A 71,104-nucleotide genomic window follows, 5' to 3' on the forward strand; every position below is an offset into this window, starting at 1 on the left:
AAATTTAAATTCTTATTGCTGCAATTTCAGCCCAGCCTAGTAGTTGTCGTAATGACCATAATAGCTCCCAGGCATGAGCAATGGAGTCAGACTGTCTGGGTTTGAATCTCAGCCACACGGCTCCAGGCTCAAGCAAGTTACTTAAAACTCTGTGAACTGGTTTCTTTACCCATAAACTGAGATTGAGATGACTGAAAGTTGTTGTGAGCATCCGACAAATTGATACATAAAACAATTAAAGAGTACCTAGCATATAGTAGGTGCTCAATGCATTTGCCCTAAGGATCCTGACTTTGTGCTAAGCACTATGCTGCTTCATGGGATCATTACCCAATATGCACCTTTGGAATTAACTGCATTTATCTACATTTTAAGGATGAGGAAGTTTAAAAGCAAGCTTAATAATAGAGAGTTGCTGTTTTCCATATCTTCCTGTTGTGTTTATTATGGGATCGATATGATTATGGAGAGATAAATGTTTGCCTGAATAAATGAATTATCTCCTTCTGGCTTCTCATAGAATCCAGTGAAAGATGAGAAATAACCTCATCTCTTAATACTGCCATCTTCTAGTATTCACTCACGTTCCCAAACTAAGTATTTAAATGCCAACTTCATTAGTGTTCCATTTTATTTTTCTGTCAGAAAGCAATAAAAATATTTATAAGAAAGAGAGAGAAACAGTCCTGCCTCCCGGCCTGCAGCCTTGAACTTGTCTCTCCCCTGGTTGTCTCACAAGCAGCCTCTGCAACATATTATAATTTATGCCAATTGAAACAAACTCTCAAAATAACTTAAAAAACACAATTTTGCAATTTCTGAACCAAATAGTCTGTAAAACTCTAACAAATAACATCGATTCTACTTTATTTTCTCCTAAATATTATGAAGTTTTTCTCTAAAATGAGGAGTATAATTTTCCTGGCACAATTTTTCCTACAGTAACGCATACTTCCAGCTCATGATTTCCTTATCTTTTAGATGTTTTCCAGTATGTTTCTCAGAAGGCATCTTTCTAGTCCTCAAAACAGACACAAATTCTCTGAATGGTGCTGCTTCAACCACTTTCTTTCCTGGGGTTGGGGCTGAGTCTCTAATCTGAGGGTGGTCTTCCACCCATCCTAACAGATTGGTTTAAGCCAGTTTTCCTTCTAGATGCAGAATGCTCAGCTGAGGTAGCCATTTGGATGTAATGATCAGGTCCACATTTTCCATTTCTCATCTTCTACTGGCCCTAGTCTTCTGCCCCCCCCCCCCCCCGGCTCCCCAGTAATTCTTTTCTATTAAGTAACTCAAGCTCTTCCTTTCACTTGGTTCAAGGATCTTATTGGGAGCAAGGCTGTGCTTGAGTGTTTCTGAACCTACTCTCTGTTCATTCCTAGACCATTCTGTCCCTTTGTACTAATCAGTCCATCTCACATTAGTAAGAAGTATGCAAGACAGTCTACAGCAAGCTCTGAAAGATAGGTCATAGATTTAACACGTCTTCTGTTGCTATGTAATATTTGGTTAAAGATTGACTTTCTCACTATTCTGCTTATTACACAATTCACAATGGTTTAAATTTCTGATCGTTTACTTTAAATTTGATAATAAATTGGATATTAAATCACACACACACACACACACACACACACACTGGTTACCATGGGTGGTCATGGATTTGATTGTGGTAATCGTTACTCTGTGCATCTGCATATCAAATGATCATGTTGAACATCTTGAAAATACATGAATTTTACTTGTCAATGACATTGTTTAAAAAGATGGAGTTAGAGAGGTGGATTGCTCCTAATTGACCTAGAGGGATTTTACAGCATTTTGAAAGCAAGACAGCAAGATACAGGAAGCAAGTTGTATATAGTATTCCAGTTTTTTAAAAAGTGGAAAAAGAGATGCCTCTGCTTATGTGTTTATAAGAGGTGTGGGAGGTGGGGGCATGACAGTGAGCAGCCACTCTCCCCTCCTGGGGCTGCCCACCGACCGGGCCCTCCTCACTGTGGCCCCTGCACCTCCCCAGTGCTCTTCTGCTTGATCCCTGCCTCCTTCTGTCTCTTCCTCCTGCTCTTCCTGAGTGTCACCGAGGCTCCTCCCATTTCCCCACACTCAACAAGCAGTCGCAGAGGAGAGGACACAGAGAGAGGCACAGTCCTTGTGCCCAGGTGGCTTTCTGGCTGGCAGCAGAGATGAACAGAGCCCTGGACCACACTGCCTGTGTTGCCAGTGACCCTGAAGCGCCGTTGTTTGTCCTTCTCCCACCGCTAGGGACTTTGGGAGACTGGGCTCTGTACCTTTGAGGACGACGGCTCGCTGCAGTGTTTTCACCTCCCTCCCTGCCCTCCTCGGCTTGCCCCCACAGAACTGGGGGTTTCATCACCAGCCCTTCGGACAGCTCATGGCCTGAACCTAGGGCGAGCGGGCGACTTGCCCAGCCACGCAGCTTGTCAATAGCAAAGCCAGAGCAGAACCCAGCCTCAGGCTCCCGCCCCTGCTGTCAGACACCGGATCGGCTCTGAGTGGGCTGGATTTTTCCACATTAAACCATAGTAATTCTATACTCTCTAATGGCTTGGTGTTTCCCTCCAGTTCCACGGAGAGGGACAGCATGCCCCAGAGATCTGAAGGCAAGATCCATACCTCTCTTGACAGAGCAGACAACTTCTCCAGGGTCCATGTCAGTTTGTGGAAGATTTGCTCTGAGAGCCAGTGACCTCAGGCGGGAGAAGGGGTTCTGAGTCCATTAAAATTCATGACCAGAGTCTGATGGATCACGTGGGAGCTGCTGTAACTGAAATCACTCCTGAGGTCACACTGTGTGTTGACCCCGGATTCCCCGTCACAGCGGGGACGGCTCAGATAAACAGTGGCGGATTCAGGGAATCCTGAGCCAGAGAGAAAAGAGTCTGTCGGCGCAAAGGAAGAAGAGTCTACCCCCAAGGTGCAGAAGACAGTCAAGAGAAGCAGAGAGGGACAGAGACCTTGTGGTATCGGCCTTTCCAGGGGTAAAAACAACACCCAGATATTCTGTGGCCAAGAAGAGGACGAAGTCAATGAAAGGGGAAAAGAGAGAGAGCGGGGAAGAGAGAGGGGACAGACAGCGGGAGAGAGGGAGGGAGGAAAGAAGGAGGACGGAAGGAAGGAGAGGAGGGGAGGGGGAGACAGAGAGAGGTAGAAAAGGTAAGAAGGAAACTGCTTCACCAAACTGATGCCTGTCAGATAAAAGCCTGGAGCCATGAACTCCGCCAGCATTTCTAGTGGGGTTTAATACAGCGCTGCCATCATCTTTTCTTCATTCTTTTAATGACATACATGCCCGAAGTGTAGCCGTGGAGCCTCTGAACTCTGTATATTTCTGTAATACACAAAGAAAACAGCCGTCACATCCATTTTAAGGAACTTTTAAATACATTACAGTGAGGTCTATAGGCCCCGAATCTAAGGGGACCAGCACAAAGCCTGTCTGTACATCATCTGTGAGGGGCCTGAATTCGAGCCAAGGCAGATTTTTTAAAAAATAATAAAATAAAATACTGTGTTTTTCTAAAGGAACATTATATTTTTAAACTGGAAATAATTGTATTTTGTATCTTATGTGGCATCTGAAAGTGATTTAGTTGAACAATGTGGTTTCTGATTGGTATTTGAATTGGTTCCAGAACATTTTTCATAATAACCATCTTAAAGATCCCAATTATCTGATCCTCTTTCCCCCTTCACATGGTTTCATAGGAGGTTTCCAGAGAAAGAGAGCGATCTGCAGGGGCTGGCGGGCGCAGTTAGCTGAGCAGGGCTGGCGTGCGGGCCTCAAATGAAGGGCCTGCTCGTTAGCCTAGTTGTCCAGGACGCATTTATGGCTCCATAAAGGAGGCCTTGGCATTACCAGGATAATTACTTACTAAAACAAGCCCATAAAACCAAAGGGTCGCCTTGACTCAAAGGCAAACAGGGAACTTTTTTTTTTTTTCCTTTTAGTGTTAACATGTAAAACTAGTAAAGTGTATTTAGATTTCTATAAAATCAGCTCTGGGTGCAAAAGGGATGGTTGATTTACCAGCTGGGCAGCAAAATCAACTCCCCAGGCTTACAGAGGGGCTAAGGAAAGTCATCCTGTAGAGTACGAAAGAAGGCTCACGGGTGAAGGCCTGGACTCACTTGCCAGGTACAGATGTCCTGGTGTTCTGGGTGAGAGAGCATACTCAGGAGTCCGACAGCAGGCTGCCACCGCTCGGCTCCATGGGGTGACCCTCGGCAGTGAGCCAGACTCTGTGTGTTACGTCCGTCCAGTGGAAATTATGTCATACCTCTTTGACGGGCTCACTGGAAGAAATGGATAAAACAACATACATGAAGGGCTTAGCACATACCTGGTAGGTAACGGGGCACACAAAAGATGTGGCTCTTATCACAGTAATGGAATATTTTATTGCGATAACAGTAGTTTTTTATTATCACGAATGTGAATAATGGGATTAAACTTTTAAAACATTGATAATTATATCTTTTTTCCCATTGGAATCTCTTCATTCCATTTCACTTTTTAGCTGACGTTGAGTGTCTGTGTTTAGGAGGTGCGATGGACATTCTGACACACACATTGCGGAATGACTAAACCTAGTGACTTAACTTCCCATTACTTCCCATACTTACCATTCTTGTGTGTGGAGAACACCAAGAATCTACTCTGCTTGCAGTTTTGAAATGCACAGCGCTTTGCACTTTGACCCGTGGCTACCCTTTCTCCCTGCCCCAGCCTCACCACTGTTCTGCTCTCTGTTTGTGTGAGTCCAACCTTTTCATCATGATGTGGATGTAACTGGAGGACATGATGGTGAGTGCAATAGGCCAGGCCCGGAAGGACGAGAAAGGGCAGGCTTGTTTGCGAACTCTCATAAGGAGGAAGCATTCTGGGGACACTAAGTGTAGCGTTGACACTGTATCTAGGCATCTGAAATAGTAGAGTTCCTTAATTCTCTCAAGGTAAAGTTCTTACCTAAGGTGAAGAATCTGGTAAGTGGCTGAACTCAACGTAGGGCTGCCAGGTTTACCAAATAAGACTGCAGGGCTGGGGATGTGGCTCAAGCGGTAGCGCGCTCGCCTGGCATGCGTGCGGCCCGGGTTCGATCCTCAGCACCACGTACAAACAAAGATGTTGTGTCTGCCGATAACTAAAAAATAAATATTAAAACTCTCTCTCTCTCTCTCTCTCTCTCTCTTAAAAAAAAAAGGCTGCAGGACACCCAATTAAATTTGAATTTCAGATACACAATAAGTAATTCTCATCCCCCTCTGCGGCCTTGAACACGTGGCCCTCAACGTCATGGTGAGTATTACTATCCACGCACCTGGTAGGATCGTTCGTCACACTCCCTGGAGGCCTCAGCATGGCACAGTGTCACACTCCAGTCACATGGTCACCGCTAATAGTAAGGGAGTCTGGAAGTGTAGACATCTGTGTCACAAGAGCAAGAGGAACAGGCATAACTGAACAGCTCGCGACCTCAACCATACGCAGGGGCAGTCCGATGATGCAGCCCTGATGAAGGAATCTTAGTTGATCCCAAGACCAGTGGGAATCCACTGAGGGGATTTAAGTAAAGAGCAGAGATGTGACTGGATTTGCAGTTTGAAAAGAATCCTCTGGCACCCAATGGGAGTAGAGGTTAGAAGTATATAGGCGTGGTTGGTTATAGGGAGATGGGTTTCAAGGACATGAGAACAACCCAGGCTGGAATCCTGTTGGCATGAAGCGGAGTGGCGGGTGGTGCTGGAGCCAGGGAGGAGGAGGAGTTCAGCCCCATGCACCAAACCGACACCAAGGAGGAAGAGCGAGTGCAGAACGGGCCCATTTCCTCTGCTGAGCTGTTTTCTCCTTGCCGTTACCAGAAGCGCCTTGGCTGCTTTTGCATCACTAGGCTTCTTGAGCAGCAGCAGGAAAAACGAAGAATCAGAATCATCCTAAAGAAGTCACTGGATTTGGAAAACGTCATCAGAAGGGCTTTTGTGGCCCCTAGGCAAAATCGCCAGGGTCTGAATGGGTTCAGCACAGCCTGACATTAAGAAAAAAGTTAAGTAAAATAAAGTTAGAAACCACCCACTGGAATGTGATAGGGCAGGGAGTCAGCAGACACAGAACGTGTGTGTTACCTTTTTATTGTTTTCTTATACATAAAATGAGGGCAGTAATACCCAGTCCTCCTACCTCCTGGGACTTCACTGTTGTGAGAAGCAAAGGCCAGAGAGATCACAAACTCAGAGGAGCACAGTGGCTCCTGTTAACAGGGCTCCCTGGTGTTTGAAGTTTCTATAATTGCTTGACCCAGCTATTTAAGAAGAAGTCCATCAAAGTATTTGCACACAAAGTAAAGAATTGCGTGTTCAAAAAGCCTGTTCGTTCTTTTCTTGTTTTTACTGCTACCTAATATAACAGTAAGTGAAAGCGATTTTCCTAGTGTAAAGGGCTAACCTAAACAAACACAAGATACATGAGCTTGTTATTCAGTGCACAATGTAATTGGAGAGTTGAGAGTTTGGTGGTTGGTTTTATTGGTGTAAAAGAGGGAAACTATTCAACTCTAGTTGGAAATGATCTTTCCAGTGGTACTGACCCTTGGTTTTTTCCTTTAGTCATCTAACAAGCTGAAAATAGTAACAGGTAACACTCCCTCAAGGCTGGGCACTGTTCTAAAGGTGTGTGTTTGTGTGTGCATCACGCACATGTTTATATGCACCCTCACCATGATCTCATCCTGAAGATACCACTATTACCGTCTCCATTGCAAAGACAAGGAAACTGAGGCGCTGACAGGTTCAGAAATTCGCCCACAGTTACAAACCTAAAAGGTAGCTGTGCCAGAATTCAAGGTCAGGAATTGACAGACCACGCCCTTCAACCCCACTGTGCCGCCTCCTCTAAACATAGGAAATGCTCTGCCGTGTGCTGTGTTCTGCTCCCAATAAGACCTCACTCAGATTCTGACGATTGCACTGTTTTCTCTAGAAGACTTTCCCTAACAGCACTCTGATAAATTACTCCAAGAATTACCACTCACTTGGCCCACAGTTGCTAAAGTCAGGCTAGTAAGATAATCCCAGATGGGTGGGAGGACTGGAAAATTCCACAACCAACTGCTGTCAGCTAGAGCCCTATCCAAGGGGAGGGGTCGCTGCCAAAGTTGCTCCTTCAAGATGGTGACTTTGGGGGCCACACGTGTGCAGCGGAGGGGAAGAAGCATCCTGTCCTTCTTTTCCTGCTGCCGGTGTCTTATCATGGAGAAGGCAGCTGCTTGACCTGAATCCTGGAAGCCAATCATATTCTCATTGAACTAAGGGGGAATGACAATGAGTAGGACAAAGGAACAGAAAAATAGGAAGGAGGAGGCAAGAAATCGCAGAGGTGGGAAAGTCCAAGAGGAAAGTCAGGGCCTTCACTCCTCAAAGATCCAGGGAGCCGCCGAAGGAAGCCTAGCAGCCTAGCAGGGGGTTTCAGGGTTAGGGGAAGCACTGCATTTCAGCTCAGGACTTTCTGAGCTTGAGATATGAGGCACATTGAATAGGAGCGTTCTATAGGTAAAGGAAATAAAGTCTGTGGTTCAGAAGAGAGTCGTGGACTAATCTCAGTCAGTTAGTAGTTGAAGTCACGACTACCAGTGGATGTACAGAAGAAGGAGAGACAGTAGAGATGGGAACCCCGCGGGATGGTCACATTCGAGGGTGGGGGATAGAGGAAAGATGAGCTGAGGACAAGCAGGGGGAGTTGCATGAGCAGGGCCCTGGAGAAGCCAAGGGAGGAGGCAGCAATGTTTCAAAGGGTGTGGGCTGACGTGTCAGGCATCTCAGAGGGTGAGGTGAGGTGAGGGTTGCGAGTTCCTCCCGGTCTCAGTGGAGATGCAGGGCCAGCTCCTCCTCCCAGAAGTGGAAGCTGGTTGGGAAATCAAATGAAAGAGCCAATGAAGAGTCTTCTGAGCAACGACAGGCACAGGTAGAACGTGGCTACCGTTCTGTTCTGCCCCAGTGTTTCTCCAGGAGACTGGAAAGCGGCATGGAGTCCTGCAGCCCTGGTTTCTCTGACAGCCTCTTGAAGCAGATCAGGGTGACAGATGTCCCCTGAGGCAGAATTTCATTTAAGATTTAAGCTCTCAATTTTTAGGTTATTTTTCCAAATCCCCAAACTAAGCAAAGTGGTACACCGGATCCTCTTTGGGGGCTTAGTTATCTAATGTAAAAACATACAAGTGTCCCCAAATGCAGGTCTTATGTGTATTTGAGCACAGAGCCACTATTTGAACTGGGTCTTTTCCATTGTTACAAAACCCAGATGATTCCACAGGTTGAAGGGAATTTTCAATCATTACTTTAATTTTCCTCTTGGGTTTATCAGTACATTTAATTCCTAATAACCATGCAGGCTGGAGGGTGTTGTTTGAGAGGAGGATGTTCAAAAGTACTCTGCTCTGTAAAGATTCACCCACTTGCCTTTTACCAGTTTTATGGTCCCATGGTCTGCGGTCTCAACCCCTCCTCTTACTTTCTGTAGGGTCTCAGATGTGTCACCTGGCTTTTCACAACCTCAGTGGCCTCACCTGTCTAAAGAGGACAGTGAGCAAGATTCTCAGGAAAATCCCATGTTCAACAACCGGCGTTGGCAATCATTTCCTACAAAGAGCCCTGTGACAGACACTCTTGGCCTTGCGGCTCCATGGTCTTGAATGCAGCCACTCAACTCTGCTATCACAACACTGAGGCAGCCACAGGCAACATGTGAACAAACGATCATGGTCGTGCTCCAATAAAACTTTATTTATAAGAACGGACACTGGGCCAGATTTGGCCCACAGGCAATCATTTACCAACCTGTGTTTCAGACTTGAAAATGAAGTGCTTCGATTTACAATTTTAAACTGCTTAGAATAAGCTATTATAATGTTCATATCCCAGGAAAGGCAAATTATTCAACTACTGCCAGTCTCCAAGTGTCAAGAATCATAAAATTTATCTCACACAACGAGATTCGTATTTCATCAGTAAACGATCTGGTCCCTCAAAAGTTAGATGAGAAAGACTAATGCAAACCTAGTTGAACTTAAAAATCTATCTCGATCCAATAATGTTAACAGTCTACTCAAGAAATATTTAATCCAGGTGTGGTGGGGCACACCTATAATCCCAGCAGCTCAGGGGGCTGAGACAGGAGAATCACAAATTCAAGACCAGCTTCAGCAACTTAGCGAGGCCCTAAGCAACCCAGTGAGATCCTGTCTCAGAATAAAAAATGAAAAGGGCTGGGGATGTAGCTCCATGTAAATTGTCTCTGGTTTAAATCTCCAATACCTCCTCCCAAAATAAATGTCTTATATCATTTTGTTTAAAATTCCCAGTATCTGAAAGCCTCCCCTCCCCTGCTCAGTGACAGTGATGTATGTGTGAATGAGGAGGAGTGGGTAGGACGTATGGCACCTCAAGGATCATACACATTATAGGAGCCCTCTAGGCCCCCTGTCCTGAGGGCCCCCTCCCTGCCCACACAGGTGCTGCTTGCCCTGCTGGCACCAACAGCTGAGGTCTGTGGTCAGAGCCATTTCCATGCTCTTGGCTGGGGCTGGGGCTGGGGCTGTGCAGGGCTTGGGAGTGACCCTTGGCTGACCGCCTCACCTCAGGTGCTATTGGGGTTGGAGACCCCCCTGAGGTCTGGCTGTGACTGCCATCAGGCCTGGCTGGAGGTCTGATGTGCACTTGTGCTGCAGAGCCATCTGACCCCAGCACGGTGACACTCTTTTGCCAAGTTTCCTAACTGTGCTGTCAGCTCTTTCCAGAACCTATCTACATAGGATCCAAGCTTGGCTCAGGGATGACAGGCCTCACAGCTACCTCTGCCCGAGCTTGTTGTGTTATCTGGTAGGCACAACCCTGACCCAGCTTGGCTCCGAAGGCCTGTGAGCCTCCTGCCCAGTCCCAAGCTGTGTCTTGGAGTTTACTGCCCCTCGCAGTAAGTACCTGGGAAGGGGGACATCTGTGCTGCTCTCTCTCTCCCTCTTCTCCATCTCACAACCTCTGCAGCTAGAAGGAGTCAGCTTTTCTTGCAGGGCCCCTCCATCCTCCTCTTCAGCTGCCATGGAGCCGACCTGGAGAACACAGCATGAGAGTCATCTTCTCCATGCCAGAGGGGTTCTGTCAGCACCCTTCATGCTAAATTGGTCATTTGCTAAAGGGAACAAAGAAGGTATTAGAGGACACCTTTTTCAGCAATGACTGGCTGGCTCTCAAACCTACTCCTTTGTTCAAAATCTATCTTATATGTCAGCAGCTATTCTTTCCATGTTGATTTCCTTATGCAAAAATATATAATCTTCCCTCAAACTAATGGATGGATAGATGGATACATCTGGAGCATCAGGATGAAGAACTTATATTCCAAGAGAGAAAAAAAAGAGGAAGGTATATTTCCAAAATATAGCATTTCTAGTTAATTGGCAATTCATTCTGAAGTCATTTGGTAGTCCACGAAGACCACTAAATAGAGGGAGGCTCTTGAGAGTGCCAAGCTCGGGTAGGTGGGTTGCTAAGGATGCATAAGGGGAGAAGAGCAGGCAGAGGCCAGCATACGCAAGGTGGGCATGCTGCATTCAGCCACAGGCAGAGGGAAGAGGAGGAGAGCTCCCAAATGCATTTCCCAAGTGTGTAGTCCAAGGTAACCATGGGAGAAAAGCAGCTATGTATAATCAGGCTGCAACCCAGCAAGAGGCCTGGAGGAGAAGACTGAAGAATGAGCTAAAGCTATGATTGTGCAAGATCTAAGCACTGGACCTAAGAGTCAGCAGTACTGGTTGACAATACCAGAGGACAGACAACCTTGTTCCAAAAGGGGGTCCCTGGGAAACTCCCTGGACTATGGGAGCAGATTCAAAATCCAGGAGATGATGGTGAGGGGCCCAACAGAATGCTCTAGGGAGAATTAAAAAGCATCTGGCAAGAGAAACATACTTTAAAACATTTAAGAACTAGCTAGAAAATTTATATTTGATTATAAGATGGATAATTGCTCATAATCAGAAATTTAGACCCTCAATTTAAATGCCATCTCACTACCTACAAAGCCATGGAAAATCCATAAGTAGTGTACTCTTGACTTTGAAGTGTATTAGACATTTTCAGAAGTATATTTCATTCCTAATTGTACCATCCCGTGGCTGACATCAGCATTTCTTGACATGCACTGGCTGATAAAGAGATGGAAGCAGGATTAGTAAAACACGCCAACCCAGCATTGAAGTGCCCCTCAGAGAGTGGACGATCCCTTCATCTACTGGCTACACACAGGACAATCCCAGGACAATCCCAGGCACTCGGGGATGCAGAACAAAGATTACACTGATTCCTGTCCTCGAGGAGATTAAGGCCTAATGGGAAGGAAATAAATACATAAAATCAACATAAATACATACAGATGTGCATAGCAATTACAAGCGGGAGATGGTCTATGGAACCAAGAATCAAGCTGATTAGTTGAAGAATGGTTAGGTAAATCTCAAAAAGATGTGTAAAGGAAATAGGGATTCCAGGTGGTTATCAATGTGCTTTCAGAGAGAATGTTAGTTCCATGACACTTCTTAATGTCTAAACTTGTAACATGCAATCTCCAGTATCCAAGAAACTTTGTTTCTAACATACATTTACCACCCAGTACCCAAAATGACTACTAAGTTTAAGAATGGATTAACAACTCTTGTGCATTGCTACTTCTCTAATTAAAAAAATAATAATAATTCAGTATGAGGAAGTTTACTACAGTGTGACAGCAAAAATATGTATGATGAAAGTGTACAGCAACTTGAACTTGTCACCCACCAGTGGTGGACAGTGTAGGCTCTCCCTCTGAAGCCCATAAACACCATCACACGGTGGGCATTCTGTGAGTACGTTTCTGTGCACTGGGACAGTGGCAGAACACACTGTGACATGTTCTGAGGCCTGATATGAGCAGGTCCTCAGCTGTGGACCTTCCGTTGTGGCTTTTCCAGGCCAAATGAACCAGGAGGGCCGTCTGTCAGTGAGGAGCTCAAGGCATAACTTCCGCGAAGGGGAGGGATTAAGACTAGAGGAAAGTAAGGAATCAAATCCTTTGTCCAAAGAGGGAACCAGAAGACACATCTCACTTAAGGGGGCGGGAGGGGGGGGAGAACCAGAAGTGAAAAGCTTTAGTGCAGAAGAGCCTAGAAAGAGCTTTGGAAGGGCTCTGGAATTCCACAGGCTGCGGCTGTCATTTTCCTTGCCAAAAACCCACCCAGAAATTCTTAAAGAAAAGAAAGAAAGAAAAAGAGAGAAAAGAAAAAAAGAAACAGAAATAAAAGCCCATTGGGACCGAAAACATTGACTAATAATTCTTGAATCCATCTCCACAATATTATTCATCCCCGCCAAGGTCAGCTTTGGTCACGCGTGGCCGGAGGTCTGGGCATGCAGTTCCCAGTTTTATTTTTACAGTAGTTATGGAGCCCTTTACATTTCCAAGGGCCCCCCTGTCACTTGTTACCCACCCGTCCAGACCACCCACCCACGTTCCCACACACACTCCCAGACACACCCACACAGACCCGGATTCTTTCAACCTCAGGGTCCGGGAACACTGCTGCTCCAGACGACTTTGCTTTACGCACTTGGACTACCCCAAAATAAGTTTCCCTCTCTGGGGACCAATCTAAGGCTCTTACCACTGGGCAAACATTTATAGAGCACCTACTGTGTGTGAGGCACCGATGGATGTAGGGGCTGTAGGAAGCTCTCCAGGAGGCCGAGAAGCGCGAGCGCTCTACTCTGCTGAGCAGGCCCCTTGTTTTCTTGTGGGAGACACGTACGTGTGGGAGGGAGGACGGGGTGCCCAAATCCAGAGGCCATTTCCCCTGCTGCCCATGTGCCCTTCCTGACTTTGCTTCTCCTCCCCCTGGCCCACTCTTCCTCCCTGGCTCTTCATCTTGTGCTGTGTGTCTCTCCTCCCTGTCCTTCCTTCCTTCCTCTCTTTTCCACTCCAGCAAAACCTCCTTGGGAGGTGCCCGAGGTGGAAGCTCTCGCTGTGCGTTCCCTGCTCCCTGACAAGCCCTTCATGGGAGTGGGCCCTGTGGCCACGGCAAGCTCTGAACACACAGAAGAGGGATGGTGCTCGTGCTGATTCAGAAAGACTGACTTTGAGGAAACCCTAACCCTCCACGCCCCCCACGCTGCCGCTCAGGGAGAGGAGGAGGCCTGGCCACCAGCAGCCACTGCGTGGACCTCAGCCTTCCCACAGCCCCAGCCAAGCCCTCCAGATAATTTATGAGGTGTCAGGAAATTCTGACCACAAGGTCGGGATAGAAGGGTTTTTACACTTCAGCTGCCATAAAAGAGAAACAATTTAATCCTGTCTTTTGCTGGCACTGTCTGTTTTCACAATGAACAGGGGAGGGGGTCGCCTGGAGATTATTTGTCTAAGCACAACGAACAAGACTGCTGCGAGATGCTGATTTCGACCCTGGCTGCCTTCTCCTCCCTTCCCAGATGGCCGGGCACTTGTCTTTCTTACTGTACCAAAATGGGACGGGACCGTTCCACCCAGGCAGTCGCCCTGTGCCAGAGAATAAACTAGATGCCCGGTGGCTCCGTCCTCCACTCACTTTTAGTGGGAAAAGGGGTTCAAGTCAGAAAGGGGCAGGAGGAGCCCTGTTCTTGTCCGGCCCGTGGTCCCGCCAAGCCGCGGTCTTGAGTCTGCAGCAGTGTGTTCCTTGGCGGGAATCACGGCCTCCTGGCTCTTCCCGCAGCTGCAGCACCATGGACATTCTGCTAAGTGGCCCGAAGCTCTGCGGCCAGGGAAACCCAGCGTCCACTCAGAGAAACATCAAGGCAGCAGCTCAACGCTCCTCCCAAGGCCAGTCCTCTCCCCAGCACCATGTCCCCCAGGCTCTCAGCCGGCCCAGAGGTCATCTCTGAACCTGAGGTGGACAAAGGGTTTCACTGTGGGGTGCTCACGGAAGCTCCCAGAAGGAGAGGGCTCCCTGGTGCTTGGGCCTAAAAACAGCAGGCCTTCCCGGCTGATTCCTGTGAACTTCGGCTGAAACACTCCTCCTGGATTTGGCCACCTGACAGGAAGACAGGGTGAAGCACAACCTATTCCATCAACCTTGGAAGAAGTAAAGCCAGTTAAATAGAATGAAGTGACTCTCTGTATACTAACAGGAAATGACCTTTAAGAAACATTAAGATCAGTCTGGTGGAATATTATGCTGCCATGTGTAGGAAAAGAAGCATCTACATAGAAATTTATACTCAAAAATTTGACTCAGCCAAAGAATGCAGAGGCTGTCTAAGGGGTTTCCTTTAAAGAAGAGGACTAGACACCTGGGTCAGAGTTCAAGTGGAGATCTTCCCACCATGTTTTGGGGGGTTTTCTTTCTTTCTTTCTTTCTTTTTTTTTTTTTTTTTGAACTCTTTAAACCAAGAACTCATATTGCCTTCATGGGACAGTTTTTAATTTAAGGTAGAATCCCACAGAACTGTAATGAGAAAGGGGAGTGAAAAGGGAAGCCAGAGAGTAAAGCTGAGGACGTGGCTCACTGTTGGGACAGTCCCATCTCCAAAAGCCACTCCCATCCTGCTAAGTGAAATGAGCCGGTCCCCAAACACCAAAGGTCAAGTGTCACCCCTGATGTGTGGACTCTAACCCACAATGAGGTGGGGGGGATAAAAAAGAACAAAAGCCACTCCCCTGAGCGACAGCAGAGAGCTCCAGGAGGGAAGGGGGGAAATTCCTTACTCTCCTGTGGGTGAGAAGATTACCCCCCAACAAGGACTTGAGTCAAGGAGATGGAGCCTCCCGCATTTTAACATCCAAGAAGCCTCAGTTTCAAGTCAAACCGGCTTGCTCCCTGCTCTGAACAAGCCGAGGCTTCTGCAGCTCTGATGTGCTGCTCGCCCAGTGATCATTACCCATCTCACCTCCAAGCCCAGTAGGTGGGAGAAAGTGCACCGAGCCTCGGCCAGACGGCACATGCCAGTGCCAACATTCTCTGTGTTCACCGTGTGAATGATTTTCTCTCTTGACCACACTGTTCTCATCTGTAAAGGGAAAGATCTGAATGAGATGCACTACCTGAAACTGCCTTAAATTGGGGCTGAGGCCCTGCGTTCAATCGCCAGCACCTCCTACCCCAAGCCTTAAATTCTACAGATCTCTGACAAACATGGTCACCATCTCCTCTGTGTGGGTGGCATTAGGACCTGCTGCAGGCATCTCAGAGATTCCCCCCATGCCTCCACTGGACCTTCAGGTGAATGCAAATACCGAACTACCTTCTGTCTGACTTCTTCCGTTGTTGTGGATACTTGGACTTCTTAACAAGGGGGAGAGTTCACCACAAACCTCAAAAACAAGCAGGGTTCCTAAAGTGCGTTCTGTTCAGCCAGACCTTTGTGCAGAAGGAACTACTGCATTGTGAGCCCAGCCTTGGAGACTGGCACGGCCCCAAGACTGGGATGGAGGGGGCGGTGCCATGCCCATTATCTCAGGGCAGAGGTTGGCACTGAGGGCTCGTCCCTTGATAGACAGCCAACACCACTAAAACAAAGGCCCCCTTCCCGGGCTCCATCCCACCATAGCTATCTGGGACATCAGAAAGAACTGTGTCCCTGTCAGGGAGAACAGCGCACTCTGCTAGAGCAGCGTAGTGGCGCCCTCAGGGTCCTCGTGAACAGAGATGGAGAGAGAGAAGGGCAAGCGAGCTCCGAGGAGGGCAGCCCATCAACCCACTCTCCTCACAGGTAGGGAAACAGGAACTTGCTGGGTGGGCAGCCAACCTGAAGATAGGGACATCTTGCCGCAGTCTGGCTGGGCACAAATCACGAGCCACTCAAGCAGGAACAAACTTTATTTCCAAACTCCACCAGCACACTCCCCGGGAACTCTCGCCACCCACGCGGCTCCTCCAGGAACACACCACACACCAACCGGAACTCCCACCACCGGAACTTCAGCAACCAACGCAAACGCTTCAGGAACCCCCGCGAGAGCTCAACGGGAACTCAACGGGAACTCCGTGAGAACTCAAAAGTCATCATCTTAATGGCTCGCTGGCGTCGCCTCTCAACCACTACTTCTGGCAAAAATGCCCTGCGTCATCCCCACTCGGCTGTGGCCCTCAACAACATCTGAGCTCATTTTCCCCTGTGTGGGTCATAGGAAAATGGCCAAGAAGCTGTGACCACTCTCGGAGATTGACAAGGAACCCACTTCCCGCTCCCGGAAAGCCACACCTTTCTACACCAACAGACGATGCAGTCGCACAGCCCTGCAGACAGTGAGCCTAAAAGGACCCACAAGGGGAAAGGTGGAGGAGAAAGCAGCCAGTGGGTGAACCCCATGGGTCACCTAGTGCTCAGGAATCGCCTCGGGCGTTAAACAGCTCTTGAGTTGTGACTAAGGAGTTGTGGGATGTGGACACTAATTTTCTATTCAAATTATTGCTCTAAAATAAGTGAGAGATGTGGTGAAATGCTCAGACCCCTTGTATTTATTTTAACCTACTTCTGCACTCACTTTATGGTGATTCCATATGATATGATTATGGCCGAGGCCACTCCTTGAGGAAGTCAGCCATGATTTCCAAGGAGTTCTTATATTTAAGAGCGAGGAGCACACATAACCACGTATTCCTGAATCTGTTTTTAAGGAAAGAGATGTTATTAGACTTCTTGATGGGATTATTTGAAAGGTGCATCAAATCATTGTATATAAAATGTACCTGCACAGATAACATATTAGAAGAATGGAAGAAACCAACAAAAGAAAGAAATCCCAGACCTGCCTTTGACTAGCTGCAAGTGTCACCTTGGGAAAGTTCTTAGCCTGAGCCACAGCTCCATGGGAGAGACGCGATGATGAGAGATCCCACGGTATTGTGCACGCATGGCAGCTAAACGGCTTGCTGCAGGTGGGATGCCAGAGCAGTGGCGGACAGGCAGCGAGCACCAGGTGTGGACATCATCCTCGTCACTGTTGTTCTTGAGGTCTGGACATGAGGCTACCCTAAGGCCACCAGCACACTGTGTGGGGTGCATGAAGAGCATCAGGATGCTCTCCTGACCCCTTGGCCTCCCAGAGGTCCTCTTGGTGTCTCTGCTGGGCTGTAGCTGTTTCTTCATGTGCTGCAGGGCCACACGCACAGGAGGCGCCATCTGTCTCTAGTGACACGTGTTTACCCACTTGCATACCTATCCCTCACTTGTCCACCTCTCCTCTCAGAAAAAAAAATAAAGCGCCTGTCTCAGTCTTTCATTTGTATCAGCCTCCTTCTAATTTCCTGTCCAAAATGCCCTGACATTTAGATTAGAATACTAACAGAATATCTGCAGGCTGAGGGGAGAGAGAAACCAACTGCAGTCTTCTGTGGGACCCTGGCCTCCTCACCGCCTATTTCCCGGAGGTCAGGTGTCTCATTCGGGTCTGCTGTCACTGAGGGACCCCAGGACCATGCCTTGTCCTGTGAAATAAGTGAGGTGGCACAGCAGACACCGTTGCTGTGGACCAACATGTGCTTCCCCCTCGGACTTGCTAATTAAACCCCAAGTATATTTAATGTATTTAGGTAACAGAGATTGCATACTTTTAAGAAGTTTAGCCTCTTCTCTGGCCTCACTGGCCATGTCATTCTTTTTGCCAGTGATCAGAGGTAAGTGTGTGACTCAGACCTGGCTAATGAAGCTTGAAAGAAGATCTGTTAGGGAGCAAGGTAGGAGGAACTTCTAGAAATGATTTTCTTTCTTTATACACACATACACATGCAAACTTGCAAGGGGGGGGAATATTTCCTCCTGTCTCTAAATTTAATTAGATGACAATGTGCTGCCAGGAGCTGTGGCAGCCATGCTATCATAATAAGGTACCTCTCTAAAGAACCAAAGCAAATATGCTGAAAATGGTGGCGTAGAAAGAGAGAATGGGAAAATTGATGACATCATTGAGTCACTGTGATTGCCCTGGGATCATCTCTCTTGTAAAGCATAAGCTAATGTCATTTGATCTTCTGGTACTTAATAGTTAATCCTAGCTAATACAAACATGCATTTTGCAAGAAATACAGAGTGCTTTATAACAGCACATTCATTAATCCTGGACCACCCCCTGGAATATCTAACACATATGCCTGAAAAATAATCAATTATAAAAACTTTTCTATATTTCAAAGTATTTTCCCATTCCTCTTACTTCTTCATACAGACTTTTCCATTAAAAAATATTTACATGATTTTTCTATTAAAAACTTTATCATATAAATGCCATCATTATCTTGCCTCCATTAACCCCAAATTTTCACAAATACAAAGTTCTGTTTTATTTTCTCTAAAATCATAAATTTATAGTTTAATTATAACTTGCATTTTTCATGCCCCCACCCACATTCATTATCCCTTCCCAGAGAGGCTTTGACTAAAAGCACTGATTCAGGGCCACGGAGACCCAGAGTCATACTTGCTGTCCGTGTGAGCCACCCAACCATTTATTTTCTCTGACACTTCACTTCCTCATCTCAAAATAATATCTAGGTCTATTACCAAGATGAAATGAGAGGACACATATAATATGCTTCACTAAACCTTGGCACAAATAAAATCTCAAAAAAAAAAAAATAGAGAAAGAATAGGGGGTAGAAGAATAGTAAAACAGTAAAAGGAAGAAAAGGAAGAGAAACACCTCAGGGGAAGAGGGGTCAAGGGTGCAGAAGAAAGAGACAAAGAAGGAGGAGGAGGGACAACGTGAGAGGACGGAGGTGACCATGAGGAGGAGGGGGGTGGTCACTGTGATCCAAGAAGAACGTGAGAGGCAGAGAGGCACTTGAGAGCCCGGCAAGGCTGACCGTCCGCTCCTCAGGCCCTGCGATGCCCCCCGGGGCTTCGGTACACGGCTGACGCTGTCTCCTAGAGTTTGAATCTAGTTACCCCAAATATCACTACAGAGTAAATTACTATTTAGTAAAAGGATTGCAATCCTTGGGCAGTCATCCTCGTATTTCAAAGAAGTGATTGATTCATTAAGATTCCGGTGCAATCAAAGAACCTGGAGAAGTCCCTGGGGTTTGTTTAGTCAAATATGAGGTTCAGCTCAATTAAATGAGTTAAAAAAAAAAAAAAAAAAAAACGTGATTCCTTGGATTTCTTCTCTAATGGCCAGGTGTCCTCCTCTTCAGTGATGACAAGGAAAGAGCCTTTTTTTGCCCCCGATGCAAGAGGGAAGTCTTAACAAGGAGGGCTAAAACAAGCCTCAGGGTGACCATCCCACTGGTCACATGTCACTTAGTGCAGAGAATCTAAAAAGCTGGATTCATTTTTTGCAGTCTGATGCAGGCAAACGGCAAGTAGCAGAGAACTGGAAAGAGTTCTCCAAGGATGCTCTAGGCCCCAGTTCCCTCCTTGCAGCCTGGTCTCCGCCACGCGGTTTCCCGCTCTCGAGTGGGCACAAAGCCTCGGCGTTTCTGACTTCCCAAGGGCTGCCTGCCCAGAGGCCGCCCTCCACTGCAGACTAGGTTACATCAGCGGCCATTTCTCAGGCACAACCGTGGACATTGTGGCTGGTTCTCATCCTCCCTCCATAAAGTCAGTTGGGCCAAATGCTACCTCCATCACGTCACCCGAACCCTGATGCCATCACCTTCCAGGGGTTGGCTTTCAGCTCCGAATCCTGTTACCTTGCAGCCCAATTCCAGTAGAGTGACTTCACCCAAGAAAGCAAAGGAAGGAAACTCTTGCCTTGGCCTGAATTAATAATGGAGAACGGGGAGAAGTCTGATCTTTCCAGTCCAGAAGATGTGTGCATTGTTTGTTGTGAAGAGCCCCTGGGGAGGCAGAGATTTCAAGTTCAGCATTTATGTGGCACATTTTTCAATTAGACGATACACAGTATGGCATTTCCCCCTCCCTTCACCCCTTCTCTTTTATTACCACATGACTTCATCTCCCCATGTGACTGACAGAGCCCATTGGGCTCAAGACTGATAAAAAACATCTGTGGGAGAAAAATTGCAATTTAGAAAACAATTAACTACATCAATTTCAATTCATTTGGTTGGCCAGAGAAAGAAAAGTTGTTTCAAAGAGGAAACTCGATCTGCAGTGGTTTTGGATTAAAGGGCACACAGAGTTGTTCCTGGGTCCTGGTGCAGAGGAAGACGCCCAGCTCAGAGTCGGGGTGCAGACCGAAGCCTCCGCAAGGGGCGCTGCAGATGCTGACAGAGAGTAACCGGCGAGCATTTCTCTACTTTTCCAATGTCTTCTTGTTTGTAAGACATTTTTCTTCCATTCTCTTGAATTCCAAAGAACTTGAGGACTTACTTGAAGGACATTTCTCTCTTTCAAACATTCACCAGATGCTCCAAGTGAAACTGGGTTTGCTGTTGAGGGTCCTAAGGTCTGACGTGTGTGTGTGTGTGTGTGTGTGTTTTCCGTTCTGCTTTTCTTCACTAGCTCTGTGAGCACCCATAGGTCCATCACTCTGAGGTGCTCAGAATCTTTGTGTATTACGGCCTAAAAACCTTAAAGAAAGAATTTAAATACCAAGCAGGTCAACTCTGAGTGCTTCCTCTTTTGCCAGAAGCACCTACCTAGATAAAAATTATCGCTCTCACTTGCTGAGTTCTGTCTGGAGAGCAGGTCACCGCGACTCACACCTTGATTCTATCTCATTCACTTGCAGCATAATTCCCAGTGAGCTGCCTTAACATTTCCATATTTTTCACGTGAGAAATTGATGTTTCTCACTTAATGTCACTCATGGGGTCTGAAGACCTAAAATCAAGATCCAGAAGAAGGAATTTTATGTTATTTGATTGAGAAACAGTAACGATCCGGAAGCTCCTTTGAGGAAGGAGCCAGTTGGTGGGAAGGTCCTCCTGGAGACCCCACTCCTTTTCTTTGAATCAATGGGAAGCGCACCACTTGGACAGCACGTGTTTCCTTTTGCCTACTGTAGACAAGGAGCCCACTTAGAATGACATCAAGGGGCCCTGGGGGTTAGGGCCCTCGCCACTCCTAATGAGCCAGTGTGATTGACGGGATCACTCAACGCATGGTCCACTTGGCACAAGGAGGGCTGGAGGCTACAGAACAGGAGCAGGGCGGCCTGGATGCAAAGTAAAGAGGAAAAGGAGGTGCAGATAAGGGCGTTGGAAAAGAAGAGGGAGCCAGCCGAGGAGCCTCTGGTGGGCAGTGGTGGAACCCAGGACCCGAGGGTCTACTAGGATCCAAGGATTTGGGCTTGTGAGTGGGGAGCTGGGAGTGGTCTCACAGCTCAGTAAAGTCCGATGCTGCTGGGAAGAGCTCAACTAACTGGGGACGTGGATGGAACAATGCCTGGATTTAGGCGGTAGGTACTGGGGCCCTGGAAATCTCGAGATGGTTGTGGACAGGAACCTCAACACCTGCTAGAGGAGGTCGCTGGTGGGGAGGGGGTGAGACAAGAAGAAACCAGGACAGAGGTAAGCAGGGAACATTGAGAAGGCAGATGTGGGCATGTCGACATCAAGAAAGACATGGGACTGAAAATACTAAGGACGCCTGTCCCCTTCCCCACCCTGCATCCAGTAGGTGAGTGGTGAGGAAGGTCTTGTGTGGCTCTTCTGAAGGTGACGGGATCAGAAAAGTACCTGCTCCTGGTCAAACACTGAGGAAAGGGCAAAGTGTGAGTGGTAAGGTCTTCCGTTTTTGTTTTTACTCTTGGTTTGTTTCAGTTTGGCTTGATTTGATGTCTCCAGGCAGGTGCAGGACACCAGGGCAATGCAGTCAAAGGTGTTGCTGAACTTACCGGGACCCTTTGTCATCTCTGACTTTAAAAGCCAGGCACAAAAACGCGACCAAATAAGGTTTCCAGTCTTTCTGGCTTCTGTGCTTGCCAGGAATGCCCCCAAAACTGCCCCAGAGAAGCCGTAGCTCTGCGGGTCATCAGGAAACGAACCCTGGAGCTGGCTAATAAAAAGAAAATGATCTTCCATGGGAAATAAACAGATTCCTCCCACATCTGAAAGGTCCTGGTCTTCTCTCATGACTCCTTTTTTCGTTTTTCCAAAAATGTTATCTTTCTAACACTAAAATGATGTGCTTATTTATATTTATTGCATCTCAATCTCTCCGAGGAGAGATCCTAGGGCTTCACACCCAGCAGGCCTTCAAACAAACTGTGCTGGATGTATAGAATGAAACTTTGGAGCCTTCCAACACAGGTTCAGGGTGGAGAAAGCAGCGGCTCATTCTGAGCTTGAATTTCCATATGAGTCTTCAAAGCCCAAGAGAAACCCCTGTCGTGAGATATATCTGGCAACGACATTCTGGGGACAGCTCTGAATTAGGCTGTTTCCTTTTCATCTTGAACTTGAGGTTCCTCTGAGGGCCCTAAGAGGAGCCCTTCAGGAACCAGGAATGAAATCTAGAGGCTCCAACTCTTAGTTATAAGGATCCTTCCTGAAGATTCTAGTTTTCCCTCAAACCAAAGCCACCTACAACTAAAAAATAAATATTAAAAAAAAAGTGCAGGGGCTGGGGTTGTGGCTCAGCAGTCAAGTGCTCACCTAGCATGTGCGAGGCCCTGGGTTCGATCCTCAGCACCACACACAGATAAGTAAAATAGAGGTATTGTGTCTAACTACAACTAAAAAATAAATATTTAAAAAAAGTTCTAATTTTTTTTAAAAAGTGCAAAAAAATTAAAAAAGACCCTCCATGATCTGGCCCTAAGAGCATCCTTAACTCTTATGCCTTAGTATACCTCTCCCTGGCCACCTCTGCTGCATCTGTGCCACTCACCTTGCCGTTGCTCAAACAAGCCAGGGGCACTCATGATAGGACATTTGCACTGGCTGCTGCCTCCCCCTATGGTATCCACACATTGTAAACCCTTACCCACTTCTCTTCTTTGTTCAAATGGCTCCTCTACAATGAAGCCAATACCACTGCCATTCAAAATTACAATCTTCTCTCATGACTACTTTTTTTCATTTTTCCAAAATGTTACCTTTCTAACACTAAAATGATGTACTTATTTATATTTATTGCATTTCAATCTCTCCGAGGAGAGATCCTAGAGCTTCACACACAGAAGGCCTTCAAACAAACTGTGTTGAATGCATAGAATGAAACTGCGGAGCCTTCCTCAAATCCCAGAGATGGAGTGAGGTTTTTTTTCTCTATATTAACTCTTTGATTATTCTTTTAGTCTTTTTATTATGAATTATTATCATTTATGTACCTGTCTTTTGCATTACCGAGCCATGATCCTTTGAACATTCTCACTACCTTTATTTGCAGAAAACAGTACAGAGTCTGTCATAAACCAAAGACATGCCAACTTAATGAATGTGCAAAGATGCTACACACACAGTTCCTTGACTCCAAATCTCTAGCTCTGCAAGTCAGTTATTGTTTCAAAGTCTCTTCCCAACCCCCACTGTAAATACATGTACATACACACTCCACTAATTGAGATAATTTAAAACTATTTTTCACATATTTGCTTAATTAACATGCAGTGACCTCTGCAGAAACACTGGCCTCTGATGATTGTAGGAGGTAGTCTTTTGGCATGGACACCAAAGCATCAGAGTCAGCTGGAACTAAGGAAAGCAATAACACAAGCGGTTTTAATTACTCATGACAGGCAGCTGAATCTATCTGACACAGGCCTTCTCCCCAGTCCATCACTCAGAAAAGGTCAGTTACAGGAAATGGTGGAGAGGGAAAAAAAGAAGGGGCCACACTGTGTCCATAACACAAAGCAGATCGTCTTTCATATGCGCGACCTTATTCTTTCTGTTTAAGGTTTTTATGCTGGTCCCAAATCTATACGATGTCTGACCCACCAAGACTCATCATGCTTTTATACTCATCAACGGCTTTCAGGAGGTATAACTCCGATTTTTAAAAGAGGAGGCAGGTGAATACTGCACCCATCTGTGAATCACTGTGCAACCCCAGGGGTCCTGCAAAGTTCATATAGAATCTCAGGCATGCTTGCAGTTAATCTATCTGTGAAGTATACAGGTGAGCCTCTTCCACTTCTGTTCAACATTCACAGAAGGATTGACTTTATCTATAACCGAGTTTCTCTGGACCTGTTGCTCTATGGGAAATGGGTGAGGATTAGGATTCGCTCTGTTATAATCTGCCCCTAATTTTAACATGTCTTTCTTACCCAGAGTATATCAACCTAATGAAACCACGGGCTCTGGGATGGCCATATCCTTGGGTTGGATGCTGTTAAAAATAGCAAGCAAGCTTCCCCACCTGAGCAGGATTTGACCTCAGGACCTGATCTTGCTTTGGTTTCTCCCCACACTCTTGCCTGGCCGCTGAGCTCACCGGCCTTGTGTTTCTGGACATTTCCTCCTGGCTCTCACTGCTTGCTCTGTTCTGGATAGCCTCATATAGCCCCCTGCTCGTGGAACTTCAGAAGCCCTTGATTTTTCCTGCTATGTTGCTGATTCCTGTCCGATGCCTCTAGAAATCAAGACAGCCCTGGGCGTATCTGCTTTTGACATCACCTTGCCTTCTTCCCGCAACAGTCTTGAGTTCCTGCAGTGTGATGAGGCCTGTGATAGAGACGGAGACTCTCGTCACAGATACTCCTGCAACGAGCTCAGGGTTTAATCAAGGAAATGGCAGTAAGCAGAGGATTATGATGCCGAGAGATCATGTCTATGACAGGGTAAGCAGAGGGTGGCACAGAACTGGGCACTTCCCCACCAGCTGGGCGCTGGGTGAAGGGAATTTCCAGAAGTTTGCAACATCGAGGGAATCTGGGCCAGAAAAAATAATGCAATATATTCTATGCTGAGGAAGTGATGTCTATTAATGTCCTGGGCCATATATCAGGCTCCTTCAGGGAACTACAGTCAGGTATAGCTGCAGGGGTACAGTAGTACAGGCTGGAGAGGGAAACCAGGGCCAGATCATGAGGCTTCCTAAGGTATTCTAAAGGCATGGGAGTCATGCTACAGGTGATGGGGAATCAAGGGCAGGTTCCATGTGACACAATCCATAAAGAGCAGCAGTGTGCAGGATGGTTCCCCCACCCAGCTATTCCCTTGCCTACCTTGTCCTTCTCGGTTCTGAAGAGCCCAGCTCCACACCTCCTCCCCACCAGTGTCCTCAAGCAAAAATAATCCCAGCATCAATCTGAGGGCTTATTTAAAAAACACAAATTATCCCACTTCATAGAACCAAACCCTCCTGGGGATGAAGGCTGGGAATCTCTATGATTCTGAGACAGCTGACATGGACAGGTTTTTGGGAACTAGTGAAGGCTACCACTTATACCACTGGCTTGCAGATGTCCTGATAATCACAAAGAGAATTTGTCTTCCTAAATTAGACTGAAGACAGCTGGAGTAGGTCACCTAAATGTCTTCTTTCCACAGTATCTATCTACCTTCAAGGCCAGAAAAAACCACTCTCCCACCTGCATCCTTCTAGAACTTGTGTGTGTCCTTTGAGTAGCATGTCCACGCCTCCACATGCTCAATGAGGCCACGTGATCTGGCTCTGATTCCTCTCAAACCACTGCTCTCTGTACTTTGTACCTATTCCTAAAAATACAGAGGTCAGTGGTGTTGACACAATTTACTTCCAATCTCCATTTTCTCCATTAAATCAAGGATAGATGTGGAGTCGGGGGATTTGTGCAGAGCAATAAAGATCTAAGTGGAACAACTTAGGAAGGGAAACAAAGAAGGCCTCTGGCTTGCTCACCACCCACAGATGTCACCACCCACAGATGTACCCCTGCAGCCATACCTGCAGCTTCTAGGTGCTGTTATGGGCCAGGCTATATGGGCAATGACCAAACAGACTCCATTTTAGCCTGAGACTCCGTAACATGGAAGAAATGCTTCTCCCGTGGGAAAGCGCCGCCTCTGTGCCCATTAATAGTTACCTAACATAACATACTTGGCAACACAAAATAGCAATCTTATACAATGTAAAATTGTTCTCTTTGCTTTCCCTTTTTCTTGGGCAATGTACCTTGTCAGAGATTGTCTAGACGTTAGTAACCATTCTCTAACTTGTACTCAACTAGGGTAATTTTGACCTACTTCCCTTCTGCTTGCTTGCTGCTATGCCAACCTGGAAAGTCCCGTGGGAAATACCAATGTACCCATTGCATTGTCTCGTTAACTGCCCAATTCAGCTTCTGTACTTGCTTGCCTACATTGGCTAAACCCCCAAACATCCCTATAGTGGTTTTTTGGCTTAAATGTGAGGTCAACTAAAGGTGGGCATGCCACTCTATCTCGTTCTTTGGAGACCAGAGTGTCTGCCACTGGCCAGCACTGAAGGCTTAATTGGAATGGCAATGTGTGGTCTGAGAGTTATATAACGGTGCTACAAAAGGAGCAAGTTGAAAGACGAGAGAATAAAGCGTGCTGGTGTAAAAGAAACAGAAAATTCCCAGGACAGGCCGAAAAGCTCCAAAACTCATAGTGGGCTAAAGCATGAGCACCCGCGTTTTATCCCACATAGGCTGCCTGGTAATGGTTCACCATCTGACTCGGTCTGGCCTCTGGCTTGCTCACCACACACAGATGCCAACTCATCTTGCGTGTATGTGACTCCAGGCTACAATGAGTAACGGCCATACCTGGAGGTGCCGAGGTCAGAGGCAGTGACACCAATTTCCAGCACACTAGAGGAAATTACCCAGGTAGCTGTAAAGATTCTATAGGGACAGTCTTCCTCTTGCATTAGCGCCATGCCTTGGAATGTGATGTTTATGGTAGCTTAGCTGTACAGGAGTAGGCCTTCTTGACTTTAATTGGTTATCAGAATTTCATGGAAGACTCAACATATATCAAAACACATGAACTTCTACATGAAAATATTGGAGTGTTTTAAAGACAAGAGCAAGAACATGTAAACATTCTGCTTATAAATATCAGAATTTTTCTTTTCGAAAGATTTCTGGTTATCTTTAAATTAACCCTCTGCCTTATGTTAATCCAGCTAGTTCAATTTTAGGTTTTAGGCCATTTCTTTGTCCACTTCTTTTGATGCCTCTTTTCCCAGTGCACCTTCATTTCAATCAAGGAACCAGGAGCAGCCGCAAGGGAACAGGCAGTGTTGGAAGTCAGTGGCTAAAATTAGATTTTCAATGACATTTACTTGTATGTTCTAGGCTGAAACTTCAGAGTACAGCACTTTCTATGAAAGGAGACACTTCCCCATCACTGTAATGCAGACTTCTGTTATCAAATTACACCCATATTACATCACTGGGTAACTGAGACCCAAAATAGAAAGTGAAACCATATACATTTTCAGCCAAGAGAAGGGCTAAAGACAAAATTAATTGACATGTTTTCACAAGATTATTTACTCAGTGCCTTGTTAATTAGGGGGAGATGTTTGTTCAAGAGAAGTAGTAGTATCAAGGAGGGAAGAAGAATAGAGTAACTGACCCCAGGGCAAGGAAGCGGGTGTCAGCTTTCTCTCACCCATGCTGGACAACTCTATTACACAAACAATCAGTGAGGAAGAGAGTTGAGAATTCATAAGTACTGTTTCCTTTTCTATTTTCATTCACACTTGTACAGGTGAGGTGTCTATAAGCTGTTTCTTATAGGGTTTTTCAGGATGTTCCCACTCCATCTTTCAGAAAGCCCATGGAGAGTCCGCACATGTCCATTACAGCGTGTGCCCATCATTGTGTGCACATTAGAGTGTGCATTATCCCACCAGTGAGTCCTGTACATATGACATCATCAACCATCACAGAGTGTGCCCACCGTCCTGTGCACACCAGTGTGTGCATTATTGCATTAGTGAAACCTGTACATACAGCATCATCAGTCATTTCCAGATGTGCATTGCATCCCTTCTCTCCATCTCTGTCTGCATTTCGGGGACACCCTGGAGGAGCTCCCTAGACCCAAAGCACCTCTGCCCAGTGCAGGCGCTCATCCCCACTGCCGCTCAGGAGTGTCTGTGGTTGTGCAGTGCAAACATCCACACTGGCACGCACTGCTCCGGAAAGCCCTCTTGCTTCTCCTGGCCCAGCACGGCCAGCCCACTCTTCCTAATGAGGCTCCGGAGGATGTCCATGTCCCGAGTCACACTGCTGTCAGACAGATCGAAGGTACAGCCCTCCCGGGCCACATTGTCCTTCAGTATGATGACACCATTTTCTTTCAGGCCATCTCGGCATCGGGAAAGAAATGCAAGAAGGTCCTTGTCAGTCAGGTAGCCTACAGGTGGGGCCCAGTTGATGGGAAACAGGATGAAACAGTGGGGAGGGAGGAGAGCAGGGAAGAACGCAAGGCTCAGTCACAGAATACTTAATAACCCAAGTCGTTGTAGTTGCAGGAGTCTTTGAAAATCTAGATGAAGAACACACATCCTCTTTGCTCAAGTCCCTGTCTTTAAAGTACATATTATACTACCTGGCCTACCTACCTCACAAGAATGAGAGAGACACTGGTGTCTATCCCATGAGTCCCTCCAATTTCCTTGGCCAACCCAACTCCACGGCCACTCCTTAGTGAATCCTGTGCTCATGCGAGCACGCACAGACACCCCTAATTCCCTGTTGTCTTGTTTCCTCGGAATTTAAGTCTAAGAATGACTATTCTGCCAATATATGGGGATTAACCCTTTGGGGCCCACTTGTTAAATCTCTTCAAGTATTTATGTTTCTTCAAGGATTTAGGTTGTTGGTGTGAGGACACCTGCTCCATCCTCGTGGGTGGGGATGAACCGTCCAGCTTGTACAGAGAACACGGGGAGAAATCTGGGAGCGGGGACTGTGGGGTTCTCATGACACCCAGGGCTAGCTAACTGCTCTCGACAGGAGTCCAGGGAAGACGCCCCTCGAGTGCTTGTGAGCCCCACGTCTGTCTTGTGCAGCTGAGAAGCGGGGAGGGCAGAGGCCAGGCCACATGAGACTAACCTGAGACCCACTGGATCCAGATGACGTCGTATCTCCCGCAGGGGGGCGTGAACTCCTGCAGGCGGTAGCAGTGGTAGCTCTCTACCTTGTCCGCTTTGACCTGCAGGTAGCTCTGGGCCTCAAGGAGGAAAGGCTCCATCATGTCCACCAGCTCCACGCTGTCGAAAACCGGCAGCAAGACGTGCTTGCTCACCCTTCCTATCCCAGAGCCACAGTCCAGGGCGCAGCCGGTTCCAGCTCTGCCGGGCCCCTGCGGGAAGATGCCTTGTGGGACACTCAAGGAGGGGATTCACCCCGAGCCTCAGACACTCCAATCGCCACTTTAGACCAGCTGCATTTGTGTCGACTTTATTGGGTAAAATGTGCAACTTATGTGTACAATTCAACAAGTTCGGACAAATGTGAATAGCCAAGTACCCACTGCCACAATCAAGATACAGAATATTTCATTGTTTCCCCCCCCCAAATCCAGACATTTCTAGTTCTACTTTATTTTACTCAAATATGGGTGTTTAAAAGAATTGCAAACTTATTTTATTTTAAAATAATATCTAAGGTTTAAGCAGTTGGTAATTCTCCCCAAGAAATGAGCCAACCCTGGCTCTATAAAAATAGAATTTTCATATCTACAATTTAGGTTAAACCTACAGCTAAAGGGACCAGCACTGTAGGTGATTACTTTGTAAAATAGGGCAGGGGGAGGAGCCAAACAGTGAGAGTCTCTCTTGAGTTTTAAAATTACTTTAAAAATTCATTCCATGAAAACATTCCAGTTCATACTGGGATAATTGAAATTTTATTTTTTCTAAACTGGATTTAGGGGGTAAATCTGGGGACCTTAGCTGGGAAATGCAACTGTCCCATTCTCTGGCCAGGATTTTATTTCAAATCCAGCCCAGATGGCACCCGGCATGTTGCTGTGAGTGAAGGGTAATTTCAGCAGTCCCCTTTGATGCTAAAAATTGTGTTCTGCTTTTTGCACCAGAAGCATCAGGCTTACCGGGAACTTTTTTTAAAAAGTAAGTCTGTGAATTAAATCAACTGAAGGTGAGTGGCTGAGGAGGTGGTGGGGGCAGGAAGTTAGCCAATGCAAACTTTCTCCAACTTGCTTCTATACAAATTTTTTTTTAAAGTTTTCTGATTTTTGAAGAGTCAGCTGGTCTAAATTATTTGGACATGATTGGGATGGATGCTAAATAGGTTTTGTGCTAGAAATCACAGTAACAAGATATGTGAAGTTACCAATAAAGGTCTTAAAAAGAAAGCCGATTCTTGATTTCTCAGGAATTAAGGGTAAAATAAAAACCTTTGGCTCTGGATCACAGATGTAGTACAGAGGAAATATCAAGAAATATGCCTTCCATTCCATCCAGAATGTCCCCCTTACGTTAGAAAGGTTCAATGAAGAACAAAAAGTATAGCGATCATAGCTTCTTTTCAAATGGGATAGTGACCATCATAAGTTGATGTTTACATGTAGCAAACTGTATCTATAATAATTATAACTCCATAACACTCCATTAGATGATTATTGTTGTAATGTTATTCTCTGGATATGAGGTGTTCCCCAAAAGCTCTTGTTAGTGTAGGAATATTCAGAGGTGAAATACTGGATTATAAAACCTGTAACCTAGTCCATCCTAGTTTGAATGGACTGACTAGATGGTAGCTGTAGGCAGGTGGGATTGGCTGGAGGATGTGGGTGGTTGGGGGCTGCCCTGGCAGGGGCATCTTCCCTGCTCTCTGTGCTTTCTGGCTACCATGAGCAGTTTTCCTCCCCCAAGCCCTTTGGCTATGATGCTGCGCCTCACCTTGGGCCCAGGGCAATGGACTTGGGTGACCGTGGACCTCCCTCCTCTAAGTTTTTCTTGTTGAGTATTTTGGTCAGAGTAATAAAAAGCTGACTAACACATTGTAGATGAGAAAACTCAGGTTCCCAATATATGGCAGAACTGAATTTGAACAGGAACTGCCTGAATCCAGAGTCAGTTTTAGGAACATTAGGACATAACCTCAACTGGCAAGCATTTTCCCTTGGTAGAGTCTATGCAATGCTATATTCAGAATAACTAAGGCTTCGGCAAGACTCAGCAGGAAAGGGATCTACAGTGATGAGTGGTGTCTGCCTTGAGGACAGGAAGGGGAGGTGGTGGTGCTCAGCCACGTGTTGTTGGTCATCTCTGCTGTGCTCCGCTGCCTTCTTCATTCAGATGTGATGATTTGAACTAAATGAATTCAGGAAAAGGCCCAGACTAAAGGTCTGTGCTGTACATACACAGCATTGTAAAGGCAGCATTTCTGAGTAACTTCCTAAGATGGGATAAAGTATAAGGAAATTACTTTAAGCTACTAGAAATGACTTTACTAGAAATGTATGTGCTCAATCAGCAATTCTCGTTACAAATTTATCTCCTAGCTACTTGGCTCTATGAGCCTCTGGTCATGTTGCTGTCATTAGTGGGGCAGGTGGTTTCAGAAGGAGAACTACGGAGCAATAAAGCCGAGAGACCTTAGAGATCCATGTCAGAGGATTTGACTAGAACAAGTGAACATCTGTTTTTCCATGAATAGAGAGACAGGAGGCTGCTCTGGTTCAAGGGAGGCGGAGCCCTGCCACTCCACCTTCCCACAGCTCTCCAAGGAGCCCTTCAGAATCTCACTAAAACCCCGGGGCTTTAAAATCACGTGTTTAATTCCTTTATTTCACACAAAGAAACTGAGGCAAAATGTTTGAAATAAACCTTCCTTGGAGATGGTTATCCTCTAAGTAGTGAAATCCATTTAGTACGTGAAATCTGAGCAGAGATTCTTGAAACTGTTGTCGTTTACAAACACACAGGCTGTCCTTTCTGCCAGACGCTGTGCACCAGGCCTCCGGTGCAGTCGCCTGATTCTTTACTCTGCTTCATGTGATACGGTTGGCACAACGTCTCATTCACAGGCAGCTCCTCTGAGAAGGAATGTTTACAGCCTGAGCTCAGGGACTGCACCTCTGCTGTTGGACACTGTGGCTGCAGACGCTGTGATCGCGTTGGAATCTGATGCCCTTGGTGAATGTGGCCAGAGCTTTGTACAACGCACAACCTCAGAACAAGATATTCTGGCATTTTCATTTTCATTTAATATACTCTCTTTCATTTATGGATTCATAGAGAACAGTAAAACGACTAGCGCTCTCATGTTACTTCTGATTCTGCCTCTGTATGTCATTTCAAAGAACATTACTTTAAGCTCATCCAGAAGAATCTAGAACTAAAGTCAAAGCACTTCCTGGCACACCTTAAAATCCATGAAATAACGGGGCACAGAGGTGCACACCTGGAATGCCCGCAACTGGGGCTGCAGCGGAAGGGTCCCAGGTTCAAGGCCAGCCTGGGCCACCGAGTGAGGCCTTGTCTCAAAAATATTTTTGTTTTTTTAAAAAGGGCTGGGGTATAGCTCAGTGGTAGAGCATTTACCTAGTATGTGTGAGGTCCTGGGTTCAATTCCTAGCAACACACACACACACACACACACACACACGAAACGAACTACAAGTTAGATTGTGATTTTTTAGTCATCCGATCTCTGTGAAATGTTTTTTTTTTTAAAAAAAAAGGTCATCAAATACTGATTTTTTTAAAAATGAATTCCCCCTCCATAGACATCTAAACCTGAGGAAATTTATCAGTTATGCCACTGATGTCATATTGATACCCTTTGTCTATTTGCTAAAGTAAATACGTTTGTGAGTAGATTAAACACCTTTTCCCACTGTCCCATGTCACTGGGTGTTGAAAGGAAAGCAAAACTCTGAATTAAACAATCTGCCTTTTCTCGGTTGACATAAGAATAAATCATGTCAGATACTCATATTCCCTAAGTCCTTGTTTCTTGACCTGGATACTAATTTAGCAGATTATTAAGGTCAAAGTACTAAAAATATCATTCCTTAAAAAAGACTGTGTTTGTGCTTAGTGAGAGGTCACAGCTTTACAATGAGCCTTGTCTGCTAAGAAGAGCTCCTTCTTATTTGAGAGGAGCAGTCTGCCTCATTTCCAACATAAACACGCGAGCACAAGACGCTTTCCTTTCCCAGGTCCTGGACGTGCTCAAGGGCTCTGTAGGACCAGCATCCCTGCGGTCAGCTTGGCATTCCACACAGAGTGACAAGACAGCTGGATTACTAACTAAGCTTCTGAAATGCTTCAGGATCAAAGTCGGCCTCACCACCAGGCGAGCAGGAGCGATTGCTTTGGGCCAGACTGGAGAGGTGAGGTTTCTCTGGTCCATGGAAAAAAAGCAAGGATTTTTCTACTTTGCAAGACAAATGGAAAAAATATGTCAGAGTTAAAAGCAGGCGGTTTGGTGTCAGACAGATCTGGCTGGGCTTAGTGTCAGCTCTGTCTCTTACCAGTGTGTAACCTTGACAACTTATTTAACCTTCTCAGCCTCAGTTTCCACAACCATAAAAATGAGCTAGGACAGTCCTTACTTTAAGAACTGCTGTGGAGAGGAAAGAGGACAGAGCTTCTACAGTGCTTGGCAGAGTGACTGACCATCTTAGAAAAGACTTCCGTGAAGTGGGTCAGAAACACTGACGTGGTGGGCCTGACCTTCGTCTCTGCACGTCCCAGTCCTTTCTGATTGTGGCCAGGGTCCAGACAGACACTTTGGCCCCAGGAAATGTTCCACCCTCATCACATTTTCTCTACCACCAGGCTTGGGACCTGGGTGCTCCAGGAGCTGGAAGTGACACAAACCTAGTGACAACACCATGCTTCCAAGTAGGTCAACAGCCTAACTCCAAAGCTGAATATCCACGATGTTTCCTCTATCAGAACAAAATGGGGTCTGAATTGCAAACCTATGACTTTGTAGTGAATTGGAACAAGCATCATTTGCAAATGGTCTTATCCTCAGTAGGACCAAAAGCAGCTTTACTGGGTGGGTGAAGTCTACTCTCACAACTACACAAAGTTCCTTATTAAACACGTTCCATGACGTCATGTTAGTAGTTGTAGCAGTAAGTTAGATGGAGCGGGTACTCATTTTGTGAACTAAAGCAGGAACTTGACATGTGTGAGCGCATTTGATCTTCACATTCTTCTATGAAGCAGATTCTGTGGTCATGCCTGAGTCACAAATTTAAGTAACAAGCCCAGGATTGCTTCTGCATTAAGTAGGAGGACTTCAATGACTGTAGAGCCCAAGGTTTGACCCTTATACTCTGCAATTTCCACAGGACCTGGACATAGGGCAGTGGAGGCTCACCCCAAACCAGACTACAAAGGGATCATGTTCTTTCAAGGAGAAATCTGAACTATGTAAAAAAATAATACAAAGGGATTCTGCCACCCTTACTATTAAACTGAACATAAGCGTACATTTCTTTTTGACAACCAATTTGTTATTATGGGAAATTCAATAAATCAACCCAAGTTCCCAAAGGTATATCTCATTATTTATCTGGATGTCAACTTTTTATTGCTGAGATGTTTAAGAAATGTCTTCTTAATCCTCAAATGCAGTATCAGCACTGCAGGTTCACCTTCCCTTGAAGCATGTAAGATTAGCTAATGCTAGGAGGGCAAAATGTCCAGTGGGACAAGCCAGGAGTCTGATGAAGTCCATCCTTCGTGAACATCTTAAGACAGGCTGAACTCAGCTGAGCCCACGGCTTTAACCCGACTAAATCTACCACACAGAAGCACTTGAGCTCGGTATTGGCAGGGACTTTGCCCTCTCATCAAGCTGCAGTTAGATAACTCACCCCAACAAATTTCCTAAGAAATTCCCGAGAGGCCTGGATATCTGGGCTGGAGAGTTCAATGAAGTTCCCCATCATGCCTTCTTCTGTGGCTGGCACTTCTTGATAGAAAAGTTTAGCTCTAGCATAGAACTGCATCTCTCCATTGATGACTTGGCTTGTTAAGGCATACAACTTTACTGCAAATGAAACATTATTAATAGTTATTATATCATAGAACAACTCAGTCTTATTGTGCACTGAAATTCCTCTTTCAAGACTGTGAATTTGTGTGTGGAAGAAAGAGCACTGGAGTGAAGTCAGAGGATCTGGGTTTGAGCTCTGGTTCAGGGACTTACATGCTATATAATACTGTGAGTCTTCTAAAACTCTGTGATCTCAGGAGATTTCATCTGTCAATCACAGGTGACATTTTCATTAATGAGTAACTCTGTCATTTAATAAACACAGTTACCATTGTGTTTTTGAAGTTTAACAGTTTTTTGGCTGCAGTAAAAATTTCATCAGTTTCATGGTGAGTTTTATCTCTGAGTTCAAATGTTTTATGATAATTTTTCTCACTAGTTCTTGCTTCTAATCACAAAGCAGGGGTAAATCATTTTCATTTCTTTTTAAAGCAACACATATCCCAATATGTCTTTGTACCCACCTTATAGAAATGTAGTTGAGCTCTACCTTCTGAAAATAAAATGCAGAAAGAAACAATATCTATTGAGCAGCTATTCTGTACCATAGGCACACTATCATTTCATTATTTCAAAACACACAAAGTATTATTTTAAGACATTTATTTTTGGAAAAACATGTGCTCTAACTTCCAAGCCATGAATGAGAATGCATTTATGTGTGTTTTGACAACCAAAATTCACCCATGCAGATATAAAATATTTTCATTAGAGGATATTCAAAAGGAAATGATTGAAAGTGGATGAAAAGGAAGAACTTTCAATTCAAGATTGCAGACCAAGTATACACATTTGTTTTCTGTGCCTCCAATACTCCCCGAGAAGTTTTGAACTAGAGTCAATCCACTTAGTGAAGAAAATAAGAGGGTATCACTGATGGATTCATGATTTCAATGAATTTATGGAAGGCAAAAATCAGATAGAATAAAGCTCAATAATTTGCACATCAAAATAGTTGCAAGAGGAAATTACATTCCAGATTTAGAGCCAATCAGAGGAAAGTGTAAGAATAGGAGTGAAAGCTGAAAAAATAATGATTAATCAAAAGCCTATCTACAGAACAACTAGGTGAGGGGACAAATGCACCGCTTAAACACAACAGGCAATACATCTGCCTTCACCATGGAAAAATATGTCTCTTCTCTAAAAATACAAAAATAAATAAATTGCTTAGGAAAAACTAAACTAGCTTTTAGCATCAGAATCCTAGAACTCTACTTGCTTTAGCATGTAAAAGACTCCACACGCCTCACACTCATCAGAGTTTGATAAGGGCTACCTGTACGTGTGGAGTTTCATGGCACCTTTCTATTTTTGAGATGATTACACAGCAGAGGAAACCTTATTCATTACCTTGTCATGTATTCCTACATGTAGATAAACAATGATCTCCAAACTCATGAGAGTAAAATGTCAGCCTGAAAGAAAAAGATTCAGATAAATCATCAGAATTGACCCAAAAGGAAATAGAAGTGATTCAAGAAGTGGATAAGAATTTAAGTCAAAACACAACCAAAATCTCATATGTCTTTGAAGAAACATAAGAACAGGTGCATTCATCAGTCCAAGATAAGATCCAAAAAAGAAAATGACAATGATAATTCAAAGAATAAAAAGGAATTCTTAGAAATTAAAGTTTTGGAATATTGGATACATTTCCAGAACATAAAACAGAAGGACAGATATGAAAACAGAAGTAAAAAGACAAATGTATAAACCTACAAAGACTTAATTCAAGCTAAGTAAGATAAAATTGTTTTAAAAGGAAATTAATAAAATAGAGGAACAAGAGCAACTAAAGACAAATACTAGAAGAAAACTTTCCAGACTGAAAAAGATTATAAGATCCAACAAGTGTTGAGCAGTATAGCTTTTTGAAAAAGCAACGTTTACATTTGTCCTGAAGAAATTTCAAAACAGAAAGAATAATAATAAGATCCTAAAGCCATTTTGAGGGGTAAAATTGGTTGATCTTCAATTTTTCCCAGATATAGCAAATTAAAATATAGTACTCACAGTTATATTTGAATTTTTGATAAACAATAAGTAATTAGTGTCTTAGAGAACACAATCCTATGTTCAAAAGACTGAGACCAGGCTTATACCACAAATCTTATCAGAAATGCTAGATAACAATGATAAAATGCCATCAATACTCTGAAGAAAAATTATTTTGAAAATAACTTTAATACCCAGTTAAACTATCAAAAGAATATTTACCTCCCATGGATTCATCCTTCCGAAGTTTCTTGAAGTTATATTCTAGACCAATTAGGGTTAAAATCAAGAGAAGACGCATGATGAAGGATGATGTAATTAACCCAGGAATACCCAAATGACAGCTGTTTATCAAATCTGGAAAGAAATCAGTTTACATTACAAGAGAAAGACTGGATTCTAGGCAATAGAGAGAGTAGGCAAAAAGCAAGGAGACATCAGTATTATTCTAAGGAAGATGTGTTTTTATATCAATCACCAAAAATTTTAAAAAAGCAGTTGAAAACTCTAAGCAAAACACTTAGATTCAAAAATATTATGATCATGGTATGAAGCAAAGAAAAATATGGGATAATTTTGAGAAGAGGAAATCAAAGAAAAAATCTATTAAACCTTAACTAACAACATTTTTCTTTAGATAATCCCAAAATTGTGATATTCAACTAGTGTATTAATTGCTTCTAAACTGAACAACTTAAATTCAAGAGTCAATTGAAAATTGATTTTAAAAGTTAAAAATCCAATAAACACCACTTATATCACTGTGACTATGTTCCATCTTTGGATTTACACCAGCATTTTCCAACTTAAGCACACTGGAGCCATATTTGAACCCTCAGTGACCTTGAATTTGCTGCAAGAGTTGCAAGAATCCGCATCCAGGTATGCCATTTTCTGGAGACTAACAATATTACTTGCTATCTCCCCCACACATGTCGACTACTGTGCATAAAAAGTCATTTTAAAAATACAAATCTTTAAGAAGTTTTAACAAATATAGAAGGCTTCTACCACTTTATATACAAATTAGCTACTGATTGAGGGAACACATTAGAAGTAGGATCCTCCAGTTCAAAAACAGAGAGAACTACTGGCCTATACCAATCCCCCTTCCTAGCAATTGGTAAAGTGTGTGTAAATAGCAGGTAGCTCAATAAATGCTTATTAAATCCAAAAGGATGTCAAAAACAGGCAGGCATTGCCATCCTAATAATATGACTGTTACAAATTCTGTATATCTCACAAAAATCATGCTGGAAAAGTACAGCTCCCAGATTCTGCCCAAGGTTGAATGCTGCTGCTCTGGGGCCCCTGACAAGCCACAGTCCAGGGCTCTCCTTTATCCAAGCAAAGCTCCAAGCAGCTACACTCATCATCACCTGCTTAAGTCCACTAGTTGGTGCAGTCTATTAAAACCTTTTATCTGGAAATGGGAATGGTCCATTATGCCAGCATCCTTTAGGCCACAAGTGAATGCCAAGCTCAGCAGGTGTCAGCCTCAGTAGGAGGGCTTTTATGGTTCTCATTTTCACCTAATTGACAGGTGCATTTCACTAAAAAAGATATATGAGGTGTCACAGGGAGTCCCAAGTTCTCCCCTTCTGATATCTGTGCATGTTGACTCAGATAAGGCAATTGGTCAACAGCCATGCCTTTAAATATGGAAATGCATGTAATGGCTTGTTCTTGTAGCATTGTAATGCCTTTGTGAAACGTGGGGTACTCTAAGACAGAGACTAGACACTATTATTCCTTGGTACAACATGATACTTATTTCTTGACCTACATTACAAACTGAACTCCCAAGGACAAAAACAGAGAACACATTCATTTGCTCTGAAAGAGAAAAAGGATTTTGTGAAATTTCTAGGAAAGGTGACTATCCAAGAGGATGTTCAGCAAGAGTCGGTTCATCTATGACTTAGTTGTAAAGCACCAATACAACCCTCAAGAAACAGAAGACAAAGCCCAATCCCTCTCTCACGGAGATTACAAACTAGAAAGGGGCAGTTGAGTTACACATCACTACGTGCCCAGTGAATGGTACAAGCACTAGTAGTCTTGGGGGATCAGAGATGCCTGCAAGTAGGAGCAGTTAGGGAAAGATTCCAAAAGACCTCAGCCACCAAGGATGATTTTATTTGGGTTAGCAAAAAGTTACAGGGAAAGGCATTTCACACAGTGTGGATATGTGGATAAAATGTAGAATCTTCTATTCTTGTCAAATGAAAGCCTATGGAAACACTTTCACTGCTGCCCACATTTGTCACGTTTCCACTTACACTGGGAGGTGGTGTGAGTAGTGGTTAACAACGAGTCTGCGGTGGCCCCCTGGGTTCTAGACCTGCTCTGCTCTCACCACTGTGATTCTCTTGCACATGACCTCACTCCCCTGTGCTCCTCAAACAGAGATGTGGAAGATAACAGCACACCGACAGGGATGTTGTGAAGGTGAACTGAGACAGTAGATGCAAAACACCGGAAATAGTGATAAGTGTGTGTCCCTTTTCCTGAATTCTGTTTTGGTCACAGGCAATGCAGAATCATCCATTGGAGACTTTCAGTACCAATGTATTTGCTGTTCCATGAGTCTCTGAAGCCAGCCAGGGATGGTCAGCAAATTCCCCCATGACTGAACATGGCCACAGGGCGGGCTAAAGTGAGACTGGCTGCCTGGCCCAGGCGGGGTGGGGGGTTAGAAGGAAAGCAGGAGTCAAAGGGTCTGGTTAGCCGCAGTTCTTTCCATAATTACTGCAAACAACAAACTCTCTGTGCAGACTCTCCAGGAGGGGTTCCCCAACCTTTTTGAAAGAAGGGCTTTATTTTCATTTCTATGAAGTCTTGAAATCATCAAGAGTAGGGGAAGCCAAATCTAAAACACCTCAGCAGAGCAGGGGAGGGAGCATCTCAGCCGGCTAAGTTTTATTTCCAACCTGAAAAGCATAATATCCGCTCCAGCCTGCAAACTCTCATATATTGAATTAAGTTTATTGTCTTTGGTAATGTCTGTTCCAGAAAAGGCTACATGGTGACTTTAAAAAAGGCCTGGCTCAGGGGAAGAAAGGGGCAAAGCTAATAGTTACTGAAGATTGATGACTTTCACATATATATGGCATTTAATCCTTCCTCCGACACTTTTGAGGAAAATGATGCACATAGACTTTAGAAAATGACAGAGCTCACTTCTCCACTAGTAACAGTGCAAGAATGTGAACTCAGGACTTCAGTATCTGCAATTAATTGTTAGTATGAGGCCATTTAATTCATATAACAGATATATACTGAGTTATTTCTATGTTCCAGGAACTATGGTAAATGCTAAATACACAGACCTGGAAGAGAGAAAAACAGATGATCCTCCACTCTCATGAGAACTAGAGTCCAATAGAGGAACCAGTATATGCAAACACATCCCATAAATATCAGTTATAACCTCCTAAGACCAAACACAGGGATTAAGAGAGTTAATTGGGTAGGGCAGACTTCTAATTGCCTATAAGTTGACACTGGCAGATGGGACTTACAAGAGGATTCCTTTCTGAACATTCAGGCTCTGCCATGAGAAGAAAAAACTGAAAAAGTCTATTCATCTATTCTGAGAGCTGATAGTTTGCCTTCCTTGCACCCTTAATTTAAAAATTTTGAGAATAAATTTAAAAATAAATAAATAAAATAAATTTGTAGGATTGCTTCCATTATTAGATTATAAAACCATAAAAAAGAGAAATTATATGTCTTATTAATATTTGAATCTTGCCCAGTGCACAGTAAATTTTACAATAATAAGAATTCCATAAAATATCTCTTACGTTGAATATACCTGAATTGATTATGAAGCATCTGATGCTTCCATCTCTAAAGAGCCAAGTTTCTTCCTTGTAGCGGAAACATGGAATGACAAAATATACAGAATCCCATGGAACTGAGCAGTGGACTCCAAACAGATGTGATATACCTCCTTTGGGGTCAAAGTATTGAAAGTGAGTAGATAAGCTTTCAGCTGCTCTTTCCCTTTGCCTCATTAACTACGATGCTGTAGCTGATGGAGACTCCATCATCCTGGATTCCTGCATGCCTAAGTGGAATACAGCCTGCCCACCACAATGATGCATATTGAAGTGACGAAGCAGGCAGGAGTGGATGTGTTTGGCCATTGAGATGTCAGTTTCCTCTGTTATTGCAGTATAGCCTAGTCCTTACCAACTAATAGATTCCTCCATGTCTACCATCAGAGATACTGTGGGTAGGGCTCACTCAGTGGCTCTCAGGGAAAATAATGCCTAGGCTGAACTATCAGTTAGAGAAAATAAAGCAGTGTTCATTCACGGAAAATGGAAACTAAGGCATATGAAATCAACTTTGGCTTGGAATAGTCTGATGGTATTCAAACTGTCATGGAACACTATAGATACCCTCAGAGTGTCTCAGAAGCCAATGGTGTGACAAAGAGGACAGGACAAGAAGAGGACCCTGCATCTAATCCCAAGCAGAAAATTTTAATTTTTTCCTTTGTTATTCCTTCCAAGGAATATTTTATCAAAATATTGATTTTTAAAAAAAGATTAGAAATTATTGGCAAAACATCAGCACTTTCACAAGGAGAAAAACAGACAAAATCAAAATTACCATAAAATCAAAAGGATTATATTGGGTAAAAAGGATGAGGGCCAAATACAAATTACAATCTACTTGTCCCAAATTAATCGTCATCCAATTTTTCCTAGAGATTGTTCTGTTCTTAAGTCACCTTCCATTACTTGCAAAAACAGGTTCTTTTTCTCTCTAGTAATTATTTTTAAAGTGTGGCCATCACCTGCCCTCCAGTGAGTCTCTTCTTGGTTATAATTGATAGCTTTATCCATTCTAACACAACCACAGCTCCCAAACTGCTTTTACTGGGGTACAGCCCCAGGAAAGCAATGCTGTCAATATATAGAGGGACCAGGACATAATCACCTTCTCGTCTTCCCATTTGGATACAGATGAGATATATTATATGTGTAAAATAATAATAATAATACTTGTGGCAGTGTGATCTAGCAGAAAGAGCCCTGGGCTTCAGTTTTTGCTTTGGTATTGCTCTCTCCAGATTAGACCTTATCATCTCTGAACTTTCTTTCCCTTGCTGGAAAAATAAAATAAAATTGGAGAAGGAGATGGGAAAATGAGAAGAAAAAAATAGTAATATTTACCCTATCTATGTATAGCTATGATAATCAAATGAAGTCAGATGAGTAAACACTTTGATGAGAAAGCTCTAGAAATACGAGATGAAGGTATTTATATGTCTAGAATTAATGATTCCTCAGAAACGGGGGTATAAAAGGAGACTTTGGTCGACTACCAACATGTAGTTTATTGAATGTAATACAAAGAATTATGTAGCCCTTTCCATAGCTGGAAACCCTGACCACATCCCGTGCACAATGGGGCTTTCACACAACCTTAAGAAAACAGACTGGGGCTGAGACACAGTGCTCCTGCTTTCTTTGGGAGAAAATATAAACCAAGGAAGGGGCGTGGGTGGGGGGTGGCCCTTCACTCTAATTGTAAGCTGTTTCCTCCTCCAGGCAGTTTGGAGTGCCCTGAAGTAACCACCTGCACAGAGGCTGCAAACAGGAGCCTGGATGAAGCAGATAAGCTCTTTACTGCTCCACTCTCAGAATCCCTGAAACTTGGAGGAAATCACGAAAATGGAATCAGATGACTGCCCAGGTTTTCTTCTTAATATTCAAAGACCAATCTAAAATGTTCTCCTGTTAGGCTCTCCAATGAGACTCAGGAAGACCAGAGTGGATTACACACACACACTCACACACACACGCACGCACACATGCACACACACCAAGCACATTTTCATCTATTATTGTTTAGTCTCTTTTTAATTCTTACTGTATATACTCTTGAATATATGTGTGCATATACATATATAAATACACTCTCATCTTTGAGTTATCAAGTTTGTCTCCCTCAAAACTTTTGCAAATATTAAAATGATCTGTCAAAACTCAAGAAGTGAGTTTCTATGAGCCTGGAGTACAGGCAGCTGACACCGACAGAAGCAAATCACTGTGCCTGAAGGTGCACGGAAAGCCCAAAATAGAGTCCTGCTTATCAACCGACACTTGATCTTTGCCTCTCTGTGCAAGAATGTCATTGAAACGTGTCATCCCTTGGACACTGGCTGCAATTCTTTCCTCCTTCTAGTGTCTCTTCCAGGTGTCCCACAACCTCACATTGTCCCTTCAGTCATTCCTTGTCCCTTATCTGGCAGCTCTGACTCACTTACCCAGGGGAATCTTCTCCAGCAGGTAGAGGTAGCTCTGAAAGAAATCATTGCGAATGGCTCGGTGAAGGATGAAGGACATGCTGTGCCGGCAGAGTTCACCATCGGTCTTCTGCCAGCGGGATCTAAAGGCAAAATGGGCTCCCAGATGGGCCATGGAGGAGCGGGGCAATGACGGCTTCTGAAGAGAAAGAAAGCTTGTCTGACTGTTTCTTTGAATTAGCCTTCTCTTCCTAAAAGAACTCGAGACTGTCATTTTAAACCAGTCCCCTGTCCATCTATATCAGGACAGTCTGTCATGGGGTGTGGGGGAAGGGCAGCAAACGTGGGGAGGTCAGGCTCCTGGCACAGACTCCCTCTGATTGCTTGGGCGACACCACTCCAAGCCAGCAGGTGCTAAGATGAAAACAGGCTGCATGAGATCCTGCTCCATCTGGGGAAAAGCACGCTTCCCTTCGTTAGCTGCTGCTTCAAACAGGCTCCAGTACAGCCTGCCAACACCCTGAATATTTGCTTTAATTTGATTCCTAAATTGAAATAGCCTAATTTCCATTTCAAAGAGTTGTGAATATTTTGCAGGAGATCCTATTCCCTGATTTCCATTGCTCCTTCTGGAACACTGCATCCTCAAGTTACAAGGTCCGTTTCAAAGTCATCTTAGCCACTCAGATTCCTTTCATCAGTACAATTTTCCCCAAATCACTTCATAGAGATGGATATGTGTTTCATATTTTTAAGGCTCTTCAAGAGATTCAATTATTTGAAAGCCTGTTTTGATGTCAGATACCCTGCTCTATCAGCAAGCTCTTGCATTTATTCTAAACAACCCTACCCACAGGCCTCTCTGCCCAACGTGGGTATGATTTCCTCCAGAGTGCATTTGTTTTCTGGACTGCCTTCTCTGTGCCTCCATACCTACTCTCCACCCTTCACTTCACTCTGTGCCCAGGAGGCTGACCTTCAGACTACATCAGCAGACACCCTACTCTGCCTCCTAGCTGGGTTCAGCCGTAGACAGTCCCCTTGGCACCTTTCCTGCAGAGAGGCCATAGGCTCACCACATGCTTTAACAGAAAGGCATAGCTAGCTCCTGCTGGGGTCTGCTCATGCAAATACTCTCTCCTGGTTCCGATCCTTTCTCCTTATTGCTTGAGTGTCAGTGACATGGCTGTCCACCTGCAAGCCGCAGAGCAGGCCTCTGCTCCCTGCGGAGAAGATGCAGAGGAGCACAGGAGACTGGAGCAGCAAGAGGGGCGGCCGGGTGGGTTGGAACACAGGCGCGAGCACGCCCTGGCCTGTGGAGCTCGCAGCCCAGAGCCCAGGCCAGCCAAGATGCGCCGACCTGTCACCCTTGGGCTACCAGGCCTGGGCGCTGTACAGTCGCCTGCTGCAGAAGCCTGCTCCACGCAGCGCTGCAGCCCAGAACCCGGGAGCACAGACCACCCGGCCACCTCAACCTCCCACTTCCTGACCTGCGTGGAGAAAATGGAAGTGGGGCTGAATGGAAGTCGGGACTCAAGAATTGGCCAACGGCATTAGCACCTTTCTAAACTCTAATCAGCATAGGTTTGCACCAATAGCAGTAATCCAATTGCTATATAAATTCCTAGCGCACCGTGGATGGAGAAAGCAGCTGTTGGGACTCTGTTTTGCACTGCAAGAGTTCTGTTCCTGCTTCCGTTTTTCAGTAAATCCTTCGGTTACACTCATCATCTTGTTCCAGGAGGTAAGAACCCAAAACAGAAGTTGACGGTGAGCTGTTGGGGCCTACTCTTGACAGCTATAACACTTCTTAGCTGCTAGAGGTCTCCAAACTTACACAGACCCCACGTGCCAAAATTCTTGTATCAGGCTGTTAGGAACTCAATGTCTTGTGATTTACCTAGACTTTCCCCTTTCTTTGGAAGTAGTTCTTGGTGATCCAGCTCACATTACCTACTTGTGATTGTCATTTGCTGCCTGCAGGGACCATGACTACTGTTTTACTCCTGTAATGTTCCTAGTAGAAAAGGTGCTGTTAGCACCGTACCCTGTGCACTCTCCGACTCTCTGAATGTACACGTGTACAAGCCATATAAATCACACATTATTGTCAGCATCTTCTAAGACGACCCCTATATAGTCAGTTCAGGCTCCTGTAACATATCACAAGAGTCTGGGGGACTTAAACAGCAATCATTTATTTCTCACATTTCTGAAAGCTGGGAAGTCCAAGACCAAGGTGGAGGCAGATCCCATGTTTAGCGAGTGCCTTCTTCTTGGTTTACAAATGGCCCTCTTCTTGTTGTATGTTCACATGGCGGAGAACAGAGTGAAATCAAGATCTGGTCTCTCTAAAAGCCCACCCATAATGGCTCCATCCTTATCTCTTTAATTTCTTCCCAAGGCATCATCTCCACATCCCATCACATTAGGGGTTAGATTTTCAATGTAGGAAGTCTTCATCCCCACCTAAAAACCCTTGCTTCCTCCTGCCTCTTTGTTCATGCCTTTCTGCCACCCCCTCCTTGAAGAAAGTCCAGCTGGACGGACTGGCTCAACTCTAAAGGTTAATAAATGGCACAAGTGACAGGATGTGGCTTTCCAGATGAGGTTATATAAAGACTGCCTTCAGCATCTTATTTCTCTCCCCCTGTCCTCACACCACCATCTCGCCTTCTCTCTTATTTGCTCTCAGGAAAGCTGGCTGCCTGTTAATGCCCCACAGAGAGCCACATGTCAAGGATCTGCCTTCCTCATGGAACAGCCTGAGTGGAACTGAATCTACCAACGACCATGTGAGTGAGCTCAGAAGCAAATCCCTCCCCAACCAATTGTTCGGCAACAACCTGATGAGAGACCCTGAGCCAGCTAAGCCACACCCAATTTACTAACCCACCAAGCTGTTTTTATTCTTTAAAGCAGTTAAATTTGAGGATAATTTGGCACAATGCACCCATGGATACCTAATTTATCTATCATCCTTGAAATATTTTTAAGATGTGACATCTAACCATAATCTTTCCTTAAGTTTCACATATGTGTTAATCTTTTCCTGGAAAGGGGAGTGGAGAGTCTGTTTGACTCTGATTTATTTTCCTTCATTTTTCTAAGCTTCTGTATTCCCATTTGCCCCTGTTCCCAGAAGAAGGGACAGCCATTCAATTTTAGTGGAAATGTCCCCATCTTCGGCCTCAAGAATTGCCCAGGTTATAAAGTGAGTCATCAACTTTCCTCTGTCCGTTTGTGGTTCATGGATAGATGCATCGCTCAGGCCTGAGCCAATCAACACAGTCTCTTCCCCTGGCTCGAGTGGGCACATCATCTAAGTCTGTTATTGCTAATGTCAGCTTGAATTGGGTTTTGTTTTATTTTGTGCTAACAACACAGAGTACTGTCTAATGCAAATAATATCCAGCATCATATTTACTCAGGAAATTCTCATAAGAATAGAAATTGAATAGATATCAAACTGAATAGAAATTTCAAGTGGGATTATTTCATAGTGTAAGAAGGCTGGCTCTTAGCTGGAATGAAACAGATGTGACTGAGTTAGAAATGCATTTCTACCATGTATATCTGGGGTAACCTTGATAAATTAATTTCCTAGTCCATCTGGCCTCACTTTCCTCTTCTGTAAAATGAAAATGTTGTTGTATCTTGTCTGACTGTTGTGAGAATTAAATAAAATACTCCATGTGAGACACCACCCCGTGCCTAGCACACAGCACATGGCCAGCAAGTGCTGGCTAGTGTCATTCCAATCTTTGGAAGAAAGCTGATGATAACAAATTACAGGCTCTCCATTCACAACATATCCAGGAGTGGTAAATTCTCTTTATCTGAAAATACCCTTATTTCCTCCTGTTCGTTGAATTTCTGTTTAAAGCCTTATGAAATTTTAATTGTACTCTGTGCATTAAAGAATGGAAAAGAAAGACATCTAAAGGAAGTGAGCTGTTGGAGCCCATGCTTCTGCCCTTTGGCATTTTCTGTCTTGTGGGAAAGCTAAGTAGAAGATGGCTTGGTATTCTCCTTGTGCCTAACGGGAGGCTGGTTCTTAACCCCAATGACTTAGCTATGTTTTGATAACCCCTCCTATGGGGAAGGGTCAGGATGTTTGGTCCTAGGAGAGGACTGACTGACTCCCGCTACTCAGTACTGCTTATTTGGCAATTGATATTGGCATGCTTCTCAGTTTTTACACAACTAATTTTCCTCCACTATAAATTGGACATTAATTATTTGTGTTTGGACAAGGATTATTAAGTGTTCTACAATCTTTACATTTCAGGCCTATAATTCCTGACAGGGGTGAAAGACTGGTTGATACAAAACGGCTTTGTCGAATTGTGTTTGTTTCTGTAGGTCACATTAGATTTTGCGACTCTTTCTCATAGCGACATGGTCTGAACCAGTTTCTGGCTCATTGCATTTGTTTCCTTAGGACTATAATTTTTCTCTCACACTGAAATGCCCTATTTGCTGCCTCCCTGCACCATTCTTGGCCACATTCATGCCAAGTGAGGTGATAGAGATCTCAAGTCTAACACAAACATCCCATTTCCAGGCAGGATAGGAAAACAATGAATGCAGGAGAAAGAAAAACGATGCAGCCGAACAAAGTAGAATCTCTGAATTTACCAATCCTGGTTTGCCTTCTCACAGTGGATCCCTGGGTGGGGGGTGACAACTGTTAAAAACCAATGATCAGGGAGAGAGACTCAGAAGTAAGGAGAATAAGGAAGAAAGGCTGTGTAAAAAGCATACTCCTCAGGCGATGTGATAAGATAAATATTTGTGGAAATTCACTCGGTGTGAAATACACATCAATTAAAATTTCATAAGGCTTTAAACAGAAATTCAACGAACAGGGGGAAATAAGGGTATTTTCAGACAAAGAGAATTTACCACTTCAGAGGCTCACTGGAAGAATGACTGCAAAACCCACTTCAGGGAAAAAAAAAATTGAGACAGAAGAATAGGTTAAAAGATTAACAACACAGAGCACAGAGCCCCCAAATAAATCTATTCACATGTTGTAACGTGATAGAAGACAGAGACAAGATATTCTCAATAATGGCCTTGGTGTTGGCATACTGGGATTCCTGACTGACATCACGTCATTCACAACCCTATCCCAGGTAGATTCGAGATTTAAATATGGGAAGTCAAATTCCAAAATTCTTTGAACACATTTAAAGAAATATCTTTATGTAAAAAAATGTATAGTCTTTCTTAATATGAGAAAACAAAAGCCATAAAGAGTAATCAATTTGACGATTTAAAATTAGAATAATGAAATTTTGTTCATCAAAAGAAACCATAAAGTAAAAAGCAAAACAAATTCATAAGAAATATTTGTGGCCTCAATAATCAACCAAAAATGAGCATGCTGCATACATGAGTGATTCCTACAGATGAATATGAATACAGAAAAGCCTATAGAAAAATAGAGAAAATATACATACAGAAATGTAAATGTAAATGCTAATTAAACACTTGAAAAATTTTCACTCATTTATCATCTGGGGTGTACACATTTTCCTCGTAACTAGATGCCCCACAAGATGGGCAAAAATTAAGGCTAAGTAGCTAATAATGTGGAGCAGCAGAAATAATTACAAACTGTGTATTTTAATGAAATCTCACACAAACAATTTGCAAAACAATTTAGAATTATCCTGTAGAGTTAAGGATGTCTGTATCCTAGACCAAACAATTCCATTTGTAGGCATATTCCTTAAAATAACTCTCACACATCTGAACCAGCAAATATGTACAAGAATGTTTGGAATGGTCTTATTTATGATACCAAATATACAAGCAAAAACTCTATGGCAATCCAGATGTCCAACAACATCAAAATTGATAAATAACATATTTATAGAATACAAAGTCAAAACACGGCAACAAAAATTAATGAACTGCTGTTAGGGAAAGGCTCAGCTGTTAAATGCCATATTATGATTTAGATATGAAGTGTTCCCCAAAAGATCACGTGAGACAATGAAGAAAGTGTAGAGGTGAAATTATTGGGTTATGCAAGTCTTAACCTAATCAGTGCATCAATCCCTAGAATGAATTTACTAGTAGATAACGGTAGGCAGGCAAGTGTGGTGAAAGGAAGTTGGTAATTGGGGTTATATTTTGTCCTGATGAGTGGAGCGTAGTCTCTCTGCTTCCTGTTTTCTGCATCCTGAGCTTCTTTCCTCCTCCATGCTCCTCCACCATGTTGCCTCATCTCAGGGCCAGAACAATGGAGTCGGCCGTCTATGGACCGAGACTTTTGAAACCATGAATATCAAATAAATATTCCTCTTCTAGAACTGTTCTTGTCAGGTCTTTTGGTTAGAACAGCAAATAAGCTGACTAAAATACACCAGCCCCCTTGGAGAATCTCCGTATGCCACACAGGCTGGAACCACAGCCAAACTGAGCCAAACGGCTCCTTATGTCTCAAGTGACTGAATCAGCTTGGCTTTGTCCTGTCATATGTGCTTAATGGCTGCTGCCAACACTGCAAATGTAGACAGATCCCAGAAACCAATTGTACATGAAAAGCAAGTTGCAAGAGTGTATTGACTCTCTGTTACGTAACTTTCTGGGTAAACTTCATATACTACTTGTATAAAAGTTCAAACAGAAAACTAGGCAGTAAGATTTTAAAAGACTCATAAATACAATGAAGATAATTCTGATCAACTGTGAGATACAGGAAGAGGATGCATCTGGAGCAGAATGCAATGGTACTTTGATGGATTGGCAATGTTTACATCCTCATCTAAGCTGGGAACACAAATATATTCATTTTATTAGTTTTGTACATTAATATAGTGGTTTGTATTAAATAATCATGCAAACACAGGTAAATGGACCAATGTCATAAACCCCCACCCAGACCTGCTGGGCAGTGCTTTTTGGAAAAAATGCACGGAAGCAATAACAATAACAGGAATACAGCTTCCCGTTGCTTCTCCTTTCTAAAGCAGAGCACAGCCACCTGTCTGGGCTGGATGTTATATTCTGGGGAGCCCCACTAACCCTTGGATTGGAGAGATTTTAAGCTGCATGATTAGAGAAGCAGCAGCTCATGCTATGGCTTCATTAGGGAAAACAAAATGGCAACATGACATTATAGAAGCTTGACTCCAGTTTAATTTTTTCTTTGAGGGATGCTATTAGCCCCTCTCCTGCCATAATCAGAAACTGTGATCCTAGTCTTATGGTTGCAGCTATAAGGTGTGGTAAGCCAGCTGCAGGATTTGCCTGGTTAATATTCATAGCTGGGGCAGCCATAGTCCTAAGCATGCCTGAGGCTGAGGGTCTATGCCTGTTGTTGGCTAGGCCCTATCACCTTAAGAACTGGGCCAGTCAGGTGTGGTAATGCAACCCTGTAATTCCAGCTACTCGAGAGGCTGAGGCGGAGGACGGCAGGTTCCAGGCAACTTAGTGAGATCCTGTCTCAAAATCTAAAAAGAAAAACACAAAAGAAGGCTGGGGATATAGCTCAGTGGTAGAGCATCTCTGCTTCAATCCCCCCTACTAGGCAGCAGGGAGGTAGGGGTAGGGGGTGGAGAGAAAGAAAGAGAAAAAATGAAAGCAAAAAACTGGACCATATTGGTCACATGGAGCTTTAAAAAAGGTCAGCTCTTCTTCTGGGAGACCAGTCTTCAGGAGATTGCTTGAGCAAGCTAACCTTCACATGTGGAAATAAGTCGCAATAATATAAACACTAATAATAATAATAATAATAATAATAATAAAAAACACTAATAATAATAAACAATAATATAAACACAATATAAACAATGTTCTATAAGCCGAATGCTACTTGGTTATAATACCTATGAATCAGAATTTTTCCCACCTTCCTGTATAAAATTCTTCAATGGCTATCATATGAAACATGTGACATTCAAACTTTTTCTTCCTCTTCTGCTCTTCTACTCTATAACCACTATATCAGGCCACAGCCATTAATCCAGTGTAGAAAGTCATAGAGGTTAGGGGCTTCCACTTCTTTGACTCAGCTTCCTTTAGGATCAGATAAAATTGTGGCAGGACTCGTTAGAGACTTGGGAGTAAGATGACTTCCAGGCAAGCCTCTACTCACCAACAGCTTACCTTGTCCACAATCTTTTTCCTTCTTGGAGAATTCTTTTTTCATAAGGAATTGTGAGTGCCTGATTTTCAACCCAACCAATGATCCCATTGCTCTCATACATGGTACTGTATTAGACTCCTCGTGAAAAATCAAGTATTATTTTGTGGCTGATACAATGATATTAACTTGCTGATACTTTCATTATAATAATGTAAAAGTGCTTTAAATAATGCCTGTTTAATCCTTTGAACAATCCTGGTAAGACAATGATATTTCTATTTTACACATGCAGAAAATAAAGGTTAGATAGTTTAAGCTCAAAGCCACACAGCCAAGAAATTATAGCCAGCAGTTTAATTTTGTCCTGTTTGATTCCAAAGTCCATACTCTTAAATTATTCCTATGCTAGAGTGGAGGGAGCATAAGCTACAGAGTTAAAAAGAATTGGAGGCCTGGGGTGTAGCTCATCAGCAAAGGTCTAGCCTGGGCTAGAGCAAGGTGCAATGCCCTGGGCTCAATCCTCAGTATGGCAAAAAACCAAAAAGTACTGGGAAATGGAGCAAGATGGCAGCTGAGTAAGATCCACTGGTGATCCTCTCCCCACGGACTCACCAAGTTGAACAGCTATTTACGCACCAAAATACCTTCACAAGAGCTAAAGAAACCAAGTGAGAGACCATTGCAGCTGCTTTCAGTAGATCAAAACAAAAAGAAGCATTGAACAAGACAGGAAGAAAAGAGTTGCCAGCAATATCTCTCCCCCAGTTCCAAGCAGCCCAGCCTGCAGAGACTCCTCCTCCTTAGGGGAAGGAGAAAGAATTAAAGCCAGGTCTTAGATTTCAGATCCAGTACCATGTCCACCAAGATGAAACCCAATGCTGGGCTAAGTCTCACGACCCCTACCTCTAGGCCAGTGGCCAAGGATTGTGCAGAGGTCCCATGAGGTCAATCAGCTGATTGCGTCCATCATTCCTCTTCCAACCTAAGGCAGCAGAGCATGGAAGAAGATTCTATCTACCAAGTGGAGATCAGGGCAAGAGCTGAATAAGAAAGCTAGCACAGAGCTTTATCTTGGAGCCAGGGCAGGCCCACCATGGTGATAACCAGCACCTGGTAGAAACTGAAGCCCCCTACATCAGCCAGGGCTCACAGACTGAGCCTTTAGACCAAGTTGGCATCAGGCAGAGACTTGTGCACCAGGGGGACAGACTCAAGTTTCAGCCAGCATCATTCCGAGTTTTGTAATGGGCATGGGATACATCCAACCCCCTTCCAAGACTGTGAAGGCTGTGAAACTCTGATGCCACCTGTTAGCCTCAGCTTTGGCCAAGGGACTATCTTCATTGCCTGTCCCCTAACCTTGGGCAGCACAGCTATTATCAGGCCAGTGCTTCTAGACAGGATCCTAGAGCTGTCTCAGCAGTAGGTAGACCTGCACCTCAGCGGGATGGGCCTGTTCCTCAGCCTGCATCACTGCCAACTGCAGGGAGGTCACTGGTACACCCCAAGACTCTGCAGGTCCTGTGAGACTCAGGCATGAGCAGCTGAACATTGCCGACACGGCCAAGGAACTGCCGTCACTGGCATTACCCCAACCCTGAGTACCATAGACGGCACAAGATTGTGTTTGGTGGGGCTAGGACCTTGTAGTAAGTGCAGGACTTTCCCAGGAACTTATTGCTGGGTTGATGGAACCTAACACTAGGCAGGTCCTAATGGTCTCCATCACCAGGCCGACCAGGAGGTAGAGCCTCGGGAATAGCTCCCGTGACAGGGAAGATGCGTAGCTCCAGTCTCTCAGACCTACTCCAGCTGGTTGCAGGGGTCTCAGGCCAAAAGTCCACCTCAGTAGTAGGCAGCCCACAGCAGTGTGGGCCTTGGTCCTAGCCCAGGGTGGTGCTAGTCTTGGCAGGCTGTGGGCTCAGGGCACAACACAGCCTGGCAGCACTTGTGGTTACAGATGTAACACAGGGGCCTGATCCATTCATGGTAACTGATCTACCCAGAGTTGGGTAGAATCCCATAGGGCCTGATCACAAGCTGACGACTATGGCTGAGACATCTGGGCCCACTCCAACCAGGAGACCCAGGGGGGTCTTATGAGGACACACTACTATCTCCAGGTGCTCTCCTTGTACTCTCGAGGTGTCTCCTGGTTCTCTCTGAACCTCACACCAACGTGTATTTGGGACAAACCTGAGTTCAGATTGGTCTTCATATTAAAGATGCAAATGGTTTGTTCACCATGTTCCCCATACTAGAGCATTCTGAATTTGTATCATTACTTTTACCTATTTTATGCCTTCTCACATTTTCTTCTTACTCATTAATATTTCTTTGTGTTAGTTCAAAGAATTTCCTTGAGCACTTCTTACATGACAGGTCTGGTGGAGATATATTCTTGTGGCTTTGTTTATTGGGGAATATCTTTATTTCTCCTTCTAAGGATAGCTTTGCCAAGTAGTTTTTTTGGTCGAACTTTTTTTTTCTTTTTTCTTCCTTCAAAACTGTGAAAATCCTGTGTCACTCTCTTCTGGCCCTGTAAGACTTCTGCTTAGAAGTCTGCTGTTGGGCGGACCAGGACACACATATGGATTATTTGTTTCTTTTCTCTTACTTCTTTCAGAACCTTTTTTATCTTTCCCTTTGAGGGCTTCATATAATGTCTGGGAAAGACTGGTTGAGACCTTTGGCTTTCCAGTGTCTGGATTCCTGTGTCCTTCCCTAGGTTTAGGCGTTTTCCTTACTATCTCTGAAGAAGCTGTCTACCCCTTGACATTCTCGGGTCCTCTTGAATCCCATCACCCCAATATTTGCTCTTTTAATACTTCCCCAAAGTTCCCATAACTTTTCTTCATTCTTCTTTATCTTCTTTCTCCTCTGACTTTGTATTTTCAAATTGACACGGCTCCCTGGCCACCAAGCCGCACAGCCGGCCCGCTGGTCACCACCAAGAAGCAGCAGCAGAGCAGAGAAGCAATGACCTGGGTGGGCTAGAGTAGGAGTGGCAAGCCCGGGCCTGAGGCAGGGTGGACCCGCCAAGCTGCCCCGCCTGTCATCTCTCCAGGGCTCCTACCATCCCAGCAGCTCCTGCCCCCCCCCCCCCCACGCACACTGAGCACATGCAATTCAATGGCTTCACTCCCTCCCTTTCCCCAACAGGGAGAAAGGGAAGTAAGAAAAACCTGAATGGGAATCAGGGCAAACCAGTAGCGTTATTACTTTTCCAAGCCCAAATCAGCATAAATTTAGACTGATAGTGTTGACCCACGTGCAATATAAACCCCTAGACTAGCACATTTCACCCACGACTCCTGTCGGGTTCCCTCTCCTCCTGCGAGAGTTCTGTCTCTATGAATAAATCCTACTCTTACGTTTACTCAGCCTGCTCTCTGGATTTCATTCTTCAAATTCATGAGACAAAAACCTGCACAGAAGAACTTGATGGTGAGGGCACAGCCCACCATTCAGAGCTGCAGCACTTCTCTGCTGCAGAGGCTTATAGCTCGTGCAGACCCCACCTGCCAGCAGAGGAGTTTCATCTCAAAACTCTGGTTTCAAAAGGATCTGCCTTTGCGCTCACTAAGTCTTCCTTCTGTTGAATTTCTTCTGCTATTCTATCTTGTTTCCAATTTCACTTCGTTATTTCTTCTAATTGAGGAACTCAATTTGATATTTTAAAATGCTTCCCTCTCTCATCTCTCTATAAAATTTTCCTGTTAGAGTATTGAAATAATTTTCTGTGTTTCTTTGAATTTCTTTGAGTTCCCTTAAAATAGTTGTGTGGAACTCTCCATCTGAGAGTTTTCCTTTAGTGGTTATTATACAACCAGTTTCTGGCACCTTATTATGACCATTAGATGAGATCAAAGTTTCCTGAAAGTTTTAGGTACTTGTTTGTGTTTGACATCATTTGGGCATTGAAGGATTAGGTATCTATTTCGGTATTCATAATTTGGCTTTGTTTCTGCCTGTCTTTCCAGAAATTCTAAGCATGCTTATTTTCTCTGAATCTGTTTACTTCTGCCATATCAGCACCAGATGGCACCCACAGTCCAGATTTGCCACAAGTTCTTTGTTGGTGTGTTGTCACTGTTTTAGCACTAGAGGGTGATCTATGCCCAGGTTTGTCTCAAATCCATAGTTATATAGTGTCAGCATGAACTGAGGGTGTATCTAAAAAGAGTAACCCATTATCCTAAGCCTCCTCCTGATGGCAGGGTAGACCCATACTTTTTACCCAGTCACCAACCAGTGTCAGGTACTGCAAGGCTCTGTGCAACTCTGGGTAGAATTGCCACACACACACACACACACACACACACACACACACACACACAAATTGGCCCTGAGGTCCTGTGCCATGCCTATGGTCTCCAGTGCTTCATTGCTGTGTCATACCCTGAACCCACAGTCCACTGAGACCAGTGTCTCACTCGGGTAAAACCCAGGTTCATGAGCTAAGACTGCCCTAACCAGCCATAACCAGGTGATGTTGGCCACAGTAGGAGTCTGAAAGGGTGAAGACATGCATCTCTTTCTAGCACGGGACCTGTGCCTGAGCCTCTGTATGTGGGCAGAAGCCCAGAAATGGGGACCATTAGGATCTGCTCAGTGTTAGCATTCATAAGTTCAGCACTGAGTTCCTGTGCCAATTGCCCTGTCCTATCCTTAGTGAATGGGGTCTTCCTCCATGATGTGCTGCCCAGGGTTAGTCAGGGTGGTGAAGTTGAAGGCAGTTCCTTGGACACCAAGACTAATGCTAAGCTGGGTTACACCTAAGTCTTACAGCTACAAGGACCTGCACAGCCTCAACAATACACCCATGCCCACAGATGATGGTGACACAGGCTGAAACAAAGTCTGACCCAGCAGGGCATAGGGCGTAGGTCTCTGCTGATCTAAAGATGACTGTGCTGCCCAAAGTTGGGGGTGATGTGTTGAGATAGTCCCTTTGGCCACCAAGGCTATGCTAAGGTGGATCACACCTGGATCTCATAACCACAGGAACTTGGCACGGTCTTGGTGGTGGGGAGAAGGGAGGGTTTCCCAGGCCCACTCCAAGGCTGACTGATGTGGGTAGAAATGCAAGTCTGTCCCCTGGGACATGGGGCATGGGTCTAGGGAGCTGCATGTGCATTTAGCACTGGTGAAGTTGGTTTGGTTCAAAGTGTCTTTGGGAGATGATGTGGGGGGACCTTAGGCACCATCTCACCTCACACCCCTGCTTTTCCAACATTAGTCTATCTTCGGGATCTTCAGGGATGAACTTTTGCCTTGGCTAATAGCTGCCTGACATTTCCCTTAATGGCCTTAAGAGGATATGGACCAAATATTTCTAGAGTTTGTGCCTAAACAAGGCTGAGATAAAAGTAACACTTTGAGAGCTGAGTTGGGATTCCTGAATACTCAGGGAGGTAGATTAAGAAGATTAAAATAATAAGATCAAAATCAAGAAATTAAATTTAAGATAAAAATCATCGATGTATTTTCCTGTATGCAGGTTTTAGTGAAAATAAATAGACTACCGTATGGATAATTCTTGCTTAATAAACTTCATGTGTGGTTGTGCTAAAATGTACATTTAAGTAGGCTTTAGAAGGAAAGAAGAGTATGAAAACAGTGCCAACAGGCTTCACAGAGACTCACACAAACCATCGCAAGTGGGGCGCTTGCTGTTTCTTTGTCTTATTTTGTGTAAGAAACAGACACGGAGTCAAGGCTATGCCTGAGCATAACTTGAAGTCATTAGCCAAGCCCATTACCCTGCACGTGCTCGGAGTTTAAATGGTGTTTTCATCCCCTGTCGCGCTTCATGGACTACAGAAGGCTGTCCATCGGGTGTGGGAGCCAAGCAGACTGAGGTCAGCAGTCAGGTTTCAACTCCATAATCATCACCAAGAGAAGATGAGGCCCGCGGCAAATGACCCTTTTTAGCTGAAGAAATATTTAAACCCATAATTTTCAGGTTAAATCATTCAACTTAAAAGGCTCTTGAAAGGTTCTTCCTGTCTTAGTGGGTAGAAGAGTTCAACTGGGCTGCTTGGTTCTCATTAGGAACTTGATTCCCCAACCATTCCAAAATTTTTTAAAAATACATCCAAATTTTGAATAAAAGGAATAATGTGCCTGCCTAAAACTTCTGTTGGCATGTTTGCATATGTATGTGTGTGCACACGCAAGTGTGAACTTCACTCATTTCCTTCATTAAAGTCAACTCAAGACATTATTAAATGTTCAAGTTCACATGAAACTCTACTTTAAAATTTTACAGTGCTGTTGGTGTGCATTTGTAATCCCAGCAACTTGGGAGGCTGAGGCAGGAGGATTGGAAGTTCCGGGCTAGCCGAACGAAGGTCAGTGGTAAAGCACATCTGGGTTCAATCCCTAGTCCCAAAAAATAATATATATGCATATATAGGTAAATAAACACTTTAAAATTTTTTATTTCATATAATATCTAAATTAATATTTAATACGACTTCAGACAGATGATAGCACATAGAACACGATCTATATATATATATTCATCTTTTCATGTTTTCCCTGAGAGAAAGTATTAGACAATTATTGGTAAAGAAAATTAAATTTTACTTCTTGTATTCATCCTAAAAATGAAGAAGTATGCTAAAGTGTCATATTGAAATCCTCAAATGTCATTTCGCTTCCATGTACCAAGTCTGTTTCCCACTTTAATAACAAGTCATTCTGGAGGAAGACTGAGTGGAGAGGTGGATTGGAATGTGAACAAACTCCACCTTCTAGAACCAACAGGTCTTTACAGACTGAAAGCCGTGCAGCAGCAGGTGGGCTTGCCCTTCTCACTCCCCCGGAAGCTAGAGGACCACACTTGAACCTTCCTATTCAGGAACTCTGCATAGGATTTCACTGGATCACGAGTCCTTTGCCTCTCTCTCGCCAGGCTTTCCCTCTACCCACTGTCCTGGCTCTATTCCGCTGTCTCTGGACTTGTCCTAAACCTATTTTTTTTTTCTTGGGTCTTTTCCATGTTTTCTCCAGTGCACATTTAGCAAACCAGATTTGGTCAAGTTTGGTATTTAAACTGACTTCCAATATTCAGTTGAAACTGAACCTATATCAGGACCAGATATAATTTGTGTTTTGAAACTGACCTCCCAATTATTCATTCTGTTTCTTTTTTCATCTCCCTTCTCTTTTTCTCCCCTCCCCAGATTTGGGCTAGAAACATGGATTCCATATTAATATCAAGATAACACATTGAAGAGAATGTTTCTCAAAGTGTTAACTTCACATGGCCAGCATCAAAAACTTCTGGGATGCTGATTTGTTCTGACCAAAAAATTGGAAAGTACAGGCTTTCTTCTCTACTTGTTTTGAAAAATTATTTATAAACTGTGTTTTGAAAAATCATGAAATATTCCAGACTTTCAGAGATTAATAATACAAGCATTTATGTTAGCATCCAATTTTTTTTAAATTTTATTAATTTTTTTATGTGGTGCTGAGGATTGAACCCCATGCCTCACTCGTGCTAGGCAAATGCTGTACCACTGAGCCATAACCCCAGCCCAGCATCCAATATTGACAACAGTTAACATTATGCTACATGAGCTTTGGATCTTTTTTCTTTTTAAGAATTAAATTGTTGTTACAAATACAATTGAGAACTTCCTTTCCATCCCAATGCTCTATTGCCTTCCTCAGAAAATACTACCAATTCTAAGAATATATCTTTCCTATCTTCATTTTTTAAAAAATGTTAGTATGTGAGCACTTTCCAGAAATAAAATTCAAATTGGCCTGTGCATTTGTAAATGTGCTCAAGTTGGTGTTCTGGAATTCACTTTACTCAGTCACCAATATGCTCCAGCACACACCATGGAGAAAGGGCGGGATCTCTCTCTCTCTCTCTCTCTCTCTCTCTCTCTCTCTCTCTCACACACACACACACACACACACACACACACACACACAGTATTCCTTCTAACCACAATAGAGTAGTCTATTGTAAAACTACACTGCCTTTTATCTTTTCCTATGGATAGACATTTGGGTGGCTTCCAGGCTTGCAAAGCTAAGAACATCCTTTTCAAGGTCTTCAGCTCCATGTACGAGAAGGACTCCAGAGCAACCATCCCAAAGTGGATAACTACAGACATCCACTTCTTTCCTGCATGCTGCGAAGCTGCTTTTCAGCACAGCGGCATGCATTTCTCCAGCAGCAGGGTGATAGTTTCAGTTCCCCCATGTTCTGGTTTAAACTTGTGATCCTTTAAAATTTTTGCTAATCCATTTTTATGGGCATCTCAAGGTTAATAATAAGCAAGCCCTTCTATGGTACCAAAATCGCTCCAGGCACCAGTCTATGCACTTCATATATACCAAGTCCATTCACAGAACCTCTTTGAGAAGTTATTTTTTAAATCCTCATTTTATAGACTTAAATACCTGAGCCATGGAGAGGTTATACAGTGTGCCCAAGGTCACAGAGCTAATAAGTTTCAGGACTAGGCGTTTTCATCCAGGCAGGATCTAGTTCTAGGATCCATTTGCTTGGCCTCTGTACCAGACCACATAGTTGTCAGGACTTTAAAAGCCCATCCCTTGGTTACTAGTCTCTACACAGTCATCTGATAATTCTATGAGGTGCTGTGGTATGAGTTCCAACTTTTAGTGGCTTTGAGTTCCTTTTTGGTTTCTGTTGCCAAAATATCCATTTTTTTATGCACAAGAATGTATTTAAAATTTTTAATTATATTTTATCCAACGATTCAGGTAATTTGTAGTAAAAGTGGTAGTAGAGGTGGGAGGTTTTGCTTGTGGTTCAGCTCAGCCACAATTTTGAAGGAAAAAGAGATTTGCATTTGAAGTTTAATCCTTCCTTTTGTTCTTACCTTTTATTTAAATGCAAGACCCTGTATGTCTGTATAGTGAGACACAGTTTGGCTCCAATATCTGGGGAAAGATAAGCAACACCATAAGCCCATATCACTCAAGAAGGTCTTACAGGAAATGAGGAGTGATAAAAGGACACAGGCAGCTTTTAGATGTGCTCCCAAATATGGGACTATGAAATGTGCCAGGGAGCAATGTCAGGAGATTGTGAAGGTACAGGACTGTATTTGGCTCTTCCCCAGAGAACAGTCAACTTTCTGGAGAACTTCCAGAATGTGAAGACAGTGTCCTTATTTCCAAACTCATTTTGCCTATTTACATAATTTAAATTGAAATTAGTTAAAATTAAACAAAGTTTAAAATCTATTTCCATAGTTACATCAGCCACATTTCAAGCACTCAGTACCCTCACTAGGCTAATGGCTACCACATTGGCATCAGATAGAAGATATTTCCTTCACCACAGAAAGGCCCCTGGATAGAACTTGTTGAGGGGTATAGCTCCTGAACCACTTCTTGTCAATTAGTTCCAAGACCACAGAGAGATCAGTGCACCTGAGATTTTATTTTAAGACAACCCAATTTTGCTCTTGCTTTCCAGAACTGTCAGGCATCCTATGGGAGCAAGAAGGAAATTCTGCCACTTAAAGCCTGGGTTTTATTTTATTATTAATGTGTTATTATTTTCTAAAAGACAAGAAATTTGGGAGTAGTTCAATCCCATTTCATCTGTAGAGCCTGGAGTGGTGCTGCTTATATCCCAGACACACAATTCTAGTTTCTTTGAGTCCATGATCACTTAGATAATTATCTACAACTCCTTCTCAGACTGCTAGAAACTTTGAATTGCATTTGTCTTGCTTAGTAAAATTACATTTTAGCCATGCTTTGGAATGTCCAATGTGGCAGACAACTTTTTATTTCTGATACCATCCATTCTGTTATTATTTAATCAGTTCAAGAGAAGTGCTTATAGGATAGAAAAAAAAAGGTAAAAAAAAAAAAAAACTGTCATATTATCCATATAGAAGCCAGAAAGCTTAGCTAACAGCAACAATAAAATGTCGCATTTTCTATCTCAAATTATTTCCCAGTGGTTCTTCTGTGGGAAAGGAGGAAAAAAAACAAAAACAAAAAACTTTAATTGTGCAAAGTGCTCTAGGCTCTGGGAAACCAGACATGAAATGGTTGAGATGGTCAAAAATTGTCACTGGGGACCAGGGATTAGAACCTGGTCAAAGAAGCAAATAAAAACAATTTAAAAAGCTCTTAAAAGAACCTGACAAGGGAAGCTTAAATCTTATTTTAAAGGGTCGGGTTGTACTAAGCCTTGAAAAATTCAACCCTCTGGAGGACTATATCTCACTAAGAAAAGCCCCACGTAAGTTTATCATGTAGCCAACACCTAGGCATTGGGCCTTGGAGAACATGAGGATAATATTTCCCCTGGATTAGCACTGAAGCTTGGAAGTGACATTTGTACTAGGCATGCTCTAATCTCTAGGGCTTTTCTGATATAAAACGATAATTCTGAGGGGAAAAAAGTGCTTACTGCAGCAGGAAGTTGCTATGATTTATGTGTCTTGGACAATCTTCCGTTTTCACCCAGAATAACTTACTAGACCAAGTATGCTCCGTGTTTCCTTTTGTTTTTAACTCCAGCCATCTTTCGGTAGATACCAAGGGTACAGCGTGTTTGTGCTAGTGTGTTTTTATTTTCCCAGTTCCACCAGGTCCAAATGAATGATGGTAGAAATCCTTATGACTGGTGACATCAACAGTTAGATTGTACATGTGGCACAGAAACACGAGGAGGAAATGTCAGACTTGGGCCAGGGCAACCTCTGAAGCTTTCCTGCCTTGTCCCTTCTCCAAACAGACCGAATGGGTCACTCTCAAGCTCTGGCTCTCTGACGAAAGCCAGACAGTAATGAGGTGAGGCTGAAAAGCTGTCCCTTGTTACTCTCGGTGCATCCATCAAGATCTCTTGGATTACTGTGAGATCCCCCATACCTCTAGTTATAAGGTGTACTTCAAATGAATTAAATATCTAGTGACAGCCAAAGTCATAAACTACTTGACTCCCTTGAGTCACCTTCCAGGCTGATTTTAATAGTTCTTTGGCCAACGTGTGTCTTTTGTGCAGTTGTGAACACTGGCTGGCTTGGGAGACATAATTTTAAATAGTGCACCCCTGTATCTGCATTTGTATGCAACCCTGGAGGGTACCTGGAGAACAGGCACATCAGACTTGCACTTGAAATGAGATGAAGCCCAGGGACATTTCTCCCTTGGTAAGGTAGGCTGGATTCCTAATTGACTCATCTCTTTTACAAATCTGTGAAGCCTGCCAGTAGCAGGGCTGGATTGTGGCTGGATCCCAACAAATCCATCACCTCTGCTGGAAAAACAGCTCCTAGATTTACTAACTGGGTCTGTACAATGATTACTGAGCAGAGAATTCATCCCTCTCAAAGCTAAAATGAATCTTGAAACCAAACGTCATAACCCAACATCAGAAGACGATAAATTTCCTACGCCTCTCCCTATTGGAAGCCCATGTGGGAAGATCCCTGCTGCTGTGGCCTCTCCACTCTGTTCTGACCTTGCTGTTCCTTCTGGACATCACTCTGCCCTGCCCCATGCCCATCTCCTACACCTTCTCCCTGACTCCAGAAAGTTTTGTTGAGTTCTTGAGGAGTATCAAAGTTCTGCACACAGCCAGAGCAGCCTTACTGTATTTTACAAAGGTTCAGGACATATGTTTTTTGAAAACTGGTGGTTCTTAGAGTTATGCAACTCTGAAATTGCATTTAAACTCAGCATGGGATTTAAACCAATGTGACACCATACTAACATCCATTAATATTTTAAAGTGGTGATTTAAACTAAGATTCTAGATTTTAAGAGCCATATGAGGCAGTTAGAAGAAACCAAGGAAGCCCTACCAAAGACTAGGCACACAGATTAGCTAGGACATTACAGAATTCAGAGCACATCATCTGAAGAAGAAGCACACTCCCAAACATGGAGCAGCACCAACAGGTAGGGTGCATCCTGCAGTGTTGGTGCTTGGCTTAGCGCTGATATGTAATGAAAGTTAATGCCTAAAAGGCGCTTATATCCCAAGGAATTCATTTAAAAAATAGTTTTCTGAGTATCTACCATGATTCATGCAGCACTGCTCTAGGCAATGGGGATCAAACTGAGACCATAACTGTCCTCAATCCCTTATCCTCATGAAGGGTGAGGGCAGTAGAAATTATACATGCATGCTGACTATGTGTCTCTATGGTGAGTGTTGAGAAAGGGGCACACAATGCCAGGGGAGCCTATCAAAGGCAGGTGGGATCTCCTCCAAAACTGCCCTGAGAAACTGACCGCAGATTGAGCCCATAGGAGCACGCGTCCGCTAACTAGAAGCGTTAACCGGAGAGAAGGCTACTCCTATCAAGGTTAATTTTAGTGTTGCTGTTTTGTAAAGGTGATTTGTCCACTTAATGGCTCTCAAGACTAGGATGAAAAGACAACAGAAGTGTGAACGGGCAGTGCCTTTTTAAAAATGCTTGCTCTTCAACAAACGCTTGCTCAAGCCCCTTGCCTCTTTCCAGACTCTTCCCCTTCTCACTTCCCCCCACCCTTAGAATGTGACTTTGCTCCTGCACTTAATTAAGCATAAAAAGTAGAGAAGAGCATTCCAAAAAGAGAACAGCCCACACAGAGACCCTACGCCTTAGGCAAAATACAAGCCATGCAGAGTTTATAGACCTTGTCAAAGAATTCTGTCCTATTGCTGAAAACAGAAATTCTTTTGGAGAGCCTTCAGCAGAGGAGCTGGAGATGGGACTGACATCACCAGGTTTCCATTTTGGAAAGACTATTCCCACTACAATGTGGAAAACAGATGGCGGCAGTAAAATTAGGAGAAGTTTGATTTGTAAGAAACCCTTCTATCAGAAATATTACTGAAATAAAGGGTCCTGTCACATTATATGGAAGAAAGATATAATAACCACTTCTCAATTCATTCAAACATTTATTGTGCACTAACCGCGTATGCTTTAGGTTCTAAGGCTGTATTAGTGACAAAGTAGACACGGATCTTTTCCCTCCTACAGTGCACAAAATAGATAAAATGTAAATGGGAACAATAAACTTTGTAAGAAGATAAGTGCCAAAGAAAAGAAACCGAGCAGGAAGGAGGGGATTGGAGTGAGAGGAGAAAAAGATGGCGTGTGGTTTTAAACAGGGTCATCAGGAGAGTCCCGTTTGAGAAGAGTGTGTTAAGCAGATTGAAAGGAGTGAAGGTGCCGTCCTTGCCAAGGTCTGGGAGAGCCTGCGCCCCAGCGGGCGGCACATCGGGCACCATCCTGCAGCAGAGCAGACACCGGGAGGAGAGCAGAGTGACCCAGAGCACTAACAGGCCCACAGGCCTCGCAGCCCTGAAGGCCCTTGCATGGAAGGAAGCAAGTGTCCCTATGACGGAGACCAGGAGGCATCTTAAGGTTTTTGAGTAGAGGAGGGACAAGATCCGACTTCCGTTTTAAAAGCATCGCCCCACTGCTCTGTGGAGAACAGGGAAGAATGGGAAACAGAAGACCAGTTAGGGAGCTCAGCAGCGAGCCAGGGAAAGATAAGAACCGCCAGACTATCACCAGGGGACATCTGGGCAGCAGAAGGGTGGCTAGCAGACTCTGAGATAAAATTATTTCAATACTAAAATACTCTTGCTGAGCCACACTAGCGATTGTGGAGCATGAGAAAAATGGCACGAGGAAGGCACCCAAATAACCTCTCCTGCACCATTTCAGAGGCGATTCTGAAGAATGTGCTGCACCAAAATGAGAGCAGCCAGCCATGAGTGTCAATTCTACAGGAGACAAGATTCTTACAGTTCTGTTTGAGCGAAGAACACAACAGAGTCACGGACTTTTGTTGTTTGTTTTTGCACTCAATCCTTTTCTAGTTCAACAAATAAGTCTCATAAGTATTTATAATATTTCACAAAAAATATCCATTTGAATATTATGCCTGGGGAACAAATCAGTCAGTAATACAACCAGTCGTATTTATAGATTTTAGAAGTGACCTATTACATTTCACAGGATGTAGCAACAAATTCTAATGTCTAGGTATTTAAATTCCCTTGTACAAACAATGAATCCAAGAACAGTTCTAAACAAATGACAGAATAAGTCACTGTACTTTTACAGGACAGTGAAGTTGATACTGCTGTAAACGCTCTCAAATCATTTTATCAGAATGGGTTTTACGGTGCAGCAGAGTTTCTACTCTGTAACTGTGAGGAATGAGGACACATTTCCCCTGGTTATTTTCCGCAGCTTTCTTTCACCAGCTGTTAGGAAGGCCAGAAATACTCAAGGCTAAGAACTGGAATTCCATTAGTCAGCACTGAGAAAAAAAATTAGCAGACCATTGAAACCCAAGCTTATGTTATGAAACTGAAAGGGCAGAGTGTGATTGTTCTAGAATGAACTACAGCACATATAGTACTTTGAATCTATAGGATCAGGAAAAATGGAGAAACCATCATAAAAGAAAAGAAAAAAAGATTCTCATTTTACCAGTGAAAAGAAACCTCCATGATGGCAGGTACGCAGCATATCTTAAAAAAATCACCCTTTCCATTTGGAACAACAGGGTCGAGGGGGATTGGGGTTGTAGCTCAGTGGTAAAGCACTTGCCTAGCACTTGTGAGGCACTGGGTTCCATCCTCAGCACCACATAAAAATCAATAAAATTTTAAAAGACATCGTGTCCTTCTACAACTAAAAGTTAAAGGAGGGGCAGAGGCTACAGGAAGAATGATTTAAACCAGCTACATCAAATGTATATAGTGGGAGCCTTGTGTGGTGACACAGGCCTATAATCCCAGGGGCGCAGGAGTTTGAGGCAGGAGGCAGATTGTGAATTCAAAGCCAGTGTCAGCAACTTAGCAAGGCCCTAAGCAACTTAGTGAGACCCTGTCTCAAAATAAAGCAAAAAGGGCTGGGGATGTGGCTCAGTGGGTAAGCACCCTTGGGTTTATTCCCCAATACCAAAACTATAACAAAAACATGTGATAGGAATGAACATGTGATAGGTACGTTGAAATTAAGGAACTAAAAAATGGTATATATTGATTCCAGAGAAAACTATGTTATTAAAGTATAAAAATGTAATCTCCATTACTACTCAGAACAACGATGAGTATTTTTCATACAAGCATAATGTTACAAATATTGAATAAGAATTTACCAAAAATTGTTTATTACCATTATTTATTACCAAATAATTTAAATATAAATTCATTACCAAAAGTGGTAATATAATATGTTGAAAAATTGAAGAAGTAGGTAGGGGTCGCAGGTGGGGTGGAGATAACCTAAATCTTCATTTACCAATAGAGGGACAGCAATAGAACCTAAAACTATGTCTTATCAACATTTACTGACCAGGACGTCAATAGAACCAAAACTGAAAAATATCCTGGTATTTAGAAATAGGCTGGTACGTACAGACAAAAACCAAAAACACCCAGGTAGAAGAGTTGTCTGGGGAGGAAGGCACTTAGGAGCAGAGCCAGAGGACTGAGACTTGATGGCCTCCCTGCTCTTTCTCTTCCCGGAGGCTGCAGGGACAGAGGCAGGCTGGCCAGGCAGGAGAAGGGGCTGAGCCATGCTCCCTCCAAGTGCTCCCAGTTCTTAAGGCTCCGAGGCACTGCTGGCCTTGCTGGGGATCCACCTCTTGGACGCTGTGCAGGCCTCAGCTGGGCTTATCAGTGGACTTACTCATCCTCCCTGGTGTTGACCTGTGGAGTTCCTGACCTCAGCTGAACGATCCCCCTCAGTGGCCCTCTCCTTGCCTTCATGACTGACTCTTATCTTTAATGTTCCTGACTTTGGCCTAGAAACCCGATCTGATTCTCTGCATTCTTGACTTTCTTCCAGTTAGCTGCATCTCTTACTTCCCCGATGCTGTTTCTCGCCCAGCCTGGTAACCTAAGCTTCACCTTTGGTTGCCCCGTTTGACTGAGCATTTAGTTTGGTACCTGGGAGACTGTTTCTGATTATCACTGCCGTGGAGCCCAGCCTTTTCTCCTGACAGCGGTGTTACTATGCCAGTGTTGGTTAGCTGTTCTTTTAAAGCGGTGGTAGCTAAACCATGTTTCTGGAGCTAAACCCTAGAACTAGGCAAGTTAAAGCAGGTGCTAATGATAAAGAATTAAAATCAAAAGTAATGAAAAAACTGGTTACCACTTATTACCACCTAGTACTCATGAGTACTAGGGGCTAGGTCTCTGTACACATTAATTCAGTTAATTCCTGTAACAACCCAATGAGATAGATTTTTTCAATCTTATTTGATGAATGAGGAAGTGAAATTCCTAGCCATTAATTAATTTGTCCAAGATTGGCTGGGACACAAAGACTGTACAATGACAAGAGACCATGGTCCTAACTTCAAAGACATATTACCTCCCCAGAAATATTAGGCATGAGAGGAAATGACAGTTTGCTCTATTAGGAGAGCTACCAGGATTTAATGTATGCTGTTTAAACCCAAAAAGAAATGACCTCTCTTCTTTCACCCTTGGGTTCATTCCCCAATATCAAAAATACAACAAAAATAGCACATATGTGTGTGTGTGTGTGTGTGTGTATATATATATATATATATATATATATATATATATATATATATATATAGAGAGAGAGAGAGAGAGAGAGAGAGAGAGAGAGAGATTGGCAGAGAGTAGGAATGAACATGTGATAGGTACAGAAATTCAAAAATGTCTCCCAGGGCATCAAGTGAGAATTTCAATTGAATTCAACAAATATTTCCCTAGGTGCCTACTGATATCAGACTATACTAGGTTGAGGACACTGAAATAAGACAGGCATAGTCTCTGCCCTCAAATAAACTATAGACACTTTAAATGTAAAAGGATAAGGACTGTTATAAATAGGTCAGGAGAGCAAAAGCTGTGGAGGGAAAAAGCAAGGGTACTTTATGATCTAGAAAGTCAGGGACGCCTCACTTAGGAAATGAAGGTTGTGCTTAAGTTTAAACAAGTATCAGGAAAGGAAGAGCTTTAATCTGAGGTCAAAACTCAATTGAATGAACAAAAATTTGAAGAGTGACAAACTCCACTCAAAGCAATATACATGACTGTCCTTTGACAGAGCAGCAAAAATCCTTAACACAGTTTTTAGGAAATTGAGTCTGGCAATACAAAAAATGACTAATGAATGACACCCCATGACTAACTGGGTTTGCACCAGAATGCAAAGTTTATTTAACATTTGAAAATGCTCAATATAACTCATCACATTATTAAGAAATTTATAATAAAATCTTATGATCATTTAAATAGATACAGAAAAAGCACATCACATATTTTTGATAAAAGATGTTAAGCAAATGAATACTAGTAGGAAACTTCTCTAACCTTACAGTTAGTGTTATACTTTTTAAAAAATATTTTTTAGTTGAAGATGGACACAATACCTTTATTTTTTTATTTATTTATATGTGGTGCTGAGGATCGAGCCCAGGGCCTCACATGTGCTTGGCGAATGCTCTACTGTTGAGCCACAACCCCAGCCCTGGTATTGTACTTATTAGTGACTGCTTTCTCCCTAGGATTGATGACAAAACAAAGATGACCACTCTACTCATTTCTCTTAAAATGTATGCTGGACATCCTAGCTTTTACAATGAAACAAATGAAAAAAACATCATAGAAATTTGAGGAAGTGAAGTTGTCTTTGTTTGCAGTGATATAGTTATGTATATAAAAACTCCTAAGGTATCTATAAGAAAACTACTAGAATTAATAAGTGATTTTAACAGTGCTGTATATTACCAAATCAAAATACAAAAACTAATTTTTTGTTATAGCAATTAACAATTAGAAAAAAAAAAGCCAAATAGCATCAAGAAACACAAAATTCTTAGGGATAAATTTAATAAAAGATGAGTAAACCCTTTTCACTAAAAAGTATGAAACAGTGCTGGAAGCAATGGAAGTAGACCTGATTAAATGAAACAACACTAAACACACCAGAACTGTCCATCTTTCCCCTCTACCTTGCCACAATGACCTAGATTTGACACACTGTCCATCAAAATTCCAGCAGCCTTTTTATATATGTTAAATAAGGAGACTATAACTTATATACAAAAATCAAAGGTCCTAAGATACCCAGAACAATATTGAAAACAAATAACAATATTGGAGGACTCATATTACCCCATTTGAAACTTTTTTTTTTAAACTGCGTACTCCTTGTAGTATGTCATGGATGAAAGGATAGAAAGTGAAACAGAATAGAGAGTTCTGAACTAGACTCACATGTACCATCAAATGATTTTCATAAGTGCCACAAAGTAATTCAATTTCAATGAAAAAATCTCCCCAATAAATGATTCTAGAGTAATTGGATATCACATGAAAAAAATGAAACTTGACCCTCTATCTCATGCACAGAAATTAATGTGCAATCATAGAACCAGATATGAAAGCTAAAACCATGATTTCTAGAAGAAAACATAGGAAAGTATCTTTATGACTTTTGCAGGCAAAGAATTGCTTAGGGTGGGCAAAGAAAGCATGAATTATGAGGAAAACTTAAAACAAGTCAATAATAAAAAGAAAACAATTCAAAAAAAAAAAAAAAAAAAAGGTCAGGGAATTTGAAGAAAACCTTAACAGAAGAAGAAATACAAGTGATATACAAGCACATGACCCAGTCCTCGATGTCATGAGTGCAGAGGAATGCAAATTAAAACCATGCTGAGGTCAAGGATTTTATACCAGAGCAGCTCAACGAAAAATTGCATACAGCATCAAATGTTGGAGAGGATGGGGAGCAAATGGAAATCTATTCTTAGGGAATAGATTTTGGAAAGGCAAAATGGTTAAATGTTGGAATGGCAAAATGGTTAAAATCTCTTGAGAAAACTGGCCATTTCTCAAAAAGATTAAATTTGCATCTACCAGGTGACATCACTTCTACTCCTGGGTATCTAGCCAAGAAAAATGAAATCATATGATCACAAAATCTTTTGTTTAAAGTGGTTCTAGCTATAAAATGGTTATGGTATATTCAAAGAAGTACTGTCTAGCAACAAAGGAACCAATACATTCAACAGCAAGGATAACTTTCATTTTCTTGTGAAAGAACCTAGGCACAAAATGTATATATTTTTTGATCCTACTTATATGAAATTCTCAGAGTAAATTAAGTTACAATGGTAAAAATAAAAATAAAAATACCAGATGGTTCTAGAGAGGGATGACCTGGAAGAAGCACAAAGGAACTTTCTGAGATGACAAAAATGTTTCTCTCTTAACGCAGATCTGGCTTACATGACTGCAGGTATTTGCCCAGATTGATAAATGGAAACCTCAAGATCTGAGCAGGCCTCTTGGTATAACACCTCAAAAATCAAAGGATCCCCTAGGTCTCTGTATGTTTGGAACTAAGCTTATTTCTAACTACATTGTGAGTTAACAAATAAATCATTTTGAAAATTAGGACAATTTTAGATTTAAGTAATAACAAAGTCACTGGTAAGGCAATATAATTCCTCACTCAGAATTTTGCATTACCAAAGTTCTGAAAATCAATTTTTACCAATTTGCACGAAACCTTTACCTGATCGAATACCAGACTGATTATAGTCTTTTTCATGTTGACATATTTGAACACAGGGTACTGTCACAGACTTCACTGGAGATTATGCATATTATAAATATAATACACTTTATTGCCACTCTAAAATCCCAAAACACTGAAACACATTTGACCCCAAAGATTTCAGATGATAGATTGTGGATTGTGTAATGAATAACTTTAATTACACATACTATAAAAAGATTGAAAAATGATGAGCTAAACATGCTACAAATAATACAGAGAATATAATAATGAAATAGAAATTAATAATAAACAAACAACATGAAGAGCCTATAAAC

At 43.3% G+C, this 71,104-nt stretch overlaps 1 protein-coding gene across 1 annotated transcript; it reads right to left on the reverse strand.

Moving 5' to 3' along the window:
- Window positions 1-27,966: 27,966 nt before the first annotated feature.
- Window positions 27,967-43,314, reverse strand: Ntmt2 (N-terminal Xaa-Pro-Lys N-methyltransferase 2). Its single transcript, XM_027935051.2, has 4 exons — window positions 43,161-43,314; window positions 34,692-34,867; window positions 28,940-29,189; window positions 27,967-28,238 (listed from the first exon to the last, which is right to left on the reverse strand). Exons 1-4 carry the CDS (start codon window positions 43,312-43,314, stop codon window positions 27,967-27,969), a joined length of 852 nt encoding a protein of 283 aa, XP_027790852.2.
- Window positions 43,315-71,104: the final 27,790 nt, after the last annotated feature.

The sequence above is a fragment of the Marmota flaviventris genome, chromosome 12 (assembly GCF_047511675.1).
Source record: "Marmota flaviventris isolate mMarFla1 chromosome 12, mMarFla1.hap1, whole genome shotgun sequence".
NCBI lineage: Eukaryota > Metazoa > Chordata > Mammalia > Rodentia > Sciuridae > Marmota > Marmota flaviventris.

What these genes read in the sequence shown, in the direction of transcription:
- Ntmt2 (XM_027935051.2), bottom strand. Translation starts at nt 43,314, where the DNA reads ATGGCCCATCTGGGAGCCCATTTTGCCTTTAGATCCCGCTGGCAGAAG. An exon ending in GCTGGAGAAGATTCCCCTGG is followed by an intron (nt 34,868 to 43,160) that starts GTAAGTGAGTCA and finishes TTTCATTTGCAG; the next exon opens with TAAAGTTGTATGCCTTAACA. An exon ending in TTCTTAGGAAATTTGTTGGG is followed by an intron (nt 29,190 to 34,691) that starts GTGAGTTATCTA and finishes ATCTTCCCGCAG; the next exon opens with GGGCCCGGCAGAGCTGGAAC.